General features: G+C 37.4%; 2 protein-coding genes across 4 annotated transcripts in view; both read right to left on the reverse strand.

Moving 5' to 3' along the window:
* Window positions 1–26037, reverse strand: part of Kek5 (kekkon 5) — a 213863-nt gene extending 187826 nt beyond the window's left edge. For all 3 annotated transcript variants that reach the window (XR_011732367.1, XM_071780297.1, XM_071780298.1), the window contains exon 1: window positions 25230–26037. The gene's annotated coding sequence lies outside the window, so the exon portion shown is untranslated. The remainder of the gene's footprint in view (window positions 1–25229) is intronic.
* Window positions 26038–33724: 7687 nt separating this feature from the next.
* Gycalpha99b (guanylate cyclase 1 soluble subunit alpha 2) lies at window positions 33725–60716 on the reverse strand. The gene is made up of 11 exons (XM_071782419.1): window positions 59727–60716; window positions 46459–46538; window positions 45864–45946; window positions 39367–39718; window positions 37224–37593; window positions 36833–37012; window positions 36462–36600; window positions 35989–36155; window positions 35280–35423; window positions 34284–34438; window positions 33725–34197 (listed from the first exon to the last, which is right to left on the reverse strand). The coding sequence occupies exons 1-11, from the start codon at window positions 59871–59873 to the stop codon at window positions 34002–34004; spliced, it is 2013 nt and encodes a 670-aa protein (XP_071638520.1). The 5' UTR covers window positions 59874–60716; the 3' UTR covers window positions 33725–34001.
* Window positions 60717–67232: the final 6516 nt, after the last annotated feature.

Genomic DNA, 67232 nt, shown 5'->3' on the forward strand with positions numbered 1-67232 from the left:
CTCGACTTTCTTCGGCAAGCGAGCTAACAACTACTTGATATCAACCTTCCAAGTTACATGAAGATCTCCAAGAAACTACTTTCGCAAAAGTTTCACCGAGTAAAGGAGAATCGAAAATCGGTGTGTGCGAAGTGCATTCTGAGTTTTGTGTGCGTGAGTGCGTGCGTGCATATATGTGTGTATTTAAATTTTTAAATGCATCAAATTGTAGCAAATTACAGTAACAATCACATTAATAACAGTTAAATCGGACAAAGTTAAAACATTGAAAAATTATACTTCAGAAAACAATATCTTGAATAAATTCAGAAAAAATTATCGCCTCTCGACGCAAAAATGATTCATGCATGTTGAATAAAATTCAAAAAGAAATAAATAAACGAGATAAAATCTAAACGAAAGAAAGTATGAACTCTAATGAAGTGTCCGTCAACATTCTTGCTACAGACTGCAATATGACTCAGTACTGTCCGGCAAAGCAATTCGGTCTTGTGGCAACACGTCCGAGGTTTAAAGCGGGTAGCCACCAAATGAAATATCGATCGGCTTTGTCGCGGCGTGCGTATACTTTTGTAGAGAAATGGCGCACATTATTTACAGATGATGCCTCCGCAGAATGAGCAATAATCGAGCTTTACTAAATGGTTAGCTGCACCGGTGTTCGTCGGAAAACATCAAAGTAAAACTATCGGATTTTCGCATTTAATTGAAAATACGGAACACGGATATGAAGAAAACATGTTCCTCTTCTCGTACTCAATCCCAATTTTTTGCGAAGTACCGACGTTTGAATTACTTATTACGCTATACGATTTAATTAGATATTCTAATAACAGACTACAGCGAGGGATTAATATAAGCTTTCACGTGAAAAAAGAGCTTATGATATGAAAGTAAAAAATTCTTTTTCAATCACGCGTATCTTATATAGGAAAAGAAGGAGACAGAGGTATATCTCGAAGACGTTTGCCGCTGCAGAATTCCCATCTCTAGATTCGTTTGTAGATTCGAAAGTTTTTCGGAAATTCCCTCGAGCGATAAGAGCGCGGTTGCGATTTGCCGTTTCTATGTATATGTGAAAACCGTACGTTACGTTGACTACGTATATAGCATAGTATACTGAACGGCACGTAACTTTCGGGGAAAGTTTAATAACGTTCGGAAGATTGAAATTAGTCGAGTATCGAGGGAGGACAACTTTTGCGCATGTACGAATTTGCAAATATCCTTACGGCGTAATACGCATATTATTATGCACAACAGTTTCGAGCTGGTAGACCACAACCTTCTGACAATGAGACGTAAATGCATTATTCCGAATAGTGGAAATTCCGGAGAAAGCCACTTACGACGAATAATCCTTAACCACTCGACTAAACCTTGATGATACCGCGATAAACTCTGGGTTTCGTGGCTTCTGGCGTTGTCTAACATGTTTATTAACAAAACGGTTAACTCCTCCCTACATGACCGCAATTAAACGATCGATTGCGTGTACGTTCGTTCGCCGTCCTGCCGTTAAGCTGAATACCCCCGCCACGATACTCGATATTCCTCTAATAGCATACCGAAACGTCATGCAACGCAACACCCAACACCCGCGTGCCGCCCCGCCGCCGTCGTTGTCACGGCCAATATCCTCGCGCGGCGTCAGGCTTGATATCGCGACTGTGTTCAATGTCCCATGAAAATTGTGCTTAATACGCGGAATGCCACCCCCGCCCGGATGGCGCACCGGAGTCACATCGGTATAATTTTATCGAGCCGACCGGCCGACTGTCTTTAATATTCCGTACGTCGCAACGAGGCCGTCGCACGCAATCCCATGCACAAGTTCGGAAATGATAAAAAAAGCCGCAACACGCGCGAGCGAGCGGTGCGTACCTTGCATACATACTCGCGATATCGATCAATATCTATATAGCGATATATTATTGTCTCGTAGCGCTCCTTCCACCGTTCACGATAGACACGCTTCGTTTTTTTTGTATGCCTGTATTGCCCAATCCCGCAGATGGATCTATTCAATGAACGCGGAACAAAAGCGTGCATTTGTCATCCTATTTTTCCTATTCGTCTCAGAGCGAGAGGCTTATTCCTAATGCCACGAATTCATCACGATAATAAATGTCGGAATAAAACAAGCTAATTATGTCGTTTATCGTGCACGACGAAGCACATTGACAAATGTAGCAGGACGCTTGTATTACGCTACGTATTAATTAACCTAAATAAAAGTGAGAAATTGGCGATTTTTTTTACGTAAGAAACAAATCTGGGTTAATACATTTTATCATTATGACATAAAGAGAGAGAGAGAGAGAGAGAGAAAGAGAGAGAGAAAGAGTCGACTGATAAATGGAGCGTAAGGAAACACGAAACAAATCAATACGTTACACCGCAAGATATGCAAATGCCCGTATGAATATTCAGAATCATTAGCTCGCTCGTCTTCACTTTCTTTTGCATATAAAGAACACCAATTTCCAATCACAGTTTCACCATTAGAACTCGGACATTCGCCAACCAATTATTCGCCTTCACACCAGTAATTACGATTTAATTTCTATGAAACATCATTTAACAGTTGTTTAATCTCGAATTACGTTACGTACTAAATACCTGCAGTTACAGATATAATGAACATTTTCTGAAACATTTAATTTCGTTGCTATCATATTAAAAAGGTATTAAGATCAAATATAGGAAATTATTCTGATACTAATTTGCATTTTAACGAGATTCTAATTATTATTTCATTGTCCTCTCTCTCTCTCTCTCTCTCTCTCTCTCTCTCTCTCTCTCTCTCTCTCTCCCTCTGATTTTCGTTGTTTTGAAATGCAGCGCGCCGAGAGAAACTGACCTGTCGAGAGCGTATGCGTATGCACGTACCTACGTTTAAAATTCAAGTTCACCCTATGCGGTAAACAGGAAATTCCAGTCTCGGTAGGTTAAGAGTAATATAACAAGAGAACAACTTCCATCAAGTAACGGAGCGAGTGGCGAAACCGCCGTCCCTAGATAGAAGCAACAATTACTGAATTCAGAGGGCGAAAACCGCATTTACGTTAATTTGAACCTTACGCTTCATGTGATATATGGAGGATTATCGGAAAGCTTTAACCTTCGTCCATGATTTACGCCTCGAGGAAGTTTCCGTAGACTCCTACGCGCTTTGTTGAGAACATGAGGAACGTTCGCACGTAACTGATCTAAACGAATAAAATTGCAACCACGTGAATTTACATTAAAACGCAGCGGTTCATTATCTTCATCTGAACTATTACGAACGGTGAACGTTGAACAGCACAGATAAATACTGCAGCCAGAATTACATAATATATTCGCGATCCTAATTACACTGCGTGATTATATATATATACTTTTTTTCTTAAACTTGTGATTTAAGCTACGTTAAGCATGGATAATAAAATAGTGATTAATGTCCGCGGATGGCAAATTATGAAGTTTTCTAAATTCCGTGTTTTCGCGGAATTTATTAACGGTGGTAATAAATCCGGAAAAAGCGTTTACAGAATTTGTGGATAAGCACGCTGATGTGTGTGAAAGAATAACGTCACCGACAGTTTTGTTGAAAAACAAAAATTGAAAAATGCACTTATAATTACGACTTGCTCCACTTTTCACGGCGAGTAACTTGCACAATGACAGCTATGCTAAAATGCAGTAAATTATTGCATTCTACGGTAATACAAATTACAAATCACTCGATACAAATAAATGTTATGCTTAGCAATAATGATTATATTTAAAAAAATTTACTCGGATTTCTAGGCTTAAAAATTTAAAAAAAAATGCAATTAAATCGAATTTGGCCGAATAAAGTTTTTAAATTTACGAAAAATGAATTTTTAGATCTACAAATTATGAAAATATCTGTGTATATTTTATGAATTTCAATGAAATTGAGTAATTTAATATCAATTAATTCAAAATACAAATAGAGCTATCATGTGAAAAAGCACTTGTCAATATATTTATCGATGCGATATACTGGATATACACGTACCTATATATATCTGATGTGATAATTACGGGTCGTGATATGCGTTTCTATAATATTGAAGCCCTTTGTGAACTATTAATTAGAACATATTTCTGTTAGAATAGAACTCTATGCCGCCCACAATAATGTATAAAATTCCCTACAAATTATTCATTAAATCAGGATAATAATTGCTATAAAATTTGTAGTATCGACAGTAGTATCAACATTGTCATACCTCACTAAAGGATCATGTAATTTTATAATCAGTTTTTTATATCATTATTACAAAATTTATGTAATAAGATACAAATGTACACTTAAGAATCAATACTCTTTCGTAAAATAGATTCTATAACAAATATTGCTGAAATTAAATGAAATTGACGAAATCAAAATTCTTTACAATAAATTGTTGGTAAATGTTAATGCGTATTTTTATAATGTTTATAATTCCGTACTTTGATAATGCCAAACCCGCTTAATGTTCAGAAAAGCAATGTTCGTTGCTACCAAATCCGTTGATTACTGGTATTTAAGTCATACGTATTATCAGAGTACATTTTCAGTTTGCTAGATGAAGTTCATATATTTGTATGAATAATAAATACAACTGACAGATATAATAATTATTTAGTGTACATAATATGACAGAGACAAATCATTCATCGAGATTACTTAAAATTGTCACTCGAGTTTGAAAATTAGAAATTATCCAATAGTTAGTCATTATACAGAATTAGCATATGATACAAGTTTTGAACAATGGCTTATGCATAATTCAAGCGCACCAATCATAGAAACGCCGATCTATCGAAATGAAATAATACGAATGTCGATTAGCGCCGACTTTTACATGCAGCTCACTGCAAAACGTGCACATGCGATGCGATGGTGCAGTCGAAAAGGAGGAAACGATCCAGCCTCATCTCCCGCGCTCGAGACGGAGTTCCTGCGTCGAGTGGAGCCAGGGATTGTAAAGTTCCTGAGAAATTGCTATTGCACGTGCCGATCTTCGGGGCTTGAGAGTCGGGACACACACTCGCGCATCCATGGGCTCAAATTGAACCGGAATCGACGAGGAAAGATAAAGGACGACTTGCCCCGGCCTACGTGTACGGAGGAGTATTTTAAGCCGCCTCACCGACCGGAAATTATTCGAGAAAACGTAAAAATATCACGACCACTTCGTGCATATGTATCCCGACCATCTTTATAACCCTTCTCGACTATTTTACAACGTGTAACGACCCTTTCGAAACTGGTAGTCGGCGCAAATCTGCTCTACGCGAGTGCATGCTACTATCGTTAAGCCGTAAAGATGCAAGAAGACGCGGTAGAAACCTTGCAAGTTTCTGTGCCATTTTTTGCGCCAGAACGTCGAACATCGAAGGCTCCGCGAGAACGAACATGGCGTTTGCTTAATATTGCCCCTTCATTTCGAGGTCGTCAAACTGTCGAAGTAGTTTTGTCGTGTAGTCGCTCCTTTCGTCGTGTATTTAAAATTATTATATTTTACTAACCGATCTTGTAATGCGATAAGTGCAACAAATGACGTGAATCTATAACGTTATGTTAATTTCGAGTAATGTAATTATTTCTTTTTAAAAATAAAAATGTGTGTTACCGATTTCTGTGTATTACATAATCGTAAATCAGGATTATATTTACCAAAGTAAGTGGATATTTATTGGTAATTCTGCTACAATAATTTCTAAATAAATAAACCTATGTTAATTAACTTGAGCTATCTTTATAATAAAATCGAAAATACAAATAATAATGACGAGAAATGCAAATTAAGTTAGAAGCGTAAATTTATTATTATATCTTATTTGCAATATTATGATAAATTACTCATTTATTGTTATAATTATTATAATCAAATATATAAAGCAAAGCTTTTGATGTTTATTTAATTACTACATTGCACGTATGTGATTTTAAACTCCCCATCATAAGATAACATTTAATTAATGCAGATTTTTTACAAACATATATAAATATAGCATAAATGTACATTTGTTCATCATTTGCAATATTGTATAACAAAGCTTGTCTAAAAAAGAACCCAGATAACCAAGTATTGGCACAATGACCGAATAATGCACGCACGCGTGCAATGGCATGCTGTCATGTGATGCCCAGATACTGCCGCACCTGACGAGCACATTGCTTAACGGGCAATGCTAGCATTTTGCAGGTCAAAATTTTCGGCATCGTGCATAAGATAACAAACAATACTTATCGTGATAGCATCGTGCTAGCACTGTCTGCTTATCGATATAAAAGTGACACAGAGACAGCATATATAGTTTTTGCATGACATGCTGAGCACAGCGTGCGCTGTCGTGCTAGCACGCTTGGTTATCGGGGAAGAAAGAAAAAACAAATGTCCAATGTGCTAAAGTAAGAAATTCGTAAATGCAGAATAAAAGCATTACATTCAGAAAGTGTAAATGTAGATAATAAAATTGAAAATTAATGTAATAAATCCACAAACTTTTTTACACCAATTTAACCAATTACACAACTGTACCAGTAAAGCATGGAAGTAATATCTGTAATGTAATAAAAGCTACAGTTTTCAATAAAATAGTTATGTTTATTACTTATTTGCGGGAGAAAAAAAATTGCACACATCATAAAGTACCTAATTGTGATATTTATGGACGTTGCACAAGAGACTATACCAGTACTAAATAATAGCCGAGTGTTACATTATTTTGGAGATTACATGTACCTAATACAATCATGTGATAACATCACAAAATAAGACTCAATTTTTCTAAATTAGAGAACAAATATATAGCAATAATTAATTGATAAACTGAAAAAAAAACTGCGTACACGCGTGTTCTACTTGCTGGTTTTAGCAGCTTATTTATTATTTCAATGCAGTGAACATTGCGAAATCATTCAATTATACTATCTTCCATAAAAGAATGCGCGAAAGAAATGCTTATGTCGGTAAACAGCGATATTCTCATTGTGTACATTCACGCATTTTGCTCTCACGAAATGACTTTCATATTGCTGAAATACTTGAGGCACGACCATTTACAGTTGGAATGTGCTTTTGTTCCTCTTCATTCGAAATCAACATCGAAATATTGGCGAATAAGATGGTAGAGCCAACACAGAACGGCAATGTTCTTTTATATGTGTACATATACACATATCTACATATGTAAATTCCACGGTCATTCGCGACGTCTTATATTGGAGTTTGGGGACAAGACCCAGAAACAGCGACTATTGTGCAAATGTGTTTCAGCAACGTGAACCAATTCTGACGCGCGCGTATTAACATTAACCGATAGATCGCCACTATCGATTCATACACGTGCCCCCACTCCGCAAGTAGTTCGCAATCCCTAGGGAAATCCGTCATATTGGCATTCGAGAAACGTCAATTGCATTGTGTGACGGTGATAGAGCTTTACCATTAAGGATATCATGTCCCGTAACTCTACGATATTATAAAGTCGCGCAAAATATCAACTTAATTCAATTAAATGTAGATAATATTATCAGAGAATAACGTTCAATACGAAATAATTTATCGTTTGAGTAGCATATGTACGTAGCGTGTCGCATAAATAAATGAATATTTTAAAAGTAGATTACTATTTCAGGCGAATATTTTCTTTGAATATTGGATGAGAAAATTACGGAAGCAACGAAAACAGTTCGAAAAGTTTCTGGCTTGCAAACGACTCCGTGCTTTGGCGTACCAATCGATTGTGCACGAGCGAACAACCGTCAGCGATTCGTTATACAAATGACTCCTGCAAGCTCGTAACGGTACGCTGAATGAAAGATTATCTGCGGCAACGTCGATATAGTTATCCGCTACGCACCGTGCAAACTCGTGACGCTCTGAATTATCGATACACTATCTCGAACTGTCTCGTTCCGAAAAGACCTTTAGTATCCGAAATAAATTGCGCGTGACGTTGTCTTCGACGGTAAAATAACGCTGCTCGCAATTTCTCGAAGGGCGAAGGGTAAAGAAGGATTACGATGACGTTGTTCGTAAATGAGTTTGTCATAATTACATCACGAAATTACTATCATCTCGGCGTCAAGTGTAATAACAACTCACCGGAATATAATTGCATTTCCGGATTTACAAAAGACCTCAATCGGAGAAGTAAATCGCTGACCGAAAGCTCTCACAAGCTAATTCCCGCATAATAACAATCAGTATAGGTAATTTGGTTAGTAATCCCGATTCAGGGTAGTGATATATGTACATATACGATACGATACTATTAAACGATACTGTTTACCGGTGACATTCGCGGCGATGTTAAGTGAGATCAAATTGTGATAATTGTCACACAAATGGGACGCTGTGCGGCGTAAACTTGACAGTTTAAGAGTTAAATGGGCACTGTTAGTCTAATTGAGTATAAACCCCATTCGACTAATACCCATTAATTCCTACTAATATCCCGATCTTGTACAACCAGCATCCCCCAGCGGTTTATCCCTAGCAGTTTCGACGGTTTTCGGGGACTGAATTTCCGCGTTTCGTCGTAGGCAAAATTTGTTAGCGCGTTGATAGCAGATTCGCTTAAGGTTCCTCCGGATCTCCCGGTAAATTTGTGAGCGCGGCGCTTACTCTCGCATGCGTGCTCTCGCCCCGCTCTCGCGATTTTACATCGCTCTCAGGAAACGGCCGGCACGGACACGACGCTTGCTCTTATGAAGCATGAATATTTTAGCATGAGCATCTTTAGCGTGAGCTCATCGACTACGGAAGTTCAACATCGCACTCCGGAATATAACATCAGCCGCGATGCCGACCGGTTACGTTACGCGAATAGAGCGTGAAGCATAGCCAATTTACTTCTCGATATCGCAATTAGATCATTATGTACAAACTCCCGTAATTGGGCTATATGTTTGCCTACATGTGCCTATACATGCTTAACGAGCGCTCGGCATAGTGGTCGTGGGAAAATGGAGTAAACAACTTTTGAAAAAGTAAAGCCGTCAGCGCAGCAGCATAAAATAAATACACAACTCGCGCGCAGCTGATTCGCGCCAAGGAAAATTCACATTTTTCTATTCTCAGCATATACAACCTAAAACAGAACTTTGTTTATCAAATTCAATATCATATATCAATGTTGGCTTTTCAAACGATTTTTCATTTCTGACCATTCGATCCGTGAATGAAGATTAAAGAGCGATAATAAACCTGAAAAAATTTTTTTAGAAAAAATCGTGCGAAAGCGAGTTTATTTATTAACACAAATATTTTAAAATAATGAAGTTTCGATAGAGTATGTGATAAAAACTATTTCATAAAGATAAAAATCTGCAGAATAGTCGACATGGTAACTATAAGAGATACTTTCAAAATTAATACATTCTTTTCTCTGTGCGTAGTATATATTTTAACTTAAGTTTTAAAATAAAAGTAAAATTGTTTTTATCATTCTCGCAGCATATAATTTATCATTCAATCCGTGCGCATTGAATAATACCATGTCGATAATAAGTTTCAGTAGATATTAATCAATAGTAGCACAATAATCAATAGCGATACAATAATATATTACAATGAATGAGGTCTTCATTATGTGGAAGATAGATAGACATGCAACATTGTTTGTAAAATCGTGTTCATCAATACAATCGTGTTAAATTCGTGAAAGGAATTTAACACACGATACATCGATGGATTATCCGAATACAAGGATGTCAGGAATTTCAGCATTAAACGGCCGAGTTTCGTGTATTTTCGTATTTGGTCCCGAGTCGCGTAACGAAAAGAGGAACGGCAAAAACAGCTGCGTCATACGTATGTTAATGAATTCTCAATTCCTAATCTTCTCTCCCCATTTCCATTCGGTAAGCCAAATCGAATAAATCTAAGTATACCCACTATAGATTTTCGAGGCAGTAATAAAGAAAGAAAACAAGCGCGTTTCGATAGCGCGTTCGTTCTTCCGATCCCGCACAAGTTTCCCTACTTCCGCTTCGCTGGCCGCGCCTCCTCGACAAAACGGAAAAAACATTGGTGCGGTATGACGATGGCGTGCTAGACCGGAAAATAATAATTGACTTAATAATTTAAACGTGATCATACCGATTTCTTTCTGATTCATTTCCGATATCGATAAATGCTGCAGCTTTAATAAAAAGCGACTTGGTAGGTACTGTACGAAATGACGCGACCAGATATTTTCTATTAATATAATCGCCTTTCATGAATTTAACACAGCTGTTTAGTAAATGCAATTCTGTATGTGTAAGAATAAATTTCTTAACAATATGTATGTAATAAATAAAACATAAGCCGAATCTCTTGTACGTGAGTAAGACGTACTTTGCACTAATTTAATACGAGCATTCGATCGAACAGAGATGTGAAACTGGAATCGTCAGTAATCCCTTTTACGGTATTTCTCGCAATAAGTAGAACTATATACTTCACGTTTAACTACATCGCTCAACTTAATCGACCAGCAAAAAAACAGGATATAACGATAGAGAAGAAATTTATTGCCGGAAGGGTGCGTCGACGCGAGTATATACGCACCCTTTTAACCCATTAACTCGCACATTCGGTTGTAAATACGGGCCAAACATGATCTTACATATCGTTAGATGTCGCACGCAATATCATCTTGAAATTCAAGCAGATGGAACGATTGCGAAGTCTATGGCTATTTTGCAGTTACACGCTAATACAATTCTGTATGTCAAATATTTATCGTGTCACAATTCCTTTAGCAACTTATACCTATACGTAGATGATAATTCACGCGAATTATTCGATTTATAAATTGAACATTTTCAAAAAAGAAACTATCCAAGATACAAACTATCGAAAAATTCGAGATCCACTTTGCGCCGAAAGAAAAAAAGAAGTCTTCGCATTCTTTGCTTGCATATTCACAAATGGAAAAAAACGCGCGAAGAGTACCGCGAGTACGATCGAGGGTGACCTCGATTTTAATGGTACCTTACCGTTAATGCCTATATGCGTCGTGAGTAGGTATAAAGCCAGCTTTATGTCAATCGCCAGCGATTTGCTGGATATTAAAAATCAAGGCGAGTACGACTCTCATGCATAACCAATAGCGATTCGAAGGAATGTGAAAGAAGAAGTGATCCTTTGTATACATTCGACGATGCATGTGCACAGAATTTCAATTAAATCCACTTGGTGGTTTATCAAATTAGCGAACAATAAATCTATTGATATGTAATAGGTTTTCAGAATCACAAGCATTACATATATTGCTCATTACTTGGCTGTTCACTGTTAAGTATTAAAGAATGAAAATTAAACTGCTACCTTGGGTTAATTAACATTTTATTATTCTTAATTGCCATGTGTGTCAAAATTTATTATTTTAACATAAAACATTATTTTAACTCTATTGATTTAGTTAAATTAACATTGTTTTAATTGAATAGATTAATATTGAATAGAAGGAAAGGCGACCTATAAGAATGGTTAAAAATGAGCATAATTGGACTCGAATTGAGTATAATTTGACACTACAAATTTAACAGCGTTGGTATAATTAAATTTTCGCGATAAATTATTGCCATGATGTGTCATTTCTTAAATCGTATCAAACTACGCGTTATTAGAGATTAAGAATTGGAGAATAAAATATAATCAATCAAATAATTTTAATTTCTTAGTTAAATGCATTCTAATCTCCAATCTGCAACCCTAAAATTTTAATCCTTTGACCTGATCTTTAACGGTCTTCGATAAAGAATGAACGGCATTGTACCTCGACATGCACGCACTTGCACGTGAATAAATGGCGAGCCGCTCTGGCACTTTCCATTCTTACGTTTTCTTTCAATATTTTTTCACCGTTATGAAAATGTCTACGCTCGAGCTGAATTGCCGTAGCTATACTCATGTGAATGATGCAAAGCACGCGGCCCTCGTCTTTGGTATGGAACCGACGGAGCGCATGTGCACGCAGGAAACATCTCTTTTTATATGAATCGGACTATATATATACGCGTTTATACCATTTTTTCTCTTTCTCTCTTGCAGAAATAAATTTACCTTCACAATAGCGCTCACTCCAGCTCCGCCGCGCTGTATCTCCTATTCGACTGCGTCTCGATGTGCATCTGCGCGATTTCGCGTATATTTTCGGCATTTCTCCCATTACGGGGTTATCGAGCGTCGATGAAAATAATCTCGCGAATGTCAAGCCTTCGGAATCGCGGACAAGCGTGGGACAGAAGCAAATATCGACAGAATTATAATATGTTGTGTTATATACAATTTGCATACATGCAAACGCACTTCTTGCCCTATTTCGAGCCGCGAGAAAAACTGCACGAGAAAAACTGCGCGTGTCCCAGTTTTTTTATTACACGCAGAATGAATAACATGTTTCTCGTTATTACGCACATTGGGAAACCTGCGGTTCAATAATTTTTCATTGCGTTAATTGCGTACAACAGCTACTGCACGGACAATACGAACTGTTGACCAAAAGTACTCTGCAATATTTAGGTGTCAACAATTCCTACCAATAACTTGAATAACTCATAGTGATATATCAAGTTTCCAGTATTATACGAATAGTAATTTTACGTGATTTCCATAATATACATTCGTGCACACGTGTGTTCACGATAATACTTTTCTGGTAATGCATTCTAATATCTTTAGAATCAACTAGATTGTTTTTCTTTTTAAGTTACAGGTGTACATGTGATTTTTGATTGATTATATACTTATCTCAAATCTGGCCTTTCCGCATACCCCCAACATATTGTTGGTAGCTATTTCATTATACGCCTCCCCCAGGAAATAGTGTCGATTTGTACGACGTTGATTAATGCCTATATGAAAAATGCAGCCCACGGACTCGAGTCGATTCGAGCTCGACCTCGGCAGACATCGGGTCAGTCGGCCTCACTTGAACTTTGGCTTTAATCTAACTTTCTTACTCAGGACTTCTCTCAACATTTTAATCATTTTCATATTAGAAGCTGTCGAACTAACGGCCGATGTATTTCCGATATTCAGATTGACAGATTCTGCCCGAAGAACAATCAAAGTAGTAAGTGGAGTTTCCCGATTTGTTTGTTCAGGAGAAAAGTGACCCACCCCAATGAAATTAAATATTTAATTGATTAAACATATCTTAAACTCAATCATGTTTTGTGTCGTAAAAAATATGGTAATGACACACTTTAAAAAGTATTGTATTTCTCTAAAAAATATTTTTGCAAACTGCAATGCAATTTCAGTGACACTATATAGAATTAACATGTTGCTACTGTGAATGTAATTGTCAATATTTGATGATAAATATTGCTATAACTCAAATCGTGCTCGATTACCATTAATCACCATCAATCATGCTCTATAGAATCCTATTTTCAATTCGCGTCAGACATACATCAAGAGATATAATCATTAAATTATAAACTGATAGCTTCATTTGTGATCGCAGTTTTTGTTTATAAATATATATGTATAACTAATTAAAATTCTTATCCATGTAAAAATTATGAAAGCATTTATTTCGTCGGAACTATGTATTTATACACATAAAAGTAGCTAATAAAACTTATTGTAAAATATTAATTCAATACTTCAGATGCCGGAAACCGTTTCCAAAATTTTTCTAATTTTTCGGGGATAGCGACGATGAGTTTAATTTTTCAGTAATGGACGTTAATGCCGGTGCAAGCCCGGTATAACCCTAGGGACCGACCCTATATAGGATATGCATTAGGCATTTTCCTCCTGCAACGAGAAACAAAAAAAAAGCCCAATATCTCAAAATTTGCGGAAATTGGAAAACACAGGCATTTATGATGTAAAAAAATTGGAACTTCTTTAAAATAAAAAAACAATGTATAAATTTTTATCAAAATGAGAGTAAATAAAAGGGTTGTACTACCTGACTTGAGTGCCAAAATGCAACGCGATACAGAATTAGAAAAAATAATTGAAAAAATGAAAGTGAGCCAAAAATGGCGAATCAGCGGAGGGTACATCCAGCGATGCGCGGGAAAAATAAATATATATCTCTATATATACATAAATTTAAGAGAGGAAAATATAACTTAAAGTGGAGAAAAAATTGTCTGCGAAGAAAAAAGTAAGGAGAAACAGAGTTTAGGGAAGCGATCTAGACTAAAAAAAAAAAAGGTTTTACAATAAGTTCGGGCATATATGATTCAATGATAATGTATGTGATTGCAAATTTAGAGAATTCTAAATTAAAAAAGATCGATCGAGAAATGCATACTTAGGTATCATATTCTACGATACAAGGTGACTGGAATTAGATCTTGTTGTTTACTATCGAGAACTGGATATCTTATGTAAGAGTCAGATGACGCCCGGGAAGAAATCAGCACGTTATAAAAATATTCATTATATAATAAATTCTTTTTTCTCCGTTATATAGGTTGAACGCATCATAAAGTGACTGTGTTAAAAAGGTATGACGTCAATACTCATAAAAAGTTCAATAAAAATAGAGGAAAGATTGAAGAAAAAATGAAACGCTTCGAAAGAACTTATATATGTACATAAATAACATATCTATACATTTTTACAGCATTAAAACTTGTAGCGCTATATAGTATAAACAGTATGTGACTTATTGAAACACTTGGACATGTTCGTTTATATCAATCTTCACCTCCCACGGAGCGCACTAAGAACACGATGGCATGCAATATAAATAAGCAACGGGTTTACGTTAACTGCACATTTACGGACTCCTGCTAGTACCAAAATTGATATGCGTAAGAAAACAGAAAACCCCGTTTATTTTGATTTGTTAGGAGCGAAACAATCTTCCAGACACGATATTATTTCTGACATTGGTCGATATTCAAGTTATATTTCTTATTACGCAAATACGACATTCACGCTGAGAGAACTAAGTTATTATTCTCTTTCTCTATTTTTAACGAATTGAACGATAATGAAGTTCTGTGGCAGTTTTATTTTCAAGAAACTTTATAGAAAGTTTTTCTTGGACGAGCGTTAAATTCGATGTAAAATGTAACTGCCACTATTAATCCGGAGCATGTTAGACCAAGCAAACGAGCAGGAATAACAAATATGAACAATTCACTTCGATAAGTGCTCGTGCGTTCTCGTTTACTTGATATGGATCTAGCTTTACACATCGCAGTACGCATGGTAAAATGACGTTAAGTTAATGAATATATGCAATGAACGATGTATTAACATTCTCGCATTTGCTCGTCGAGAGGGTTTGCGACTGAAGGGCTTTAGCAATTTCGGAGCTAGAGCGCATTCGAAGCATCGCGTAATATCTGTTTGAAGATACGTAAGAAGCGTTAAACGCGATATACTATCGTGTACTTTAACATATCGCATAACATAAAGAGCACTTTGTACATACGACTCGTTGTTGACATTACGGAACGTTATGATGTTTTAAATTCTTGTACTCTTCTGAATGTAATCGCGTACAATTGGCATACACTGTGTGTGTGTGTGTGTGTGTGTATGTGGATGTGTGTAAGAAGAGTTAAAAAATAATTAAAAACTTTTGCAAATGTTTCACCGAGACGTAAAAGTAATTCAGCGGGTGAGAGAATTAAATCGTGATATTTAATTGCATATACTATTCATTAGTGAGCAAAAATTTCATTAAACTGATACAGCAACACTGCGGCATGATTAAAAACATTAATTTCCTCAGTGTATTTATGTAATAACACGCAGTAGCAGTATATAATCGCAATAACGATTGTGATAATCGAAGTAATTACGGTAATAGCATGAGACTCGAGGCCCCATTAATTATATATAACATAATCTCGCTGTAATATCCGTATATGGAAAAAAAACATTTTTTTTCATGCTTTTTATCTTCCACGAATATTCTTAAATGTTTTTATTGCGAGACAGCGGAAGAGCCAGGGAACCGAAGTGCAACGTGATAAACGCGCACATTCGGGGAGATCATGGCTATACTAAATCCAACAACAATTACCAGCTTTGTCGCGTGGCCGCTAGAAGCCCTTGTTATCCCGCCACGATAGAGCGGCTCAATATTTCAAACACGTTTTTCTCCCCCGAACAACCTGTAAAACTTCAGTGATGATATATTGTTCGCAAAAGAATTATTGAATAATCCCGAATAACACAAAGAACCACAAACAAATACAAGCTAACTTGCAAAGTGCGGTACCTATAATATACTCGATTAAGTTTTCAGTTAATTTTCCTTGAAATTGAATTTCACCGATATTTGCTGCAATTTCTACATTTTCAATATTAAATTCATTGATAAAATGTTATATAGAAAATTAAATACAAATTAACTGAAAGGTACTTCTTTGAAGCACCTCGTTTTCAGAATTTAAATATAATTAATAGAGTTCTGTTTTTTGAAGAGTTTCAGTAATTTTTGATACATTTTTAAGAGTTGTGGCGATTAAATGTAAAAAAAAATAAGGATCCAAAGAGAAGATGTTTAAGGTTTCCGTAAAAATTGATAGTGCTTTCTCAGCAAAACAAGATTCTGTCAGTTGAAGATCTAATAAAGATTGAAAGAATTTTTGTTATTGTTTTACCAACTGTAAACTCATCAATACTGAATCTTTAAGAATCCGATATCATGCAGAAGAGAAACATAGAAGTTTTCTTCTTTGTAAGTAGGTATTTAAAAAAATGTAACCATTAAGAAAATTTCCTAGACATCGGATCGCAGATTTAAAGACATGCTGCAGCGTCTTCAAGTGTCTTAGATTTTATATTGCTGTTAAAGCTACAAATATAAGGAGAAGTACGAGAATCGAATTAACTTCCGGCGCGCGATGTTTTTCCTTCGACGCTCAGCAGCTCGTCGCTCTTATTTGACGACGTCTAAGGAATTTGAAGTAGCTCTCTATACATAGGAAGAATTATTATTCGAAGCACGATAAGGTCTCATAAGTCTTACATTACGCGCACACGACGGGGATTGTAAATCGCGCTGACAAGGCATAATGATTTCAACGTGATCGTATTAAAAATTCATAGTCATCCCGCTATGTCGTCTCGTCCATTACGAACGATCGATGAGGATTTAGGAAGCTTCAGCGCAATCTACTCCTTTCGCGGTCCATTCAGTCCAAACGACTCGCTTCATACGTGAGTGAAAAGACAGGAAGAGAAAGACAAGTAGGAGAAAGCAAACAAATCGAGGAAATGTACCAAAAAAATGGAAGCCAGGTTCCCTTTTTTACATTTGATACGTATAGAGGAATAACAAGAGGAAAATATAAAGAGATGGTATTGTCCATGCCGCTTACGGATTTGAAAGCCTGAAGAGTTTCGCCTTGACTGTCTCTGACTTTGCAAATGCACAAGATTTCTTTTACGCGCGTCGGAAAAAGGTAAATAAAGCTGTAGAGAGAACGGCTGGGACGAGAAAGTTGCACGGGGATAAATTCAAGGAAGTTAAAATAAGCACCGGCTAAAACGCCTTATCGTTTTGATTGACGACTCCGACGTCGACCGCGCTTCGTTATGACGCTTGATAAGTCCTCGAAGCAACGTCACTAATGATCCGAATGTATAAAGAGCGTTATGCACGAAATAAAACATCCCTTACGTGGAGAGAGCGAGAGAGAAAGAGAGACAGAGAGAGAGAGAGAAGGGGAGAGGGAAAAAAGTCCCCGCGTGCCCCGGCCATTATCGGTCACGTAGATCTCCATTGCGTGCTGCTCCTATATCCTAAGGCCACAGTCAACGGTGCCACACTCGGAGTGGACTTTAAATCAGATTACAGTGTGCACTTTCCCGCCAACAGAAGTGAAAACACGCACGTATACGATGTAACATGTGTACCGGGGGCGGAGGGAGCAAACAAACTGCATCGAATCCGAAACGTACATTTCGCGTTCTAGGAAGAAACCCCGTGAAATTGCACGAACAGATATATATGTACATACGCGCGGAATAATTAATATTTTGGAAAGGATTGATCTCGCGGTGAAAATATCACTGAAACGCGTTTCACGCGACCCTTTCATGTCCGCTCGGTTACGCGGCAATATCCGATGCATCTCTCCCATCTGCGTTTATATCGGCGATGCATAATAAGCCTAGAGACTTAATCAAGGTAAGTGCCCTTTATGGAATGTACATAATGTAGCGCTGTCTGTCAACGTAACACGTAGCTATTTACGGCACAAAACTGTTCTTGTTTTATCTTCCATTAATATAGTGAGGTCAATCTATTCCGTGTACAGATATTCTATCAAGAAAGAATAGACTCCTTGGTTTCAACAAATCATTTTCTTTTAATGTCTTAATTAATGTAATAATAACTTTGCGGCTATATTTTTATCTATTATGGGATTATACGAAATTATATTTCATATAATTATACGAAAAATATTTCTGCAAAAAGAATCACGCTAGCTCTATTTCTTTCTCATTACATTTATCATACGATAAAATTAACTTAGTATTATTTTTCGAACAACTTACGAGAATAATTTAGAAGTATGTTGATCTTAAATTTGTGCCTGTTTCTATCCTGGACATTACGTGCCTAACCGACGCCATTCTTTAAAAGATAAAAATGTTCTCCTGGCTAGCGCAGCAAAAGCGTTGCTTTTTAAATTACGCTGAATTGTGCTAAACTTGTGCTGACTAGCACCGTAAATAGTCTCGGTGGATCCTATAAAACTTCTCCAAAAACAATACGAAGAAGAATACTTTTCGTAGATTTCTTGTTCATTTTGTTAGCTAGCTTTAATTTCACGCGTATTGCACCATATATATTAAAAAGTAAAGCTATATATCAAAGATATAATATATGCATCGTATATATTAAATATTGCTTGAAATGAGTCGTGCGCGAACATATCGCAGAATTCGCTTAAAATTTCTACAGATGTTACTTGCAAGTTAATAATGTATCATGCATTAATATAATTTGTTTGATATAGCAATAATATATGTACATGCATATAATAGTGAATAATATATATGACATATAACAATAATACAATTGTTTGAAGTTTATCCCAATTGTTTAATAATTTATTGGAAATAAATATCTAATATCAAGGCATATCGTAATACTAGTGTGTCTAATTATAAGTTTACCATTCTATATGCAATCAATGAAAATTCTATAGTTAATCCGCAATTTTGACACGTTTAAGATGCACCAAAGAAGCTCGGCGTGCTAACTCGGCCGACTTTAGCACTCGACTCGACAGTCGAGGAAAAAGCGACGGTTTCCGGATTTCCACGAAAACGTTCCGCCCGACGTTTCTATTTCTGCGCGTTGCATTTTCCAACAAAGAATGTCGCCGTCGCCGTCTTAGTCGGCATCAGTATAAACGTAAACCACCGTCTACGATCCCGTCGGAGATAACGTCACAATGAGCGACAGAAACCTGCTGACTTCGAAGAAACGTTTCACCGCGCTGCGCCGGGCAATGGCAATGCCTGCGTGCCGATGCACACATCAGCTCCACACGGACCACACAATTCGGCAAAATTGCGTACACCGTGAGCGGGCATTCTTTAAGTCTCATGAATGACTTTTCAAAGCGCGCCATGAGTCAGGCTCTTCTCGGAAGGTCGATACTATTTTAATGCGAGTGACGCGGAACTGGCGCCAGCCGCCATGTGAAGCAATGTGACTAATGATCGCGCGGTCAGATTTGTAAGCGGGGTATCGAAGGATAAACAATGTTAACGCTGCGCCGACACATCAGTGTTTTTGGGACACTCATCCGGACACCCTGAGACTTTTAAGCCCAAAGGGTTTTTGAAAGCGTTTCTGTGTTACAAAAAATCTATAAAAATTCATGTATCATCTTTAAGGTTTCAAAAAGTGATTTTTATACTTACATAGGCCGTGCAACTGTTGCAATTTTTTTTTTTTTTTAAGATCGCTGAAGCCATTTTCATGAGAATCATAAATAAAGAATCGACAGTACCTTAAAAGGCCCACGGTTTCCGCGCAGTGTTAAACATTAAAGACGCGTGCTCTAAAGTGAAAACATGCCGCTTATATATTATCACTTGCATCGATAATCTCGTTGATTTTAACATTTTTCTTCGCATGAGAAATCTTATGCAGAACTTTTTAAAGCCAACATCTCATTTTAAAACTTAGATTTTATAATAATAACGTACGAAAGGGAGAAGTGACGAAAATAACTCTGTTATTTATACGTAACAAGTTAAATGTATTATCTAACAATAGCTCCTGGCTTGTGTTATATAGACGGTAACCAACCTATTATCTAAAAGGGAGACCATGTTTCGCGCTAAAAGCGGGTCTAGTTATCTTTAACATGTATCTACGTTAAACTTGAATTTAAAGTTCATAAAATAGAAGTGGAAATATCTGCTCGCGCATAGTGATTATTGTTTTTTCATCTTTTCTTTTACTAAAGTATAAATATAATAAAGACTTACTTTACCTTTTTTTGTTCCCGAGAAAAAGAATCTCAACTTTGGACATAAATTATTGGTCTACTTTATGCTGCATCTATTTCTATTCTTTGCTTTTTCTCACCTTCCGTTACAGATATCTGTTCCTTTAGCGAAACATGATTTCCCTTTTTGCTACCCTTTTGTCCGATATTCCATTACGTTCCGAAACTGAAACTTCTAAAAATCGCCGTGACCGATGGCACGGTTACATCGTTATACCTAAATTCTGAGTCCCTCAGTTATTTTCTACCTAACACATTTTTTCGGAACGGCGACATAGGTGCGGTATCACTGGGAGGTCACGATGACACGTATATACGATTGCAGGACACGCATGGTTCTCGAGGTAGGGCAATGGTAAACTCGATACCTCGCATGATTCATACGCGGTATGAGTAACTTTTATCAGAGAGCGTCTCCTAGCGCGTCGCTACGGTTGTTGGGAGAGTAGAGGAATGCGACGAGGGGGCTCAAGAGAGTTCAATGACGTAGCCGATTTATGGCTGAAACGAATAGCCGTGTATCGTGCCGATACCTCTGTACGTAATAACAAAACAGGTCGATACATACTCTATGTTTCAAGTAACATAATATAAACGATAGTGTACGTTAAAACACAAATACGAATATCGTGATACTCGTGATAGTACTGTAGCAGGCAAACAGTTACGGATAGATATGTTCGGCATACAATATTTTTCACCCTGACACAATGAGTATTATTATTACAAACATGAAAAATACATCGAACAATCAATTCCGTTCCGCTTGTTAGCACTGCGTCTGCGAACGTCAGTATCTTCGATCGCGCGCAAAAATGTGAAAACAATTCCGTGAAGTATATTTAACTAACCTTGAAAAAAAAACGCAATGTAAATATCGAACCCGAAAACGAATTGGTCGTGTTAATATAGCACGGCTTTATATCAACGATGAAATCGATAAATAAAAAAGCCTCATGCATTTCCGTTCAGGATACGATCGGCGCATATAAAAATATCAAACTGCGAATTTCAAATTTTCAGGCACCGAAATGACATACATCCGTTGGAACGTTTATTGAAACGGAAATGAGCGTTTCAGGTCCGTTCGTTCAATGTCGCCCGAGGAATAAATCATTGTGCTGAGGTACAAAATCCATCAGGGCGCAGCAGCTATTGCTCGTTGAGTTACATCTATTAATTTCCATTAAATACTCATTAATTTTTTTCCTGTCAGTGCCAAGTTTCAGCTTGCTCTTTACATTTTAAAGCTGTTCAATTGAAAAAGGTTATTACTTGTATTTAATTCATTGTCACGTATCACTCAAGTATTATCACGAGTCTATCGCCTAATCAGCATTTCGAAATTAGTGTACACATTTAATCAGTGTCCTACTACTCGCTTCAACGACCTCCTCCCGCCAGTTATTTTTGACGTACTTCGACAAACAAAAGACTCTTTGCCGAAGAAATTGACTTTCCTCCTCGCACTCGAGGATCTTCTAAATTGCGAGATGAGATCTCATAATTAAATGCTCTACGAAATTGTCGACCCTTGCTCGCTACTCAGCGGCTCAATTGTCATTTTAATAGAACGGTTCGGTTGCCTCGACTTTCAATAAAGGGAAGGAAGGGCCCGTACAAATAACTGCGTTTATAATATTGCAAAGCGGATCTCATCCCCGAGAGAAAGTTCCACGAACTTGATAATAACGCACACTCGGAATCGACAAACGCGCACCAATTATGTTGGCAAACTGGCTCGCAGCAGCTCTTGTCATCTCCGGAAGCAATAACGACATTTATTTACAAAACGCGCGGTAAACTTCTCGCCAATTATACGTATTTTATAATCGAAGTAACTTAACTGTATGTCTCTGATTTAAAAAAAAAGAAAAGACTAAAACAGTCTCCAACGCCACGTGAAAACTTGGCAGGAAAAATGACACTGTTTCGAATATAAATTTGTGTATCTTCGAAAAAGCAAAAGCGCGATATAAGCAGATAGTAAAATAACGATGATCGAAACGGATTCTTACTCTGGTCTCCCGAAGTTTGATATCTTATTTCATGTCGGCTGCAATAGATTGATCGTTTCTGCAAAAGAATTGATATCTCACTTGGAAACTGTTGCTCCGAACAACAGTGACTTGCGGAAGATTGATATATGTAGAGTAAACATTGAAAGAGAGCGCGTTCTGCCAGACCCTTTTTACGGAAGGAAAATTTATTTCACCGATCCCATCTTTTTATTAAGTAAGTTCTAATAACTTTTCAAAGCGTGTTATTTTTAGCACGTTCGTTTCAGGTTTCAGGTGAAATAAAAGCGAAAAACACAGCTGAATCTTCTTCTTATCCAGTGTTATTTTTTTTCTTAAATTATACTTTCTGTAATATATAAAGTTCCGAATTTTTACGTTACCCGAAATAATCCCATTTGTCAATTTTCAGGTAATAATGAAATTATGTCGGCGAGCTTCCTCGAAACTTTAGGGAGACCTTAAAGCCGTCTGTAACACCGACTTTTTAAAAATACGCATATCTTTTTATTGGCTTTATGGATTTAAAAATCCTCCTCCAAAATTAAATATGCACTAATGCTTTCCATTTTATGCCGAGAACAAAAATAATTTCAGAAATGCAGAGCTTTGTTACCTACTCTAACCATATAATAAGTAATAAGACGTCATCAACTCGTGACAACACATTTGGTTCATATAAAAATTCTACAATTTGTTGTTACAAAATGAGACCAATTACGTGGAGAGTGGATTACATGAAGAAATAACATACCGTTCTCAGAATTAGGCTTAGACACCTAACAAAAGAAATATGTGTAAAAAACGATTAAATTCTCATATATTTATTAACGATTGCATGGCGGAGTAAGTAGATATACGAGTTTAGCATCTCGCATTACATATTCAAACACTGAGAAAAAAAGCTGTTGCTTCAATTAAAGTGCTATCACGGGGTGCCAAAAACATAAGTAGTTTATTCAATTGTATTATTATTAGACCCAATATCTGGATTATTAAACCAATAATTAAATTATTGTATAATAATAATACAATTGAATAAACTACTTATGTTTTTGGCACCCCGTGATAGCACTTTAATTAAAGCAACAGCTTTTTTCTCAGTGAACGAAAGTATGAAAGTATCGAAAAAGTTTGTTACTAATTATATCGCATAATTGTATCGCAAGTCACTAATTATATCGCGAAGCGATTTCATGGTTAGAGCTTGTAAACATATTCAAAAAAGTCCCAACGTTGGATTATGTTTAGGGACGCATGCTAATGCCAATCGTATGTTTATGTATACAGTAGACCCCCGTATAACACGGGGACGCATTTTATATATATTAGGTTAGATATACAATATAAATCCGTGTTATACGAGTCACACGGATTATACATATATGGATTATGTGTGCACGTGGAATCACATATTTACAAAAGATGTAGGAAGGGTTTATTATGAAAAATGTAAATCAAAGAGAGTGTGGAACGGGCTAAAAAAAATGTAAACTTAGGCTGCGGTCCGATTCACGCTCACACGCATTGTCCAAAACATCATTCTGTCTTCGTTGCGCATCGAATATCAAACGAAGATAGAGCGATGCTTTCAGCATCGGATCGCAGCCCTAATATTAAAGATGCAATGTAAATGGCAAAATATTTTTGTTTCACTTTAAAACGAACAAATATTAAAATTTTCCGTGTTATACGAATCCCTGTTACATGAGGTTTACTGTATTCGAGTGCCCCCAAGACTATCAATTTATTTTATGCTTTCAATGTGCTCCGTAAAATAATACGAAACTATATCCCGAGTATCGTGGCGCTATTGTTATTCAATGATGCAGTCGCGATATCGGTATGCGCTACGCATAATACATTTGGCCATACCGTACGATCACGATATTCTCCCAATCGGGCAAAACGTCCAAGATTCGCACCACATAATTTAGATTCACGAATGCAATTATTATTTCTGCGCGCAGACGGCCCCAAATTACCGCGTTTGATATTTGGACAATCGTATATCCTCATCCAACATTAAACGCATCTGAAATGAGTATTTGTCGTCATTACGTCATCATTAACACGCGTCGATGCCGTTCGCGCGTTCTATCGTCAAGTCGCAATAATGTTCCAGCAGCGGAATTGCATTTCGGTAATCTCGGATACCGTCTCGCATTCCATTCTTTCTGCAGCGATTCGAATCTTCAGGACAAAGAAATGTCAGAAAACCCGGACGGTTGCATTTAATATTAGACGCGCGCGCGGGGAGCGGGAGGAGGACACGCGAGTCGGCGCGGCGGAGCGAGGAGGCGCGATCGCGACGCGACGGTACCGTCGTCGCCGTCGCCGTCGTCGTCGCGCGCACGGCCGAGCGAGCAGCCGGGAGCTCGGCTCGATCGCGCCGCGCCGCGCCATCGGAAGAGTCGAAGACAACGGAGATCCCGTGAGATCGCGCACGAGGCCGCTCCGGACGGGATTCCAGATTCCATTCCGGGCCGAGACCGCGTTACCCGAGCGAAACGAGCGCGCGGCGCCGATCGCAGAGCGTGCGCCGCCTCGTGTGCCACGGACGCGAGCGTGGCTAGGTCGGCTGACGGCTCCGATCGGCACTCTCGTGCATCCGAGCGGGAGAGCGTACCTGCGCGCGCGCGCGCGCACTCACACACGCACGTCGTCGTGTGTGAAAGAACGGCTGCAAGATGAGCGGATAAGCTCTTTGTAGAAGCGGGAAGAAAAAGAAGATCGGCACTTACCCTCCAACCGTCCGACGGCTAGCTCCGGTCGGCGGTCGTCGTATCCGTTTAATCGAAGCGACGCGACGGCAACTTCACGCCGTTGACTCCGGCCACCTTCCGTCGACCCCTCCGCCTCTCGTTTCGCGTTACTCTTGTTGCTCCCCTTATCTCCCGCGCCGACCACAAAGGACGCCGCACGCACGGCCGCGCGACATACCGCGACGATACCACGAGAATACTCTACGGCCCTCGGCACCAACAAACCCCCCCCGGCACTCCCGAACTACTTGGAGCGAGCGCGCGTTTCCCGGCCCGCGTCGTTCGAAAATGTGGCGCACGGCGTCACATCATCCCGCGCACTGGAAAACCACACACACACAGGCCGCGGGCGCGTCGTTGACACTCGAGGACCCTCGGGGAAAGGTCGGCACCGGACGGTTACACGCGAGGATATGCGGCGCGAGGATCCTTGTGTATTACTATGATATGACTGCGCGCGAGCGCGAGCGCGCGCGCGCGCGCGTGCGAGTGAAGTAATGCGCGAAACAGGATACAGTACCGTCGCACGCCGGTGCACCGCGGTACGCAACGTACTCCGAGGAATGCGTTCCCACGAGGGCGATCTTTTTCTCTCTCTCTCGAGCACTGATACACGGAGCCGAACGAATCCAACGACGGCAACGATCTATCTAGCTCGTGCGATCTCTCGTCGAAGCGAGGGAGAGAGAGAGGGAGGAGGAAGGAGAGATTGACGCGACGCGCGACGCGACGCAGCAACGACACAACCCGTGCGCGCTGCTGACCGCGGCGGACTGAGCGTCGGGACGCGGCCGAGGTGCGCGCGAGCGATCGGCGCGCTCCTAGCGGCCAATGGCAACGCGAGCGACGACGCGCCTGTGAACTTGTCAAGTCCTGCGACCGGTCCGCGGTCCTCGCGCGCTCCGAATGCCCCGATCTCCGGACTCCGATTCTCATCGCGATATTCAGAGTAACGTACGTACTACGATCGGCGAGCTCCAAGGGTGAGTAGATTTTCTTGATATCTCCGAGAACGCTCCTTCCAGCCTCTGATGAGCGAAGGAACGGATAAAAGCAGTTGGACGGGACACTCGCCGAGTGTCGGGACGAGCGCGCGTAACAATCGAGAGTGATCCAAAGATCCACATCCGGCGTAATGGAACTCTTTCGCTGAATTCCGAATTGATTATTCCCCGCCGGGAATGCCGAGGTAATCTATCTCGGTGAACGCGAATCGCTTAATGAAGCCGCATTTACGGATCTCTCTCTCTCTCTCTTTCTCTTTCTCTCGATTCCTACGCAAAGTCGATTAATTCTGGAAATCTTCTTGACAATATTCCGTTGTTTACGACAGGAATTATCTCAACGCTGGTTCTAACAAAAAAACACGCGCGTCAAAGAAGGAGCGAGTAAATTCCATCGATCAAAACTCGATATTGAGTGTAATATATAAATTTAGATTCAATATTTTAATACGCATGTTGCGCTATTTGTCTGTAATAATTTATGTTTAATTGGCAACGTATATTTACGCAAACCGGAGGCTCACGAACGCCTCGCCTCGCCTAAAACAAAACTATTCATTAATAAACGTATGTGTATCTTTAGTCGCGCAGAATGTAATCGGGATGTAATTATTAATTAGCGAGCCGGGAAAAACGGCGCCGCGGCGAACAGCCGGCCACGTTTTTAACGTTGAACAATGTTAAACGTTTATTATGAGACTTTACATATATCACAATGCAGTTAAGTTCGTGTGTAAGCGTAATTCCATTGCAGTTGCGGATATAATAGCGATTAATTAAACTTCGAGTCTCCTGGCAAACGAATAATACAATGCGCCGCACGGTTGCATTGCCGACGGTAAAATAACAAGTTAGATATTTTATCATTGCGTTGAATCTATCTCATTAAAAAGATGTAGTAAATAAAATATCCTCACTATCTCTGGATGTTGCAGTGGCAGGCAGGTAAATATAGCGACGCTACACAGCACCGTGTAAATACTTTATCGGCCTCTTTTCGAAATTTCGCCTTACGTGTCTTGCCTGGCGCTTTTCCTCACTGATATAAATTTCTTTACTAAATGAAGTTTTAATGAGCAGTCGATTTGATGTAAGAGTTGTTTAATCAAAGTAATAAATTCCACATTGGTTCAACAATCAAATCTCCATCAATTTGCAGAAAATACAACCAATTTAACGATGATATGAAAATTGAATAATAGAGAGGCGAGTGGGAACAATGCCCTAGCAATTGATTTTCACATTTTCAGTAATTGATATGTTGAGTGCACATCAATTACGGAAATTTTACATGTTTCCACTTTTTTCTTTCATTAAATTCTGATCGAGTTATAGAGAATGGACGAATTTTTACAAGGGGTTCTTTTGTGAGTTTTATAATTCTTAATATGCAATTTTAAAACAAACATTTAAATTCTTTTTTTTCCGTAATTTATACGTTAAGTCGTCGTATTATTCGTTAATGTATCACGGCGCGCAACAATGCCCTCTTTCCAATATAACAATGCTGCGACAATGTACAAATTTTATTCTGACGTAACTGAGAGTGGGCGAGATAAATACCATTTATTAGTACCAATTGAATAAATTATGTTTCATTCATCGCGCCCTCCGTTCGCTCGCATTCCCATGCATGCACCGTTCATCCTCCTGCCCCTTTATCATCCTCTTTCAATCCTTTCCACTCTCATTTGCCTTCTCTCCGTTCTCGCTTTAAGCATGCAGTAATTTGTTGCAAGGGATGATAAACTATCAAAAGTGTGTTCCAATTTAAAGAAAAATAAAATTAATCGCACGTTCGCAGTGCATAAGGAAACGTATTTATGCAGGTAATAACAAATTGAATTAAATTTACATTCAATTATTCACAAAAATTAAGAAATTTTATTCAATTGTTATTTTTCTTATAATCCCTTAATTTTTATATTTTATTTTATTTTAAAAAATATTAAAAGAATAAATAATATCCATATATGACACACACACACACACACGTGCGCGCACGTGAACACATTTATGTGAAAGCTAATTAGATATTATTTATACATCATACAATAAATGGACTCATGTCAAAACGAAATAATGTACAGCGACGGAATCAATAAATGTATTAAATTTCCGCCATGCACATTAATTTAATTATTATAAATCGCATTATTTTAAACATTGCGGATTAGGTATGTTTAACAATTTAGATGAATTGATACCGAGCTAAATATGAGATTTATAGAATCTGCTTTATCGGATATTTCGCGTTACGTGAAACATTTATTAAAGGTACGCTTTATTATACCCAGTTTTATAAGAGGGATCGAAACGCGTATTTCAAATGGATTCACCACCGCACAAAATTTCATATAGAAAGAAAGCTACAATATCTTATATTTTACCAAGAAGTTCTCCCATTTCAATATTAACATGATTGATGATTATCTATAGATAAGAAATCCAGATTATTAAGTTGGTTAATTTTTAAGTATTGTTTATATAAATTCTAACTTTTTATAATTTTATTGAAAGATTTCTCTGCTATAATAAACCATATTTTCAATCTAACAATATCGTCAATTGTTATTTAAATACTTGTACAATTTTGACACTTACTGCTCACAACATTACATTATCGAGGAACATCATATAGGTATTGCGAGGAAAACCTCCTTCATCTCTGGTCTGCTTCTTCAATTGATTTTTTAAAATAGAAAATACGTGATTGATATATGCATGCGCTTAGTATATTTAATACTTGTTTTGATCAGTTCTGTAGTCGAGTAAACCGATATACGTCATTGCAGTTTAATCGAACCAGCGAGATAGTTGGACGCTGCGACGCAAAGAATATGCACGTATTCCACATATGCGAGTAAGTTAATAATAGATTTGTGATAGCAGAAATATGACAGAGGAGAGCCGTAAGCGGGCAAACGCACGTTGTATAATTCAGAATAGCTTTTACAAGACATACGTGTTACATTATCCACTATATTATATATGTGCAGAAAGCGAAAGAATTCAACGGAAATGAAATGAGCAAACTTAATTATTCTCTAAAAAACCATCTATTAATTTAAAGTCGTAAAAATTAGATATTTGCTAGAAGAGACGTGAGATACTAAGTAACACATTTCTTTTTAAAATTATTATTAAATTAATAACGCTTAAGAGAATTCATTACTGACCGATGAAATCGATACAAAACTGTGCCATTTGCGTCAGTTAATATTAATTAACCAATTACTGGCTCTTCGTTAAGGATCAACGTAATATGGTGGAGACGTGCGACAGATGGGAAAGTAAATAATGAGCTGTTCTGTAATGAAACTTTTGTAGCAAAAGGAGCTACGACAATTTTTCAAGCTTGTCTCATAGTTGTCCTTCTGTGTGAAAAGTGGAAGCAGCACTCAAGATGAAGGCGTACTGAATTGGAGGCAGTTTTATTATTTTTAGAAAAAAATAATCACACTAAATCAAATGTTAGAGACAATTAAATATGCCTATAGTTGATATAAATATAGTATCTATTAATATAATAGTAACATAATCCGATAATCTTTAATATGTGACAATGTTATTGTATAATATAATACATTACATTGTAATATATCATATTATTTTTATTAATAAAATTAATAAAGTCGAAAAAATATAACATATTTGCATCAAACATACTGACGACAGATGTATAAGAAGATTTAATTCAAAATATTTTTCAAAGTTTTATAAAATTGATAATCCTATCTGTAGATCCCAATATGGTGGTTTCTTAAACTTGTAGAGCTAATGTTCCAGTTACTTCACACTGTTCGGAACTATCAAGAGAATGTAATTAAGCGGAGAATGTGGATTATGTCACGCGTATTAAACTCGAGGCACTCGAAATACCTACCGTGAGGATGCTTAACGATGCGCATATCTTATTAAAATATTTAGTCGATTTAAACGTGCTGTTATATTTTATCTATAATCGTAATATTTTTAATAGAACTTAATAAATAATTTAGAGAAATACTTTTTTTATCTCGTCTTCTTTTGTATAAACATGAAACGTGTATATAATTTCTTAAATTTAATAAAAATTGACCTACTAGATTAATAAAGTAACCTAAATTGTGTTGAGAAGAGTGCACAGCTATTTTTATGACAGAGTATTAAATATAATATACATTGTAATATGAAAAAACAGTGTTTTAAACCTTGTGCAAATGTAGCATTTTCCTAACGAGTTTTGTTCTAAATGCGACATAAACATCATTTTTAATGTGTAGTTTAATTAAATTACTTTAATAAATATCATACTTCTTCTTCTTGACAAGATATATTTGTCGTGTTTGGTTAGACTTCTAAAAATTACGAGAGCGTTGACTTCATTTCTTTAACATATAACGATATATGATAGATGGCATGCTTTCTAAGAATCTTCTTTAAATTGATATGAATATTCGTCGGTAAAAAATTTTTTATATAAAAACATCTAAATATATATAATTATAAAATATTATATAAAATATTATATAAAATATGTCTATATACATGTCCATACTATGTTTTTTTTTTCTCTTGTATAATCTCTGTTCATATGTACAAGAAAAATAATAAGAAAAAGAACTAGGAAATAATTAAAAGGATAATTTTTGCATTGTTCATTTATTTGCCTGTATATAATCATATATAAATGTAATAATACATATAAAATATAATTATATATAATTATATATAAGCAAATTTTTCACATTTGCAATATTTTATATAATATTATATATGATTATATATATATATTTAGATGTTTTTATTTAAAAAAAATTTTACCGGGTCTTCTCATCGCATCATTATTATAACAATAAAACTTAGAGTCTTAATAATGTAATGGATAGATATATATAAATAAATATTAAGCAAATAAAACAAGTGAATTTTATCTGATTTTACTTTTAATATAGATATACTATATAGATACATTAATATATAGATATAAAGAAATTTTATTTACTTATTTAAAATTATCTACTAATTAAAAATGTCATAGGCTTAACTTATTAAATAATAAACAATATATTATTTAAATGGATAATTAACTAAAGACTTTCGACATTAAAATTAGCAGTAACAAGGAAAAAGTGGCCTTTGAGGACAAACACGGTTAGCGTGAGTTGTATAACGTTATGTAACATTTAATTTAACAATTAAATTGATAAAGGCAAGTAAGAATCAGCGCCGATAGTGAATCAAAAGTAATATATTATACAGTAAGGTATACTTGGAAATACAATTACATTAGAAACGTTAATTTAATTTAACCCTTAGCTGTGAGGTATTAAACGCCCCAGTCTAGTTCAGCTCTAATTTAAGCCTTCCTATAGTAGAAAAATGGTATTATACAATGGAAGAGTTAAAACATAAGAGTTATGAATTTTTGAGTGAAAACAGTCATTTTTTTCGTTTTCTTTTACGTTCTTCAATTTTTTTCATACTTAATATTACATTTTATCAAAATAACCTATGACATTTGTTAAAACAACATTCGAAGACTATCTTGGAATTTTTTTAAGTAAAAAAAAAATAAATAGTTTTCTCGCAACAAGCATTTTAGTGGTGAAGTCTGAAACGGCCCCAGTGTGCCGCTATGCGATTCTGGTGAAGTGTGCCAGCTAAGGGTTAACAATTCAATACAAAGTAATAAATCATATGTTTCGATATTACTTTGAGCGATTTTCAGCGATGGTGATAGATAAATTAAATAATCTCACGTTAAAATAAAAATCCCCAACGAGGGTTAGATGAGCATCTCAAGATTGAGTATATATATAAAGACAGTATAATTTTCACGAGAAAATACTAGTAAAATTTTACTATTTATGTTCAACATATTCGATCTTTATATTCTACTTCTTTACGATCATGAAAATAAATTTATCGCATTATATTAAGCACCTTATAGGAACTAAGTTTGCAATGAGAATAAATCTTATTACGTCTTATTAATATAATCTATCTTTTGAATACAGTCCAAGTATATTTTTCTTACACTTGCGTTTCATGTTTTTTTTTCTTTTTTATCCATTTATTTCATTTCGATAAATGTTCTCTTGATAAAATTTAATCTTTTAATTAAAATCACTTACTTACCGCAATTACTTACTTTTAACGAGTTTCTTTAATAACTTCGCGCGAATATATAATCTTTGTTTCATACACATCAGTAATGCTTGTTATTGAGATTTGACTTTCATTATTCCAGTTGCTTATTTTCATTATTCCGGCTGACTGTTCTGATTTTTCTTTTCTATCTTTTCGTATATTTTAATATCCATACCGTTTCACAGTTCTGTTTCCAAGACTCTTTACCGATTACTTCGCTCAGCGCCGAGCGTTTGATTAAACGACATAGCCGAAAGGGATGATGTTTAATTTCTTCGCCTCTGCACAAATGCCCCTATAAGAAACATTAAGGATACACGAGCAGATTGTTAGTGAGGGTGCGCGCAAGCACGTACACACAGGCACACACAGATCTGCACACATACACAAATACATATATAAGCGTACGTGCGTGAGCGAACGAAGGGGTCGTTAGTGACAGTGGCTTTGTTAAAACCACCTCCTAGCTTTCAGTTTTACAATACACGCCACCCCCTTTTGTACCTCCCGGTAAAACGATGCGCGCACGGTTACGTTAAAACGGAAAGAGGCCGCGCTTTTCAATAAGCGGACTGCCGCTACCGTCTCGCCGCGAGAGAACGGCACAATTAGTTATTACCGTGATCCACAAACCGGCGTTATTATCTTAAAAGCCGCTACTTCGTACAACGGCCGGAAGTTTTCCTCAGGGGAAAACGCTTCCGCGAAAAGTTGAAATATTAGCGGTTCTCGTAAATTTTGCTGCTTTCTTTATACGAAAAATTGCACATCAGTCATTAATAACACAGCATAATGTGGCTGTGTTGTAAAGAACTTCGCATTATTTCTCATCAGAAAGATTGAATATAGTGTTGATTTTATTTACCGTTTATCGTTTGAAAAGGAAAAAAAGAACAAGTCGCTCAACACAAGTCGTTTATTTCGATTTCTGGAAATAAACGTACGCTTTTATGTGTGTATAAAAATAAATCGCTATAAAGTGCTAATTTGATTCAAGTCTTATTGGAAAATAAATACTTATTGAAACAAGAAGCGAAACCTAATAAATGTAACAGCTGTGCGAAAAGAGAAATGGAATCTCTGTTTTGTGAAGAAACAGCTTGAACATAGTTTCTATAATACAGAAGATATTGGCAGTCTGTTATTGATTTGAATCGAATGCGCATAAGGCAGAATTGCCTTGTAGAATCTGTCGGTAAACATCTGTATTTTTCTGTATAATTGCGTTATGTATAAAAATGAATGCACATTCGTAATAATTTAAAATAGAGATCAAAGAATTCGATATATGGATATATTTGGGACAGGATTTCTTAAATAACACACGAGCATAGATTCCATGATTGAGTTTTACTTGCTTCTTATATTTAGTAGGTATATAATGATTACAATCTAAGACTCTGCGTATAAATAGTATCCGCACAGGATTCTCTTTCAATATGTTCGTACACAATTAGCGCCATGCTTTTAATGTACCTTTAGTGCCAGCTTTGAGAGCTCATATACATCGATCGGTCTGATAATGTCTCGGGTCTGCCATCGCTATTATCGACGGTAATATCGTTAAAGTAACACACTGATCAACGGTAAACGTCCCCGTATCGGAAGGTATCTACATATTGCTACTGATTCCGAGCTCCGTAATTGCAGCTTGAATATGCACAGCGAGAGGTTCGCTCGCGCTGACGTCGCTATGCTGATACCCATTCAGAAAGTAACACGTGCCCGATTCGCTTGCTGGCATTCCCTTGGGTAAATTGTCCTTGGTCCGCGGTTCCAATATGAATCCCGATTTTTGTATTAAGCACCTGTAAGCACATTTGCAGCACCGTGAACGATACGCGCGTAAGCGTATATACAAGGAGATATATCTTGTAAAAAAAAAAAAACGTACAGGTACGTAGTTGGACTGACGTTGACACGAAGTGGCTCGCTCGTAGATTCAAATCTGTTCGCCAACGTGACGTTATGTCCAAAGAGACAGTATCTTGGCATCTTCTTGCCCACGACGCCTGCCAACACCATCCCGGTGTGAATGCCGATGCGCATCTGATAGAACAGTAAGTAGGACAATCTAGTGAGTTCTTCGATAACCGTTCTGCACGCCGTATATTGACGAACATAAAAAAAGTTAAATGTGACAATCGCAAGAAAATATCAACAAGAAGAAGAAACGTAACTTGTTTTAAATGTTAATGCAACCGTGGATGGTTTGCGTTTTCTCGTATTTTCAAACCGGCCGCTTGTTGTCGTAGTTAAGAAATACTTTAAATGGAAAAAGTTTTAATAGCATTCAAGGCGAGAATAATAAACAACGGATTGTCTGCTCGAATGGATATGTAATAATCAGAAATAACTCTTAATTGAAAAACTTTGAGAGAAATATGGCATTTTCCGAGAAAGGCAGAGAGTTAAGGATTTGAGAATTGAAAGTTGAGAGATTTATCATTTTAAATACAAAAAAGAAAGAAGATTTATTCATACAAATAAAAATTATATTTGGAAAAAATTTGGCGAATGTTGTAGAGAACATCATATTTGTAATATTTCTAGTATCACATATGAAATACCAATGTGGATGAAAAAAATACCTACCATATTTATAAAATTTTACATTTTTTTAAATATTTTACATTCAAACACGAAACGCAATGCCATGAATAGTATTTAAAAACAGTATTTCCATGCCACTGTTAATATTTATACTCTATCTCGTAATGTGTTTTTCTCGCCCAGAGTAATGGAAGTAGAAACATTGTAATATACTAAAGTGCATAAAATTACAATAAAACTGCAAATATTTTACTATCGATATTGCATCGCTGAAAGAAAATTGCATTGCATGTAACTACACGATCTTATCTGTAATCGTACGTAATCATCGATGTACCTTTATTGGCTTGCCTTCGTGAGTCAAGTGATGAGAGCACGTTTGTATCATCTTTAGGCCCATCCAAGCAATTTGTTGTGCATGTGTATTGGTATTTCGATGAAGGCCGCATGCAACGCAGTAGGCATCGCCGATTGTCTCTACCTGTGTTCATACAAGAAGAAAAGTAAAATCAATGCAGCCTCCATTCATGTTCGCATATAATAACTACTTTTATAGACCATGTTTGACGTAATTAGAATTCCTCGATAAATTAAGTTGATGCTCGTAAAACAGCATGTTCTTTACTCCATCGGCACTGTATTATTTGCTATTGTTAAAAAACGAAAATGCCGATAATGATAAGAAATTGTATGTTAAACTCAGTTCTTGCGATGTCTCACAGATGGCAGCATTATACATTTTAGCAACCTAGCGGGAGTAGCGAGAGAAAACTGTAATTTATAACGATTGATATTTCGAAGCGATTAACATAAAAGTATATATCATTTAGAAAACTTTTATATGATAAATTAATAATTATTTTTCTAATACGTCAAAGAACATTTAAACGCGATTTATCTTTTAATTTTTATCAATTATAAACTTCAGAAAGTGAAGAATGGATAGCTTCACTTGATTAATATAATTTAATAAATTAGTAATTATATAAAGTATATACCAGTCTATATAGTCCTTATGCAATTATTATTCCCGACTTATAACATACCTTATACACATCCAACTGACCACAGTAAAGGTCAAATTGCTCGTACAGATTTTGAAGCATGTTGATGACCATCATCGGGGTTGTTGTAGCGCAGATAGATGTAAATCCGACTATGTCGCTAAACAGCATCGTGACATCTGGATACGTTTTTGCTTCGATTGTCTCTCCTAAACGATAGATATGAATTTAGATATAAATGTTTAATCGAGAATTTCTCATAAAATATAATAGTATATTTAGGCCATAGTATATTCAAACGATCGAATAAAATTATAATTATATTTACGATTATAGTTTATTGATTTAGTTTTAATTTAATTACTTTTTACAGTTAATTCTTTATATTCATTTTTCCCATTTTCATACGTTATTACATTAGATTTCACTTGAAAAGTAAAGAGACAATCTTAATAAAGATACAAAAGTATTGCTTAGCTATATCTTGTGATCGAACATAGATTGTTGTAATTTACCCAGCCACAGACGTTTCGCAATATCCACCGGAAATATAAGATGTAGAAGGCTGATATTCTTTTCTCTTTCCACATTGACCGCCAGGTTAGCTTCTTCAATAGAACTCTTCAATTTATCCATCCGTCTCCTTAAGCCATCCTGAAAGAAGATTACGCCATTGTATTTTGTACGGATATCAGGATACGATAATACAAAATGAAGTCATGAAGTCAATTCGTTGTTTTAATCATATTAAATGCAATGCAACCGCTGTATATTATTCTATCTTACAACCATTGATGACACAAAATATAAATGACTCAAATTTTTACGTTAAATAACACGGATGCTCGACTCGTGGCCACATAAAACCAGCCATGAATTTACTCACTTGTGCCCTGGCTTGCTCGCCAACGAGTATAACGTCCCTTGTAGCGTCGTGGAGAGGGATATCAGAAATGAAGAGTCCTCGACCCGTTAAGCCCTCGAGACCGTTCAAGAACGGTGAGCTTACGAATAAAATCGAGTCTGATTCTGGACAGTGTACCATCTGACCCTTCATTTCCAGGCCCTGTAATAAAATAGAGTTTTTCTTATAAATTTACCGTACCACGCGCGTGTGTTCAAACAATATTAGTAATCCACTTTCGCGCGGCAAGAGTCATGAAATCAAGTGATTGCCTCGTCTAGTCTGCTTTTATTTGCATGTTTGTGTTTTACGCAGTACTCCGAGTTCGCGGGTAGTAAGTTAATCATCGTTAGCAATCATGTTATGAGCATACCTCCGCGGGATATTTATCGACGTCGTGCGGTCTCTGGAGGGTCAGGATAAACGGTGTATTCGCGCGCTTTAAGATCTCGTGAAAGGTCAGAGTGACGCCGTGAGGTCGTGTGAAGGCGAAATATGTCGATATCTCCCTGCCGAGTCGGTTCAAGTGGTGTCCGAAAATTTTCATGAAACCAACGCCGAGTTGAACGAGCTCCAGCTGACGGTCGACGACGAAGTGCCACGGGAACGCCTTGCAAAAGCACGCTACCCCCATACGAAGGTCCGTTGCTTCAGTTGAGAGTGGACGGAAAGTGGGTGACACCACGTCGCAATCGTCGTCTACGCCCAGCTTTTCGCTATAACGCTCCGGAGTAATCCGGTATCTGTAATATTCAAGGAAACGGGTTGCAGGTGCTGTCCTTTCTGCCACGTAGAAGAAATATTAGGGGTATTCAAATAAGTTAAAGTCTAACGGTTTGACAGGTTATGTCGGGTTAAAGTCCAGTAAAAAGTTAATTAATTAACTTTGGGCGCGCTACTCTTTAAGGTTATGCAAAATACATAAGTGACTCATTAACCTATCACATTAATCCTTGAGTTAAAAGTGTAAAAATTAACTTTTTACCCGACTTTAACCCGACATAACCTGTCAAACCGTTAAACTCTAACTTATTTGAATACCCCTATTCAATAAGGGAGCACGTCGGTCGCGCCTTTTTCCATATCACATTCCACATCACGAAACAATATACGCGTTAGAAACGCTGTTTCAGCGATATTGCGGAGTATTCCGCGTATAAATATCGGAATTGAGCTTATACTTAACTCCTACATTTTTACATGCGGATGTGATTGGTAGGAGAGTCAACATTTCTTACGATGATATAACCAGGAGTAATTACTGGCCGTTCTTCGCGATACCATGTCGCGCGGATAAATGTAACCAAACCGATGAAACGTTTAATTAAACTCGGAAATGTAAGCGATGGTGCGGTGACAATGTTTTGCACGTCATTTACATGTTCGCGCGTCGATCTCATCCTTTCAGAATTAACGTGAGACTCGGTAGTACCGCACCTATCATCAAATATTTGCCACTGAGGAGAATCAATATTTGTTCAAACGAAAGGTTTGTACTCTCACGTGCTCTGCGCCTTTGCCTATCTGCACGAATTACATTCTACTCACGTGACATTATTTCGATTACACGCGATTTTGTGAACAAACATTAAATACGTTATGCAAAAGCGTACGAGCGATGTAATAACAGTCGATATAATAAATCTGCATTTTCTTATTTCTTTTTTTTCGGGCTACCACATTTTTAATATGTGACCGGTGTAAATACATACGTCGCGTCGCGTGATTGAAACGAAATGGAAACTCTACATAAACACATGAATTATTTGCATAAATAATGGATGATATATAAATAAATGCATATAAATTATTTGCACAAGGAATATTATTTGCCGTGTCGCAAAAGTCATTCGGAAAATGACGCTTATATCGGAGTTTATGTCACAGCGTATTCGTGTTGATCATATCGACAATCCTGAAATTTCGTTTATCTATCTCTGCAGTCACGATTTACATTCGTTTATACAGGGATCTAATCGCAATTGAATTGAAAAATTTCGGGGAATATTGAAAAGGCCATAATCGTGTTGCACAGGTGATGTTGCGTCACCAATTTCCGCCGTATTTCTCCAAATCGTATTTCCAGAGCTTGTATCGTTTTGATTTCATATTTTTCGTTTGCTGCTCTCTCTCCCTCTCGCCTTCTTGTTCTCTTTTTATCGTTTCACGAGTAGTCGTTGAATCAGAATTGTGTCGCTTGAAAGTAAAGTAACACGGACCTCTGTATTCGTTGCCGCGGAAAACTCATTCGCGCGTGATGTTTGATAACAATTTTTGTATTCTTCGCTAAACGCTGAGATAGCCTAGAAAATTTTCTTCGTTTTTTACGCTCCGATAGCGTTCTTCATGCCTACCGCTTTCAAAATCGGGCTGAAAAGGAACGGAAATTAAAAATCTCTGCATGAGACTTGGGGCCGGTATCCTCGATAAAAAACGACGTGACATATACGAGAAAAAAAAATCGAGTTAGTCGGCCGCGATAAAGTGGGGGCAAAAAGCCTCGTAAAAAGATTTACCTAAAAAATTTTGTGTTGTAGGGATCCGGCAGTATATACACATCGGCTTGGTCCTTATAGAACTGCCTGGCTATGCCTTTCAGACTGCCCACCAGAAGATAGGCGATAGAAGGGTGGTCGGTGGTGAAGTGTAGCTCCAGCGCTTCCGGTGTGGCGATACACACAAACTCCGCCTCGGTATCCGATCCCGACTGATGCTGGACAACGTCGTTTACGCCGTCGAGTGTGGTCAGGAAAGCGGTCAGATCGTTCCCAAGGCAACGGAAGGCCCGTTCTAAGAGACACGAACCCACGCAAGCCGATGTGATCAGCTCCTGTCCGAGATGATCGAAAAACGCGTTCACGTCGACGTCTGCAAAAGTTCCACAAACATGAATTCGCCTCGAGGGAATTTCGTCGAGTCACTTTGGAACCGTTTATTTCTCTCTTTATTGCGATACTCAGAGAAGTGAGTTTCGTGAACAATATACAGTACGTCGTCTTAAAGTATATAACGCAAAAACCTCACACACGAAAAATAGATTTATTGCAGGTACTCTAATTGTTAAAAAATGCTTTACGTTTATCTTAAGGACGCAGTAACGGGTATCTTCTTAAAAGTTTTTCTTCCGTTTTACAACGGATTTATCCCTTTTAAACTTTTATGGAAAATATCCATTGAATGGTCAACATGAATGTCGAATACTGCAAATCGGCGCATTGGAGAATTGCAAGTGAATCTCGCGGGATCGATAATACATACTGCGTTTCAACTCTGTTAAGCCTGGCATGTTCGGGTCCCTTGCAAATCCGGAAATAGATGCGGTGAGCAAGGGCTGCTTTAAACGATCTCGTATTATTTCACATCAAATGTCGGTACGAAAACACGCAATAATCATAATAGCGGTTGTATGGTCGTGCGATGGTACGTGATACTCCCCGGTTAATTATTTCGGATTATATCGCATGCCGCTCCCATGATATTCCGTCATATTATTATATATGCGACCCCAGAATCGATGGAGCGAATCGATGAAGTTTACGTGGTATTCATTGACATTTTTTTTTTTTTAATCGACGGGCTTTTGGCGAACAAGCATCGACCTAATAATGTTCTCCTGCAATAATGTTCGCAAAGCTTTACGGTAATCGCGTGTGCCGTTAGCCCGATAAATATATGATAAATCACGCGATGAAATATTGCAAATGTTTGTTCGCGATCAACGATATAGGATAATATGTTGTCTGGAAATGGAAATGTTATCTGTGATTTATGTGTATATTTACGCTGCGATTAACCCGGAAGCGCGGACAAAGAAATTTTCGGTTAGAACTTTCTGGGTCACGGTGATACGCGAGCGAAATAGGAGCGACGCCGACGGTCTGTCTGCGTTGTTCCCGTATAAATGCGTCGGATGCTTTCTTTTATATATATTTTCGTGATATCATAAATTCTCAGACGGTAAACGATTTTCGACATCGCGAGCTGTCGGGCGTACAGTAGGGCCATATAGACTCTTCGTAAGTCAATCTTGCAAATGGCCTAAATGTCCTGTATATCTTTGGTGACAGCGAGGTCTTAGAGTTTCTCTCGAGATTGCATTACGTTGGTACGGGAAGTATCTTCTATGCTCTGGTAACCACAGCAACAACCACTTCCTGTCGTGTATACGAAATGCGAAGTGATCGCGCTGGCAGAGGCGCGAGGCGTAAGGACGAAAAGGGGTTCTGGGTCACGACGGAGGGAAATAATGTGTAGCTTATGCCGACGATTTGTCTCCCTACGAGTCCTTATGAACAAAAATACACGTTTTCCGTTTGCTTGATAAACGACCGTGCGTATTTGTGGTATTTGTCAACGGGCGATAAGCACGCGGTTTATACGCGCATCGCTCATCGCCGCTAATAGACTGCAGGCACGGGGAGAATTTAATGGTTCGATGATTTTCTAGTGGCGCAAATATTACGAGGTAAATAGAGAAAATTGTTAATTCATTATCGCAATCTCGTTTGTTAATCACGTGCCATGTCAAACGTTTCCAAAGCTATTCTTATTTATGCTCACCATGTGCAATTTACCGAATCGCATTAATTGCATTAAAATATACGCGCGGCCCTGCGCTTTTATCAGTGAACTTCGATATTCAAGGGTCGGCGTAATTGTTAACGCGGGGGGAAAGAGATTCCACCAGGATGGCAATTTCTTCACGGTGCACGGTTAGGAAAAAAAAAGAGAGACCGCAGGGCGATTTTGTTTGAACTTGAAAGTACCGCGCTATGCGCTACCCTTGTCCTTTTTTTCAGGATTACATGCTTGGATACGGAGACCACTTCGACCGAGAATACGTATATGCTGCTACCGTCGTCAAAGGAGCGTCTTGACGCAGGAGATAAGTTGGCGATATATTTAACGGGAAACCATCACGGCGCGTTACATGTTTTATGGCGGACAAACAGGCGTTTTCATATAATCGCTCTCACAGCGTGCTCGCAGCATAGTGCAAGCATTCTCTCTAATGCGGTTACATAACATCGCGCGTCGGGTTTATTGCGTTAGGGTACACCGTATTTCTAAGTTACGGTTGCTAAATTCCGTCCGCGATGCGTTCCACGTACCAAACTATTAGTCACAAAGGGCGCATTACTCGAACGACGACCGTTGTCTTCGGCAAACGCGACTGGGACTGGGGACTGGAAACTGGGGACTGGGGACTGGGGACTGGGGACTGGGGACTGGGGACTGGGGACCCCATTCATAAGTTCCGATGAGGAAGTCAGATCCAAATACATTACATGCGCGCATCGATTGTCCGTGATGATTAATGGGACGTTTCTGAAGCGTACTCCACTGTAACTACAGTACTCGACTACGGCCGAACGTAAATTGGGTTAATATGCGCTCAAAGATGAAGGATCGTGGAAAATCATCTGACAACAACGCCGCTGTCAAACAGCATTATCCTTGAGTCTCCTGAATAATCGAGCTCTATGTCTGCCTATTATTGAATTTAAAATGTACGCGGCCATATAGTGTTGACTCTCTTTCGGATACAATAAAATTATTAATTCGAAACTTCTCAAATGATAATTCCGAGTAGCTGAAATCCTGCGCTTCTACATATGTTGCGAATGAAAAAAGCATGTTTAGCATAGTACACATGAAATATTAATTCATTAATGCATTAAGAACAGAAAACAACTGTACATGAAGCGTGGTATAATATTTAAAGAGGGTATTAACCTATTAATTAAAATTTCTATAATACGCTTATACATTTTTATATATTTTGTATAACGCGGCGTACATATTTCTTTTATCTTGAATACATTTATACTAAAAATAAAATTCTATGTGCGTAAAATTCGCAAAAACACTTGAAAAGTCTGTTATACCGCTGGTTATGATTGCCAGCAACAGACGAGTGTTCCAAGTGACAGCTGTAACAACTTTCTGAGGAGACTTTAACAACCTTACTTCTTCCCAAAGAGTATGGCTTGCTTATTTCAATTAGCATTCTGAAATATACCGGTTTTCGCGTGGGCTACGCGCTCGTCGTCGTTTCAATATAGATTGATTGCAAAGAAACTCAACAAGTTTGCAAAGTTTGCAAAGTTTCCAAAGACACCGTGCACTTCTGATACTTGCACGTGCATATTACACGAAATTAATTATCGTTAATGAGCGTGTTTGTAATTTATTAGAAGCGCAGGAGGATGTACTATCTAGGAATAATTAATGATACGAGAAAATTTCCAATTATAATCTGTATACATACTGCGTCATTAGCAAAATAAAAACATAAATTATATAGCGTGTAAGATCATAAAATCTTTAATGCACCTTGTAAAGATGAAAGGGATGAAGTTAATTTAATCGCGGAATAGAAATGTGAGATCCGTACGATTGCATTGTAATACAATGTACAATAACATTGAGGTACATAATGCCATTGTTCGAAGTCGGTACTAACAATAGTACTCAATGGAACGAGCTTTTATAAAACGGAAATTCAGGGGCGAGTTGTAAGGCAGAATAATTTTTCGTTTCTTCTTGCCACGGCTTTTCTATATATAATCGATGAAATATTCAGTCGCGCTCCATGCGTCTCTCGTTCCACTTCTCGGAAAACTCGGCAGTCTCGGCTGAGTTCGCCAGCCTACGGGTGGTCCATTTATAATATAAGATTATCCTTACGGGACTCTGAAGAGACAAAACAAATTCGGGGCGAACTGACACATTTCTCCTAATCTTGACGGGTAGGGAAAAAGCATTTCGCTTTGTCGTTGCGTGTAAGGTTGAATCAATAAAGGTGCTGTTTGAGCGTGCATAGGATAGAACTCGCCGTGTAACGATGGCGGATCGGTATAGCATCGCGGGCATGATTTTCCGAGACCAGGCTCATCTAGTTCATTAATCTTTCGGAGTACGTATTACCTATCCGGAGGTTCCTTCATTAACGCCAGGAAACCTGCACACACACACCCTATTTGTGTAGTCTATCTGCCTTGCAACAGCGCGCGTCCTTGTTAAAATTGCATCGAATCGTGTGATTGAAATATCGATAAAGGTATATCAGAGCACTTAATAGTTTCTAATCTCTGATAGCAAATATATCGGAACTCTGATGCACACAAGTTTATGAAGTGCGATCAAGCTATTTCAAAACGAATATAAAAGAAAGATATCGTAAAATTTTTGCTTGTTATAACATAACACATTATTTGTGCCAACAAGCGTAATTTAGACAATTATTTTTCTTTATTTATTCTCCCCACTGTACATATATAAAAGTGTGTACATTTAATGTATGTACAATTTAAAAGAGACTGACATCAGCGTTACTTTTCAAAAATAATATTAGCGTTAGTTTTCTTTACACAAATTATCCTCGCGGTTGCATTTCAAGCTGAAATCAAAAATACATGTGACAGACGGAGTTAAAACGCAGAACAAAATTAAAATATTATCATACGACGCCAGATTGCACGTCGCTATGCAGTTGCTAGGGAAAGTAGAACGCGTAACCAAGGGTCCGGGGACGAACACATTTAGTAAATCTGGAATAATTTGAATGTGAAGAAGAACGACTGCCTCGCCCCGAGCTTTATTTGTAACGACAGCAACGTTCACGGTCCTCATTTTAACTTCCATATTGCAAGTGTGCATGAAAAATGACTACATTTTTTTTAGTATTTTATTATTTCACTTTTGCAATTTTTTTGCATTAAATTTGTAGGTAACTTTGTTAATTCTCGTAACTTCCGAATTTGTTTTTTTTTTCTATTAGAGAGAATCCATTAATTCTTTCGACAGAAATAAAAGCGCAGGTCGAGAAAAAAATATACTTTACTAATTGCTTAATTAATGGATCGCATTGTTAATGTTTTACTCCGGATTTCATTTGAGACGCGGTAAATATCGATCGGATTTTTCGCATTAACGGATTCTCGCGTTATCAGCTGCGCAAAACCGCAGCAGATAATGGTACTTAAGATATAATTGCGAAAAATTCAAAAAAAGTAACACAAAATCGCATAATAAGTAATTGGCGCTGACAGAGAATAATTCCAAATTAGCTTCCACTTGTTTGAATAGAACGATTAAAAATCGGTTAATATTCGGGACTATAAAGGAAACTTTATAAATCTTCATATCCTTCTCTTCTATATATAACAGTTATTTTGTCAACCGTAGAATAAGAATAATCGCGTTCTGCAGTCTCATCTTATTATGAATTATATAATAAAACTTATTTGTGCACTGAGAAAAAAATACTGTTTCTTCAATTAAATGTGGAATTCCGGGGTGCCAAAAACATAAATAGTTGATTCAATTGTATAAATAGTTGATTCAACTATAGTGTAGTCGTTTTAATAATTCAAATATTGAATCAACTATTTATATAATTGAATCATTATTTATACAATTGAATCAACTATTTATATTTTTGGCACCCCGGAATTTTACATTTAATTAAAGCAACAGTATTTTTTTCTCAGTGTGCACTTAAATATTACATAAAAACATCCTGACCACGTAAGAGTCTTCCAATTTTTTAAATTTCTTTCAATTCAAATTCAATTCGATTCTGACAAATTTGCATATTTTTGGAACTAGCGTCTCGAGCTTTTTCTCAAGCAAACGTGTCGACGTGATAAGTTTTCATAATTTGGTTGCGATAGATTTATGATAATCGTCTCAACGTTTAAAGTCAGATCTAAACTAAGCACAAGCGAGCGCGAGCAAACACGAATGGACAAGTTGTTTCAATAATGAGTGCGAACGATGCCTTACGGCAGCAAGTTGTTTGTTCTTCAAACTTCGTAACGTTCTGTTACGAAGTAACTGGTAAATAACAGTTTACCGAATCGTGAAAACGAATCAATGCAGTTTGATTTTAAAATTTACTCAACATTATAGGGTCAAATAATCTTCTCTGTTTGTATAACGAGTTTGAAACAGATATCTAATTTTCTTATTTAATTATTATTTAATTATAAAAATTATGTTATCTTACCACAATCGTAATTTAGTGTCTCGTAAATGTCTTCCAGTAAATTATAGTTTTCCTCCTTTCCAACATTATTGAGAAGTTTTTCTCTGAAAAATAAAGCAATATATATTTTATTATTAAAAATCGTATATATATTTAATCATAAAATTTAAGCGAGAACTTGCGAGACTGTTACTTTGTGGGTTGTTAGTAATTGAAATTTGATTTATATATTCTTTACAAATGTAGAATTTTTATAAAAATTTACATTAATGAATACATTTTACAAATTTTACTATATTAAATTGAATTACGTTATGGTCCCATGGCATACATATTTTCTTAATATACTTATTGTTAGTATGGATTTCTTTAATAATTTCGTATAAAATATAATGTCTCTCAAAAGGTATTGTATCATATTTATACTTTTTAAAAAATAAAACGTTAAAGCAATTATTCATTAGTACATCTAATGACTATAACAATTAAAAAGTTTATTTACAATATTAAAAATTGTTTTATGACAACGTTTCACTCAATTTCTTTTATTTTTTTCCGCAGAAAGGGTATCTGCATAACACATATAATAGAGAACATTTTTAATGAATATACTTACAAAGACGATGTTGTCGACGTTGGAAGAGGTACTTCATGTTTATTTAATAGAGCTTCTAGCGCCACATCCACCACTTCATTCTACAATAAAAATTAGGATTTCAAAAATAATTATGGAAGAACAAAGTCAATTGTTGTATTAATTCTAATAAATTTATTTTTCATTCCACAGTCATTTTGCGTTATCCAATTAAATTAACAAAAATTAATGAAAAATCTGAAATAATTGAAATATTTATAACGTAGATCGTTAACAAACAGTAATATTCCACAAATTGTGAAAATAATATACAAAATTTTGTTTAAAAAGATGTGATAAAAGCCAATATTAAGTTCTCTTAAATGTTATATAAACTCAATCATAAAACTACATACAACATATTACAATTTAAAAACATTTAACGCATGCCGCAAAAAGTTCACTCGTGCACATACATAATTCAGTGCTGTGTATTAATACCGAACTTTTATCGAATAACATTGTCGGTGGAGGCTGTACGTAATTTTTTTTTTTTTTTCAACGCATTTGAAAGATTGATATTTTCATGCACGCAGGTCGTCTATCAATGTAGTCAGACTAAATTATACAAAGTCCGATTTAACGACATGTGCGTGTAATTCGGCAATCGTGCAGTAATAATCCGATAGTTATTATGCGGTGCCTAGATTTTTGTCGTAAATTACGACCTGCATTTTACAACGAGAATTATGGCACCATTTGGAACGCTCATATGGGCAATTTTTCTCAAGAGAATAGCGCGCTTGGGGCACTCATATGGGACATTACTTCAGCTACGTGACCTTCATTGCATAACGTTGTTAGGAACAGAATTATTCTCTAACTTAGCTCTCGCACGGATTCACACTAAGTTGCGATTAATATCACGTTAAATGGCAATTAATAGTGGCTAACTATATGTACATATCCTAACTATTACCCCTGGGAAATTTGCCTATGCGAAATAGGGAAATTATAATACCATGGCTTTTCCACAAGGCTGTTTCAACACTTAACAAATGCTCAAAGTAATGTTGAATACTATATGTACGAAAAGCTTTAATACAACATAATGCGATACTTTATTACGTAACATATGACGCATAATAAATTGTAAAAAAGGTGAGATACCATGGTGGAAGAACACAGGTGTGCTCTTGCGCATATATTTCTAACAACCAATGAGAAATTGATGCCAGATACCTCCATCTTGCCGCGGTACAGTTTGAATTTGGCGTTATGTCATTAGTGTGAGCCTCCGCATAAGACTTTCGTATGGTAACGTAGTGTAACGAAACGTGGGTCAACGCACAAGAAACGTATCGGTTACGGCGTTATACGTCAATACGTTTCTTGTGCATTGATCTACGTTACGTTACCATACGAAAGTTTTGTGCGGAGGCTCTAACCGATACGTTTCTTGTGCCACGTTGATCCACGTTAAGTTACGCTACGCTATCATACGAGAGTCTTGTGCGGAGGCTCTTATAGGCTGCGGTCCACTTGACGCTACAAATGCTTCGAAGCATTCCTTTTCTCTTTTCTTTCAATGAAGAAATAAGAAGAAGAAGAACGCTCCAAAGAATTTGTAGCATCAAGTGGACCGCAGCCTTACTTATTTATTTTTATGTTTTACTTATTTATTTTTGTCTTACAAATAGAAGAACCATGATAATCTTGATATAACTTTTCCATAATTTTCGCTGTTTCAAATAATTCGACACAAGGGCTGATTATTCTTCCTCTAGAAATATGATTAATCCATTATCTGGATTAATCAATAATTCTGTTGGGGTTCCAAAAAAAATGAATATTTTTTGAATTCTTTCGAGAATCGTTTTTACACGTTTTTATTGAACACGTACTCATGATGATATGTCACAATATCACTTGGTACAACCTTAAATGTTTTGAAACTGACACTTAAAAATGGTTGCATCTGGCATCTGCGCAGAACCGTATGAAATTCGTCACGAGTATGAGCACACCTGTGTTCTTCCACCATGTGAGATACGATGAATTATTCTCTTTGAGATGTGTGCTTTTTATTATTATAATTATTGTTAAACGAATTATATCTTTAGCTGGCATAATAAAACTTAGAGAAAATATCAATAGATTGATTAATTGCTGAAACTTCTTGCGTCTTAAGAAAACTGAGAGAAATTCACGTATATCTCTCTGTATAAATGATACCACGAAACTTGATGTTAGCAGAAGAGGAAAAGAAAGTCTCTTTGATTTGGATATTCCATTTCAACGGAATTCACTCGATACATAACAATTTGTCAAAATAATATCCGACAAGTGACATTATCCACTAACATTGACAGATGATATCCATTTGTATTGGCACATCACGAGAAACAACATCTAAAGTAATCAATAACTCGCACGAGTATAATCAATTACATTCCACAATTTTGCTAGACGTACCGATATATTTAACAATTCGCAAAACACAATTTTTAAAATATGCGCAACAATATGAAATTTTCAAATTAGATGGAGCGACATTATTGATGCAAATTACTTATAATCCAAGATTATCATAACATCAAAAGTTTTAATATAAATTATTAGAGCATATAATTAAACCCTGAATGTTGGTTAGTTTAGCAAAACATGAATTATGTACCAGCGTTCATTAATAAATTGATTATGGTCTATGTTGGGAATTAGATCAGGGATGATCCTGCGGAAAATCAAGATAACAGCTAATCTTCTTTGCGTATTAACATTTCTTGTCATGTGGGTACGTGGGAATCATAATAATGCGAATTAAATGTACTCGCTCACAAAGAACAGGAGATTAGGATAATTATGTTTTAGATGCTATGTTAACATACAGTGAGCTATATGTATTGTGACGCCGCCGATTCCAGGCGCATTGTTTCACAGCCGCGTTAAATTTACCGCATCTTAATTTTCAACTCGTCTGATAATATAATACAAACGAACTGCTATAATGAAATTATATACACAAAAAGAAGGAAAATGGGAAAAGCGGTTTAATTAGTACCTCGCGTATAAGTAGTTAAATTACTTTCTATAACTTTCCAGAGACAGTTGCGCTCTTAATGGAAAATATAAAATTTAATGACTTACCCTGTACGATTAATATGTCAAAGGGCAAAGCAAAAGAATATACAATGAATATTTTAATTCAATTATAAATTGATTAACTTATTTATATTAAGGAGTATAAAATAGCGCTTTCAAAAATGTTTTTTTGTCGAAAAGTACGGGAGCTATAAAAACATTTCACAAATATATTTTTTACATAAGACAAAAGAAGAAAATGTGATAGAAATTTGGCAATGCATAATGTTGTTCAACCAACGCTTAGATAGTCATACCGATTGGAGCCAAAATCGATAGAAGTCGCTCTGGAATGGCAGTGGAAGGTCATTCAAACTACTTGTGGGAGGACAGTCGAAACAGACATGCGAAATGACATGTTTGTCAGTTTATGCAGTCGCAGGAAGTATTACTCTTATGTCAGTTTTCGTTAAAAATGACTGTGAATAATTTTCGATATTTTCTATTTGAGACTCAGTTGCATCAACTATTTTTACTATTGCGGCAACTGAAAACGATTAACATTTTATGCATCTATATTCTCGCGTAAGAAAGATTTTATTGCGATACATATGATTATTTTACATTTTATTACAATATTATCAGAAAAAGAAGAGAAGTAAAAAAATAAACAGTTTTAGTAATGACATATCTCTAAATAACTGTCTCGTAATAGCATATAGTATAGTGTTTATATAGATAAGAAAGCTGCGCTATTAATTGCGAGATGTCGTCAGCTAATATTTTTATAGCCTGGGGCGTCGGCCATCTATTATTTCACGCCGACTTCGGGAAATCAAAGTAAGTGCGCCGCGAGAGATACTTTAAGTGATTTAATACGTAGAGATCCCTTTTTATTTTTGCATTTCAAATACTTCACAACGCGATGGCTGTCGCAACGAGAGGCATTCGCGCGCGACGTCTGCCCCGCTATCGCTACAGCCAATATTACTATTTTATCGGGCACTTTTGCACGGCAGGAATATTCATAAAGCTTCGTCGCCTGTAAGAGAAAGGAAATAAATGATGGGAAGCAAATTACTGACGCAGCAACGGAGATATACGTAAAAGTGTATATACGTACCCGCGCGACGAAACAATATTAAAGCTTCTGCTCAAATTAATATGCAATTTATTTCTCATAAATGTTTGCCTAATGTTTTCGCCGCGGGAAATATGTTATAAATCGCCATATTCATCGTTTCATAAAGATATAAAATTACGTTTCACGCATCTCTTCACTTTTGACAGGGCGTATAAATTACAATGTCATACACGTATGTTTCGTCGCAACCAATACACACGCATACTTCGCATACCTCCAATAAAACTTCTGTATACATAATTTCCATGCTAAAATTTTTTTTTCGCGTTCAGAAGTTGTACGAATACTACGCATTAAGCAACTTCTTGCAAAACTCTACAACTTTTTGCAATCACGCTGATGTTGAGTCGTGGTGCCTGCACATACCGATGCAGGCATACACGGCTGCGCCTTCGTCACGATGCGTATCGACGCAATTTCGCAAGTAGGAGGAAAACTTGATTTCCGTCAATTTAACTAAGTAACGAAGTTTCTGTCGCATCCGTCCAATTCATCAAGTGAAATGGAGCCCCGTGTGTCGAACCGGTCGCCTGTCGCCATAAAGCTTGTTTCTACCGATGTGTCATTCACGGTAACAATGATTAGTCACGAGCGTCCTCCCCTGGAATTCATGATGCAAATGCAACGCGTTTTTGCAATTTCCATTTGTCCTTGTGTATTTACGCGTCGGGATTGCACGGATTAAAGTAGAGTATACCAACCGGATGGAACAATTCACCATATTGTGTCCGACTGTAATCTGCGAAATGTTAAACCATGTAATAGGTACCGTCTGTTGAATAGCATAGTTTAATTACTTTTGGCGGCGCACTGGATGTTCGTGCTACTGCAGATTGCTCGAGTAACCCAGTTGTACCCTTTCGCTATAATCAAACTCATTTATATATTATTATTGTTATTATTATACAGAAATACATGCGATCTTTATGTTACATCTTAACGTCCACCGGTCGTAACAACATCCCTAATTATTTAAAGAAATGTTAACATAGTCATATCTCGTTATATAAGTATAATATGCCTCTTTCTCTTTTCCGTTCTCGAAATAAACATTGTAGCGGGATACTTTGTTACATTTGTTATATCATTAAACATTTCTCTTTACAAAAGATAGTTTCTCGTTGTAAGTAACCTTAGCTTCTCATAAAGACTTTGAGTTTGTATTACAAAGCGCAAAGGGACGCTGTACTCGAGAAAATAAAATGACGAGAAAAAAGATTAATCTCGTGTACGTCCCTAACGTAGAACGTACCTACGTTTCTTAATGAATAACCGACAGCTTGGTAAGAACGAGTGCTACGTGGTTAAGTAAGATACACCGAATGTCTTTTATTTCCGTTTTGTGGAAATGATTGCGTCTTGCGAAGCGCGCGCGCGCTCGCATTTTTAAACTCGACCGACGCGCGATACTTTTAGCGGCAATTTTCATCAAGAAAGGAATTCTTGAATATACTGCTGAACTAGCACACTCGAGAGACGAAAGAGATACCGCAGACAATGGTAAAGACACATTTGTGAAATAATAAACAAAATTTTATTTTCTGTAATGTTCGAAAAAATTCTGCACTATTGCGTTAAAAGGATATAATCTCTAGATATAGGGCAGTAAAAAAAATTACGATTCTTTATTAATGTTTTTTACGAGGTACCGCATCTTTACATTTGCGGGAGATGCGATGCCAAACTTGTCGAGCATTATTTTGCTGGTTTATCTCTGACTTCTGGCCAACTTTGAGAGATGTTACAAGATTACGGTATTTCTCTGTTGCTCCTTGGCGCGTGTTTTCTTCATGTCAAGCGAGATATCATATGCAATTCTCCAGAGTCATGAAACCGTAATAGCTGACTACTTTCGTATGTGTATGTGTATGTCAAATTGAAATAGAGACAATTTATATGAACTTCTGAGTTTAATGAAACACTTTCTGTGTAAGAATAATCACAATAAGATAAACACAAAAGATACCAGACATAAAGGAGCTGTATTGTAGCAATGAATAACAGTCTTTGAATGGAGTGTTTTGTTTGCAAAAGGAGAGATCCTATTCTTCCGAAATGTCTAATCATTTGTACGTGTTAGCATTGTTACATACATACGATATATTAATACCGTATCTACACTGTTGGAAAATTTGTGTTAAATATAACATAAATCACATGTCCCAAATGGTCCACTCAAATTTTTGTGTTAATTTAATATAATATGGATGTGTTAAATGGTAACACCAATATTATGTTAAAATATTTCAACAGAAAGGAAATGTAATTCTGATTGTAATTTGCGGTTAATTATGTGTACAATTAATATAAATTTCATGTTGAAGTTAAAGATTGTAAGATAAAATCAACACTCTTTTTCTGTAAATTTTTATTCCCACTTCTGTTATAAAGTAAAATCAACATTCTTTTTCTGTAAATTTTAACACATTTAATAAATACGTTCAAATTGTTTTACTTTAATATATTTTTTAAATTATTTTAATAAATTTACATTATAAATTTGTTAAGTTTAATTAACACAGCAGGCATATGTTAAATCTACACATGTATGTGTTGATTATTTTACACAAAAATTTCAACAAGGACCTTTTTTAACAAAACTACAAAAAATTTTCCAATAATGTATAATATATTAATGTACCAACATTAAGTGTTCTACGAACTACTTTCCGTTCCATCAAGCGCTTACAAATAGAACTGCAGCAAATTCTATAAAAACAATGCAATAGATATGACTGTTTGCCCGTTGGGATTTTCAGGACGAGACACACACATATTGCAACGTCGATTTGATAAAAATTGAATCTCTCTCTGGCATAGTTTCAGTATTTATGTTCCGATAAAGGTAAATATGAATCCAGCATATAAATTAACTCAAATCCATCAATCTCGCGTACAATAATGTTTACGTTCGCGCCTTTTAGCGGAGAAAATACAAAACATATTTATTTTAGATTGGGCATTAGGTATACGGTACTAGAAAAAAAGTATAGATTCAGTTAAGCCTTAATTCGGCTTAAGAGAGATGTTTATGAGGGTAAAAAAAATTCTTATTAAATTTCCCACGAGAACATATTTCTGTAACATAATTTTCAAGGCGCCACCGGAAATTTTATTCGACCTCACGTTTCCGCTTGCATCCATTCGAAACTATTTAAGAGAGAAAGAGATATACGGAAGAGTATCTACGACCATTTATTGATCTGGCATATTTCTCGCCGTAATGGCCCCGAAAGCATCCCCAGCTAGTCCCTCGAAGAACTGCGCTTCTCAGAAAAAATCATTCGTCCGCACACGAGGAGCGTCGTGCAACGTCGGATCATCTATCACTGGGTGGCCCATCGTAAAAACGTACGGAGGGTAACACGCGTGTTATGCAAATCTATCAAATCGATCGCGGTATTTCCATAACATTACGATAGCGTGGCAGACGGTGGCGTGGTATATACGACGGAACTACATTTACGACCCTTACGATTACCCGACGATGTTGGAAGTGCCGTTAGAAACGACGGATGTATCGATCGCCCCTAAAGAGCGGTATTTTGCATTGCAACGAACGCACGATTAAGTTCGGGTAAGCTACAGATGCGAAACGTTGTTGCCATACGAGCTATTCGATTTATTCGCGATGGGAAAATCATACAAAAATATGTACATTTAATATACTACCAATTATACTACCAAATAGACAGTATAATTCTTCATAATCGGATCGCGTTGCGTTCTGTAATTAATAATAATAATACCGCTTTGCAATGTGATTATCCCTGTACCATCCCGGAGTAATCTTCCGATCGAAGCTTAAGCCACTGATTGAAAAATTGTACGTTAATTTTCATTTAAGTAATATCCGATAATTCCGACTAATGCCTCAAGCTTGCACGTGTAATTAAAATTTTCCCAGCGCTTTATCTCGATCCTCCTCTACCGCATGCACGTAAATTTCAGCTCGGTGCATGCGACAGGTAGTACGCGTATGGACTTTCGAGACTGTGCTTAAAGTTCCAAAGTGTCATGATGTAGCGCGGCGCGTCGTAGCGCGACTGCATTTATGGCCCCGTGAATTTATACGCAATATTTGCGTCGGTCGTCGGATACGCGGTGGCTATTCGCGGGGGAAGAGGGCTGGGGGGAGGAGAGAAAGCTTGAAATATTAATATCACGCATCGGCTACGAGCGATATGATTCGACGCAGAAATATTGTGTTGAAAATATTCCGCGCATCTGGCATTCGGGTGAAATTTAATAAAACGCGGGACATCAAATCTGAATATATCTATTTCGCCCGTTATTTCCTCCGATACGACGTTTATTAAATCGTAATTAATGTCCGAATCGTCGATATTACGTTATTATTTTGGTAAATTTCCCGCGTGAGGTAAAACGCCCGTTAAATCCACGCTCCGGTATCAGCTCCCGATCTCTCGATTAACACAAGCCGCATGATACATCATAGTGCTTCTAAACACCGAACGGACGATCGAGGTACACCATTATTGGGTCAAGCACGATAAGTAAGTTACGTGCTACTGAAGTTTCTCGCGGGCTGCGAACGGGCGTTTCTCACGACACAGAGCCCAGCCAGCGTTTAAGAAGCCGCCGTTAGAAATGGCTCGTTTAATACCACCGCTCGCCCCGGGATTAGGCGGGATAATCTACTTAATGCTCGTTTACGAGCAGCTCCTTTAGAGCGTACAAAGGAATTTCTCGACATTCCACTGTAAAAATTTCAATTGCTCTGACAAGTGAGAAATAGTGGTTGCACCGTATTTCTCCGGCGCGTAACTACTTCGTCTTTTCTCTCCTCGTCGACTTCTCTTCGTTGGACGGCACCGCATTTGCGTTCGTCTTGTGCTCTTCTACGACGTTGAAAAAAAAATAATAATAATAATTGGCAGAGCGCGATGATCGAAAACCACCTGCAGAAACAATATCTTGATACCGCGCTCGTTAGATTAATTGCATTTGGAATTTGCAAATCCGCCTTTTCCACCGCTACGCTGCGTTGCGCGCAGGTATTGTGCTCGTAAAATCCAATTCCGATTTTACAGCACCTTTTCTCTCTATCCACATACACATATACGCGTGCGCATACGTACACACGTACACAGTAGATATATCCAGCCGATATATCCGATCTACTTTTTTACGCTGTGTTAATTCTCCTGGTATCGATATATAATGGTTCATATATAGGGTATATGGATTTTATTTTTTAATGCTCGCGTCATGTCGAGCTGGTGAGAAGCTATCATAAAATATCGGTTCTTCGATAAAGAAAAGTGCGCGATGACATCCATTATACCAGAAATATCTTGGATCGTTCTTGGCGAGATCTCTCTTTTCATTTGGAAAGATTAAAACGGAAGCTGATAGAAAGACGTCGCGCACTGCCAGGCTGCGTTTTGCTGGGTTAATAGCACCTAACCCTTACTTCGGATCTACAGCGTTCACCTGCACCCTTTAGAGTGCCGTGTTCTCCACGGCACATTAGCGATTCGTAACATTCGCCCTTCGCGGTCATTTATTCATCCGCTTTCGGGAAACTGTTTGCCACATCAAGCACTGTTTGCGACGAACGAAGGAATATTCGGCTATGTATACACGTTGCAAAGCAATCTCGTGTTCTCCATCCTCCCAGACTAATTGCTCTTGACCCTTTTAGCTTGAAGCTGCGCGCCGAATACTCGTTTCTACGTCATCTCGAAGTACGTGACTCGTCGATTTTTTTTGAAAAAAAAAAAAATCCGAGGAACGTACAATTCCAAAAACTTATAGTACTTACGGGCGCGAACAAAGAACGTTAGATTCTCGAAGGTTTTCCCTCGAGTTTACGAAATTATAACATTTTTATGCAAACGTACACCTGGCCGCGCTACCCATATATATTTTGTATTAGTGTTAAAAGTTTCAACAGTCTCATTTAGAATTCTGTATGGTTTATTGATTTTCATGGCACCGGTAGAATATCGCAAGCGTTGAAATTGAAACTCTGGCCGTAACTGCATTACTGCGAATTGGCAATCGGATTCTAAAATTGCGGTTATAATTTTCAAATAGCCATATATTTAATGGACTTCCAGTTTACGCTGTTACGTCGAATTCGAAAAGCGAGGTATTTAATAGAACGACTAGAATTTCCACGGACACGCGGAGAGACGTGCCGCCGTTCGCTGCATTGAAGACGAAAGTTTCAGTCTCATTGGAAATTTTCCGTTGCACTTGTCAATTAGAATATTAGAGACGTTATATATACCATCACGTGAATTAAACGGAACTCACGCTTCGCAGTCCATTGTCTCGCTTGAACTTTCACGAAAGTTCAACCGATATAATGAAACCCCTGATTTGTTCCTTCGAATCTCCGTCTCAGTAATATTTATCCAGAGCGGCTTTAATCCAATATGAGCCGTTAACCGCAAAGTTTCATTTATTCTAAATCCCGCAAAAAATCTCCAATTATATTTATTTGCTATCAATCGAAGAAAGGAAGAAGACAAAAAGACATTTCCCCTCAAGACGTTTATTGCGTTTATTTTAGCTCTCTTGACTTTATCTATTTAGGTGAGTAAAGTAATTAATTATGTCGCAGTTTACAAATCGATGGCCAGTAGGAATCTGGGGCGCGACTGTTTATGCAATTAATCAAATTCTATGGTACAAAATAATTATACTTATACTTGATTGCGATTTTCAACGCCGATTTTGACTTTTAACGAATTAAACTGAAGTTTACTTCGTCTTTTTATAGTTTTATGCGGAGTATTATATATAGGCACTTGTGATAAGATGACTCCTGAAAAATTTCTATATTTTATTAGTCAATGTTATGTGGTTTGATTTCAAAATGTGGTCTGTGATGACTGTGATGAAATATTGAGAGCTGATGGAAAGTATTTAATCTTTGAGAATATTTTTTTATGTTCAGTCATTTTTGTTAATTGCCGCTTAGTTTAGTCTACATATGCCGCTTCGCAATCTGTGCATTTTATTGGTATACATGGTTTTTCGAATTACGATGTATTGAATTTTTATATACTTTGATATATTTGTCCAATTTGTCGAAAACTCTATATCTATTTGTCAAATTGGTACCTTTAAATGTCGTTTTTGTGTTTAAAATTATTATAATTATTTTTAGTCATTATAATAATTGATTATTTTACGTCTGTTTAATAGTAGAATTTTGGGAAAAACAAAAAATCTGTTTTTTATGAAAGAGGAGACGGTTTCTATCGCACAAAATTATAATATAATACAACGTAGTCAACAAGTATCGTTTCGAACGCGTTCGATTTTATCCGTTAATATGAACTTCGCGTCACGTTCCGTTTCCGTGCCTATTCTTGCGAGGCACTATTCATTTCCACTTCACTCGTTGTATATCGAATGCTGATAGTGACCTGTGTATATGGCTTAACACCTCTTGGATTTGCACACGCCGTTATCATCCTAAGTGCCACGTTCTCGTCTTCCTTAATCTGCCATCAAACGCCATTAACTCCCTGAAATACCAATGACATTTGCCAACTACAGGTACGATCATGCGATGGGAATCGATCCAACGTGATTGGATAGCGATGGAAAATTCGTCGAATTGCCGCATTTCAATAATCGGGGCTGATATTATCTCGACGATGAAACCAGTACGACCTAACCCAGCGGGGCGTATGCTCTTTAAAATGTATCAGAAACTAATCTTATCTTTTCGTAAAGAGATTATTTACGAAGTAACATCGGTTTGTGTTTCGTGTTAAGAAGCTATTATTCATGTTTATCACGAATGGCTTAACGAAATTACTGCGGCTACATCAGTGATAAACATCAATAATATGTTTCATATCTCCTTCAAGTTGCTTATTACTGCGTAATAATTCATCACGTAAGTTCTAAAGCTGCGAGGAGAGCATTATGAAAGCATTATATGAAAGAAGTACACATTAGCGGAAGAGACAAGACTTTCGTGCCAAGTTTAATGCAAAAGGCTTTAGTTTGAAGCTCTATACCTCTGCAAGACAAGGTTTGAAAACATTGGCCGTTCGCGTGAGTCGCTAACGCAGTTTGCTTCCGCGCGGAGGAGGAACTTGGAAACTCCTGCTTTCTCTCTAACGGCAGCGGCAGGAAACTTTTCGTTGGGATTTATTACATATTTCTGACCTAGTTCTCAATGAAAAACTGTCCCGATTCCCATAGTGATTCTCCGTAACCGCGCGCGCGTTTATCGTGCGGAAAGTTTGATAGCGGTTTCTTTACAAGAAGAAGAGGATGTGGGAGTATTCTAAGAGTTCGTGCAGTATTGTAAATAATTATTAACAAAAATGCGCGTTATTATCAGTGTACATGTCCCGTAATAGGGCAGCGAAAGTAATTTTGCTGGTCTATTAGGAAGGGTGGAGGATCAAAGTACTCGTAAAACGTTGTTGACTCTCATAATAATTTATCTCCCGTTCTTTAGGGCGCAGCCAGTTAAATTAAGGCAAATGTCGTCTCAATTTATCCGCGTCGACATTTGGGTCGATGTGATAAATATAAATTCGACTATCCGACGCTCTGGTACTGCACGTCAAAACGACCTCAATTCGGGCGTCTCGTTTATCACGATCGGTTGTGCCGTCTTTGAAAACGGAACTCGGTCACAATCCAAATCCGCGGTTATACCGGCTTTAAAGGCGGGAGAACGGTGAAGGAGGAAATTCGCAAACAGGGAGGAGTGTACACAGACGGCAAAGTGGAATAAAACCTCGGACGAGCTTGAACCAATTGCGTGTCACCGCCTGCACTAATCCGACTTTGAACTCATCGAGAGAAAAGCCGTATAAGAGCCAGCTGATCCTTTGCGCGTTAAAACTATTTCTTACGCTTACGTCTCTCTCTAGGTCTTTCCGCTTTCATCTAAAAGCTTGGGGGACGATGCATGCAACATCTATTTGTATAAGTTTTGCTACGACGTCAACAAGATATTAAACAGGTACATGCTGAACAGTGGTGAAAGCAACGCTGCGACGAGAGATCAGAGGTGTGGACTGTGTAATGCGACGGTATAGCGAAAGCTGAAGGAATAAAGTTGTCGTTTATTTAATACCGAAGGGTTAGTCAAGAGGGTCACCGCGGCTCTTAGGTGCTTCAAGTTAAGTGTCTGTGTGTCCTCAAGGTCGTCACCATCTTCTCCTAAAATCGACGACGTTATCTGAACCGACGTTTGTTTGAAGCGTGAGAATGGACATGCCATCTTGCAAATTCGTCGCTCTATTGTAGTCCAAGGGATGGATCACCCACAAATTGTCAACGTGAGACGTGAACACGCGGTATTAATTAATCAGGGACATGCCCCGCGCGTCTCGTTGCGTTTATCGGCGATCAGCTGGTGCTGCCTGAACCTCCGTGTCCGTGTACCCTCTCACAGCACTTGCCAGCGAATTTTGCATATAAACGTGACGTTCATTTATAAGTCTGTTCGCAGCCCTAATGTCATATCGTCGGTGTTCTAAGCGGTACGTGAACACGTGAAACCGATCCGAAAATTCGCGATTAGCACCGCCTTCGTCGTTGTCTTCACGATCGTTGCCGCGTTGGCGTCGCTGCTGGTACCGATGTCAATGCCGAGCGTCGCGGGGCCCGTCATCCTCGATCGCCAGTTATCGTTTATCGCACGTTGTGGAGGGAAGCTTCTCTCGTCACCGCAACGCGCTCACTGGGCTCACGTTTATCCGGCGTCGTCTACGGCCGCCGTCGGGTCGGACGCGGTGCACGCGGTTGCATATTAACTCGCGCGTCGCCCTTTAAAACTCGCTCCCTCAAAATCGCATTTTTAGAACATTTTCTCTTCACCGTGGCTTTGCAAAATCGTTTTCGCTACGTGGCCCTCTGTCGTTTCTTATTTTCTACTCCGCGATCTCGCTCCCTTGGGATGCCAAAAGTACGCCCCAATCGCGCGAGACTGACAACCGTAATTCGCGCGCGGATTCACTCTGTCAGGGATGCGGCAGATCGTCGACGGGTACACGGATACATAGCAAACGACGTAACGGCTACGTACGTTGCCGTGCCAGAGCGCGTAGCGCCATACTGCTCGCGGATTGACCGAGGCGCAACGAGCAACGCTCCGAGGCGGCGGTGAGGAGAGGAGAGCGACGAGGAAGGCACCCGAGCGAGGGTGAGTCCGACGGCATAAGGGGGATGCGCGGAGGGTGGAGGCGCCACGATGGAGGGCAGCGGAGACGCCTGCGCGTGTTTTCCATCCTCCCTATCAAACTACCGCGCTTTCTGTCCTTCCCGCATCGCAGGTCGCAGAGGAGAAAACCTACCTGCCTGCCTGCCTGCCTGCCTTGCTTGCTTTGCTTGTTTGCCTACCTGGTTGGCCTGCCTTGTAATTACCTGCCTGCTGGCTTTTCCATACGTTTCCCTGAAATTTTCAAGAAATTTAGCATGTCTCGTTATTTATTCTTAACTTGTCTAATTTAGGTGCAGCAATAGCGGCAGCAATAGTTGTAGCTGACAGATGAAAACTTCCTATGTAAGAGCATGTATCCTCATTTATGTATTCTAGTAATTTAATGAACATCAGACGCATTTATAATAAAATTAATAGAACATGTATTGCATGAGCGGGATGCAAATCGTAATCTTCAAAATTATTAAAATTGCTGAGAAAAGAGGTAACAAATTTATAAACAAATTTAGCGACGATCTAAATCTAATTGAATAAAATAGTGAGAAGAAAATTTGTCATATGAATTATCGCTGCCATTAGTAGATATATATATTTTTTAAATTTTATAGAATTTAATACTTAAATTATCTTATTCACTCTCTTTCTCTCTTTCTTAGAATTTTATAATTCTCATTTTCTCATAATCAAGATCGTGATGCCATTATCCTGCAACTCTTGAGGTAGTCTGTTAAGTTGATATTATGTATTCATGTCAGGCAACGTTTACTGCGGGAGTTCCGGTGACGTTATCGTAATTATTGCACGTTCACAATAGATAATTATTGTACATCTAGACAAAGTTACAATAGCAAAATAAATTCTCTACGATCGGTGAACAAGTTTTTTAAGAATTTTATTTTAATTTTCTTAATACAAATACCTAATGCAATGATAAAATACTTGCACACACACAAAAAAGCACGGAATAAAAATTAATTTATCTCAAAGATTTATACAGTATCTAAATAACAGACACACGATCTGGACATAAGAAAGTGATACAGTACGAAATTAAACCGCCTAACATCTTCCAAGTTAATGGCACATCTTTTCTCCGAGAGTAGTACGAGGTATTTGTAGTAGATCCTATTACTTTTATATACTTTTGTACTACTGTTCTTCCGCGCTGCTTTTATATTACTGTGAACCAAGCTCTTTTCTCTGTGAAATTCTAGCATAAATAAACCACTTAAATCATATCCCTCGAAATGCTTCAGTAAGTACTTCCGAATTTAAACTGACAACATCGATAATATATCACTATTAACATAATTGCTTAAACGCTATATTAATGTGATTTGATAACATCGATAACCGATAATTATCAATAATTTTATTTATTTTATCCTCTCTGGAATGTCCTCTCAATTATATAGTTCATGATAAACCCCTAAAACGAGGGCTGCATGAGATTATCGACGAGACAAGCGGAGAGCATGAAGAACAGTGGAATGGATGAGTTTGGTAACGAAATTTGTCCTGCACTTTTCTCCCTCGTGTCTATCCTACAAGCGATAGGGTAGGGTATTAATCTCGATGTTCGACAATTTAGAGCGATCGATGTGTACCATTATCGCGAGGAACATTGCTTCGTGCCGCAGTTGAATGTCAGTGGTCTATCTAAGAGGAAGTCGGTTGGTACGGTCATTGCTCAAGAGATTCCCGACGGAAACGCGCCGTAAATTACGATCACTATAGAGATCTGTGTAAATATCGGCGGAAAGAGTGAAAACCAAAGACGCACGAATGTTCACGGTATCGGCGGAATATAATTTATTTACAAAAAAAAAATACGCAGCATCTCTTGCGATAAAATGTTTTTCTGTAATATATAAGCATCGATACGTTGAGCGTTGTTGAGAAAATAATCACCCGATTGTGATAAAATGGGGGCAATAAGGATATAAATATCACTCAGGAGCGGCGCATATCGAACATTGCAGAATTAGCACGTTAAATCAACGATTTGTGCTCCGTTCAGATTTCTTGAATTACTCACTCAGGAAAATAAAACCACAACTCTTTTCCGTCCGTTGTTGTCTTTTCTGTCCGTCTTTCATCATTTAATGAATTAAATCGTGGCAATAATGCGTAATGTTACGCGTCATTACAAGAGTCATAAATTTTTTGTTTGCGGCGTTTACTCATTCTAATTTATATTTTCGGGATTATGTATCTCTACAATAACGAGATACATTATGTGTGTTTCCATTTATTAACTTTGAAATGGGATTGTTATCAAGCTGTGCATTAAAAGATATAAAATACATATATGACGTAAAATGTTCTTCTTTGCAATATCGCAGTCAGTTTGTTATGATATACGCATTTATATAATATGCAGCTGCAGTAACAATGCGTATGTCGCAGAGATTACAAATTTAATTAATTAAACGAGTGCGAAAATATTATGCAAGTTTGTAAACATGCATACGTGATATTAATGCATAGACCGTGTGTGGCCGTACATATAATGCATTCCATTAACTGCCACAGACAACTGATCCGCGCGTGGTCAAAGGAACGTTGTAACGCACTCCGCTATTCGAAATCGAATTACATCATAACCATTAGCGAGTGAAACTGCATTTTTGGCAGCGCATCGAAACGCCTCGAATGCGAAAATGCGATTTGTGGAATGTGTTTTCCATTTACCCGGATTATCTCCATTCGCTAGATGAAAGAAATTTAACTATAGTCTCACGGTTTCCCTTTTTCAGCGTAGAATTTTTTGTTTTTTTTCCATTCTTTTTTTCTCTTACCTTCTCCCTCCCCCGCCGCCCCTTTCTCTCTTTTTCTCTCTGCCTGGTAAATTTATTCATCGTAAAGACTACATTTTTACTTGCTGAGTTTGCGCTTACGATATCGCACCGATCTCATATTCCCTTCTTGCATATAATTTTAGAATAATTTACATGTATCTCGCGCATATAACTACGAGAGGTCTTCATTCATTTAAAACTAAAACGTGCCCTTTTTCGAAAACAATCTGTAACATTTAGGAGATAAGGTAATATTTACATAATTCCACTTCTTTAAGTGTAAAATATAACTTATATGATTCTCTTAATGCATGATAATGTAAACTTAAAAAAATTTGCAATTTATTTACAAAATAGATTATATATTTTTTCGTTCAATGCTGTTATTTTATTAACAATTTACGTAGCAGTAAGGACTTAATTTTTTATTTAAACTCACGAATATACCTGTGTATTATTAAAACATAATGCGATCATGATTCGTTAAAATTTTGCACTTTCTTTTGATCATAGTGAGTTAAAGTTTATTCTGAGACAGTTGAAATTCATCGTATAGCCGAGTTAGTAATACTTATTCAAGCTTACTGATCATTTCGTATTTTTTCTTTTAGAGAGAAAGAAGATTTATCCCATTTTGTTTGAAAACTTATAGCGTATTCTCTTCTTTTAATTATATGGTTTATTGCCTCAATATACGTATAAAAAGTTTCAGACAATAATAGGGATCAAGTGCTCGATTGTATGGTAAGTATTTTCACATACATACATACGCATATTATACATATATGTATGTATAGTTCTTGACAGTTCCTGGCGAGATGCCAAAGCTTTGCATCATAATACAATTAAGTCTTTATAACGCTGCTGCTCTCATGACCGGAATGCATATTAGAGAAGATAAATAAGAGGAATTAACGAGCAGATTTGTAAACAAATTAATTAATGTTTGCTGGTAACATTCGCTATGTTTAAAGAAAAAGGAAGTGTAAGTGAGTTAGTAGCAAAAGCTCACATAAGCGCAGACATTACCCTAAGGAGAGACTCATAAAACTTGGTGATCAATAACTGTCTGGTGATCAATAACTTACACGAGCGGTGATGGTGAGATTATCAAGACGCATCGTTACTGCGACGATGGAGGTGCGACTTTTTATTAGCAGCTTGGATTCATACTTGTTACATCAAGATTTTTCTTAGTAAAAGAAAGAAAAACAGAAATATTTTGTGAAAATATAATGTAAAATTGCAGAATAAAAAATAATTAATTAATTTAATATAAAGTTGCTGAATAATGCAACACTGGATTATATATTACAGTTTATGTGTAGAAAAATGCGAGCCATTTGTTGAAAAACTAGCCGGCGTCAATATCAATCACCAGCTATATAGCCATGATACAAATTGCTATGACCTCGCTGACAAGTGAGTTCGTGGAAGAAATACTCCGTGTAATAGTTTCCCGTATATTTTCTACCTTTTCAGAATTTCATGGAGCAGCTTTCCGGAAAATAGCCGGAGTATTTTGTATTCTTGTCGCGTTGGGGCTGGTTACTGCTGCATATCGAAGAAAAAGGTCTGATACGCGGTGGCCCCGGCCAAGATTCCGTGCAAATGCGAATGATACTTTCGCGAAAGCGTAAATCGATTGTCCCTCCCGCTTATCTACAATTCTTGTGCACCGCAATTGCAATAATTACGGTAGGATAAACATTACGCCGTTTAAAAAATTTAATAAGTATACTGTATTTTACAAAATTGTCTATTCTTATCATCTTCCTTTTTTATTACTGAATTTCCATACGACTGGAGGGGACTTAGATATTGATGATACTCATATTCATATCTTTATTAGAGTATAAGTCTCCATATTTCACACGTTGAAGCTGCTACAAAACTCCTTGGTTGTACGCATTCTCGGAGATTTTATAGCTCGATAGGAACGAAACAAAGCGATTCTCGCTCCCTTTTATTTCTTCTTTTCCAGCTTACTCCACGCGCGTGCATCTGATAGCTTTTCTCAAGGCATGATATACTATTTTCTAGAATTGTTTTCGCACACACGCACACACATACACATGCTTATTCCTAGCAACATGAATCAACGTGTAAAACACATATCTTTTATGTTCTTTCTTTAGATTATAGTTGCGCAGAACTTATATATTGCACTCCTAAATAAAATCCTGTCATATATATTTTATCGGATTATTTAAATGTAAAAACTTTACTTTTATTACTATACGTTAGAAGTTGCGAAAAAAATCATACATTTCCATGTGCGAAATATTTTCTTTGTAAATTTACGTTTACCGTTTTCCAAATGTCGATCTGTTTACCAAAATTTTGCAAGAGCGTGTATTCTCTTCGCGTCACTTTCAGGCAGGAAATATTTCTTCGTACCGATATTTGAATTGAACGGGACGCATTGATTAAACGCACACAGATGCAATGGCAAATATCTAGACATAGGGAGCTTTACCTTTCGATGGTTTTATTTATCTTTGTCAGGTGCTGTAACTAGACGAAGCTTACATGTCGTATGAATACACGTGGTATATAAATATACGAATTTCTCTTGAAATTCTAGTTTTGCACGATAGAAACGAGGTCACTTTATCGAAAATTTCAAGATCGCCTTCAATCGATGTATCTATACCGTTGACTTGCGCGCGCCGCGCGCAAGTGATCTAACTTTAATTGGAGTGATGTTAATGGATATACGGTACGTTTCGTACGGCAGTCCGTGAATCGTGCGATTCACGAGCGCAAAAATCGCATAAGTCGGCATTAATCTTCGCCCTCCGGCAAGATCATGGAAAAGAGGGAAATTGATGGTTTGCGCGGGGATGCCCTGCGAGGCAACGCCGCGCTCTCTTCGCCCGAAGTGCCGTTTCATTATAAAAATCGACAAGGGACAGGGTGGAATCTGCCATCGTCGACCTCCAGCAGGATGTCGACGATATAAAATCGATAATGCAGGTCATCGGGAGGCATCCGGTGACGTCAGTCAGCTTCTGTGTTATGGGCACCATTAGCACGAGCTCCCCGGCTCTGGTACACGCATTTCTCGATCTCCCTCGGCAGAGGGGAAGGCCCCGATCATCGATATTCGACACGTGACGGTATTTTTAATTAAGTCCAGAGTGCTATTTATCATCGCCGAGGTCGACCGAAGGATCTACGTGAAAGTCATTGATTAACTGCTTTCGGATATGAGAGAGCGGCTGAAAGTGATAACGATAGATTAATCGACTGTCGTATATATAAAATTATCCAAAAGTTTTCGAATTAAGATACTTTTCGAATCAACGCTGCCGTCGCGCTCCTGCAAAGTTGTACACGTAATTGCATTGAATTTTATTTTTATAAAAAATCTCTCCAGACAAAAAAATAATGTTCTAATATAATTCTACAGATAATAGATATTTATCATGAGCAACACATATACAGATAAATCATTGAAATTATATTTACAGAATTATATTTTTCATGTAATAAGTGATTGAGCATTTCGCCGCAAAGATGCTCGTTAACTGCAAGATACCGTTCTGGAAATATTGTTCTTATTTCATCGTTTTGTTGTTAATTTCTCAGTAGGCTTAATTATTCTCCGAAA

Source organism: Temnothorax longispinosus, chromosome 6, assembly GCF_030848805.1.
Source record: "Temnothorax longispinosus isolate EJ_2023e chromosome 6, Tlon_JGU_v1, whole genome shotgun sequence".
In the NCBI taxonomy this organism is placed as follows: Eukaryota; Metazoa; Arthropoda; class Insecta; order Hymenoptera; family Formicidae; genus Temnothorax; species Temnothorax longispinosus.

Excerpts from the sequence above, each read along its gene's own strand:
- Gycalpha99b (XM_071782419.1), bottom strand. The coding sequence starts at position 59,873 with ATGGCATGTCCATTCTCACGCTTCAAACAAACGTCGGTTCAGATAACG. Across the intron at positions 37,013-37,223 it reads TCGATAAATATCCCGCGGAG|GGCCTGGAAATGAAGGGTCA; the intron begins GTATGCTCATAA and ends ATTTTATTACAG. Across the intron at positions 36,156-36,461 it reads TGCGAAACGTCTGTGGCTGG|GAGAGACAATCGAAGCAAAA; the intron begins GTAAATTACAAC and ends TCTATCGTTTAG.